The sequence below is a fragment of the Lottia gigantea genome (genome assembly GCF_000327385.1).
Source record: "Lottia gigantea unplaced genomic scaffold LOTGIsca_1, whole genome shotgun sequence".
Lineage (NCBI taxonomy): Eukaryota > Metazoa > Mollusca > Gastropoda > Lottiidae > Lottia > Lottia gigantea.
The window spans coordinates 6,200,879-6,270,538 of NW_008706746.1; the positions used below are offsets into that span (position 1 = coordinate 6,200,879).

At 30.9% G+C, this 69,660-nt stretch overlaps 3 protein-coding genes across 3 annotated transcripts; all 3 read left to right on the forward strand.

Moving 5' to 3' along the window:
* Positions 1-14,785: 14,785 nt before the first annotated feature.
* LOTGIDRAFT_152345 (hypothetical protein) lies at positions 14,786-24,304 on the forward strand (the record flags this gene model as incomplete). The annotated part of the gene is made up of 11 exons (XM_009045784.1): positions 14,786-14,806; positions 14,889-15,077; positions 15,276-15,543; positions 16,317-16,518; positions 20,033-20,137; positions 21,544-21,800; positions 22,022-22,149; positions 22,393-22,503; positions 23,759-23,875; positions 24,061-24,220; positions 24,267-24,304. 11 exons carry the CDS (start codon positions 14,786-14,788, stop codon positions 24,302-24,304), a joined length of 1,596 nt encoding a protein of 531 aa, XP_009044032.1.
* Positions 24,305-36,013: 11,709 nt separating this feature from the next.
* Positions 36,014-51,290, forward strand: LOTGIDRAFT_228054 (hypothetical protein; the record flags this gene model as incomplete). The annotated part of the gene is made up of 16 exons (XM_009045785.1): positions 36,014-36,097; positions 36,417-36,511; positions 36,786-36,852; positions 39,189-39,236; positions 41,247-41,336; positions 42,461-42,562; positions 42,722-42,902; positions 43,272-43,423; positions 43,789-43,872; positions 44,086-44,310; positions 44,705-44,821; positions 44,982-45,129; positions 47,283-47,461; positions 47,880-47,991; positions 48,222-48,315; positions 49,439-51,290. 16 exons carry the CDS (start codon positions 36,014-36,016, stop codon positions 49,710-49,712), a joined length of 2,052 nt encoding a protein of 683 aa, XP_009044033.1. The 3' UTR covers positions 49,713-51,290.
* A 4,678-nt stretch (positions 51,291-55,968) lies between these two features.
* Positions 55,969-67,760, forward strand: LOTGIDRAFT_102560 (hypothetical protein; the record flags this gene model as incomplete). The annotated part of the gene is made up of 18 exons (XM_009045786.1): positions 55,969-56,091; positions 56,621-56,717; positions 57,155-57,288; positions 57,506-57,571; positions 57,987-58,100; positions 58,441-58,657; positions 58,816-58,943; positions 61,636-61,706; positions 62,649-62,724; positions 62,949-63,074; positions 63,781-63,839; positions 63,953-64,025; positions 64,456-64,584; positions 64,889-65,079; positions 66,071-66,179; positions 66,595-66,666; positions 67,327-67,368; positions 67,689-67,760. 18 exons carry the CDS (start codon positions 55,969-55,971, stop codon positions 67,758-67,760), a joined length of 1,899 nt encoding a protein of 632 aa, XP_009044034.1.
* Positions 67,761-69,660: the final 1,900 nt, after the last annotated feature.

A 69,660-nucleotide genomic window follows, 5' to 3' on the forward strand; every position in this document is an offset into this window, starting at 1 on the left:
TAAAAAGAAGGCCAGGCCACCTCAGTAAGATGTTTATTGTGCATGTTGACCAATGTTGATATTGTGTTGTTTATGGCTTTATGTTGCTTCTCTTAGTTATCTCCTGCCAATACATCCCGATTTATTGATGAAGAATTTGCCGATATATTAAAGGAACACTCTTCTCCCCTGGATTCCTCCACATCTGGTAGTGTCAAAGCAACACCGCCCCCGCTACCCCCAAAACCAAGGCTTAATCGAGTGATACAAGCTAAACTTAAAAAGGTAAAGTTATTCCTATATAATCAACACCCCGATTATTTATGCACAAATCACACTGCACAGCATTCTGTAAACAATAGAAAAACAAAATTAATATGGGACATAAAAACATGATTACATGTTTACTTAATGGTCTGAGCTAGAATGTCTTTGATGCTTTACTCACATATTGTCTTAATACCTACAACTATTAGGATCTAACTTGATAATGACCTGTTAATGAGTTGTATAAACTGTCTAAAAACAATCTGACTTTAATTATTTAAAGGGCCTTCTGCTTTTTTCGTAAAATATTTTCATTATCTAAATTTTACCTGAAAATATTTGTAAAGTATGCTATATGTATCTACTTGATCAAACAATTTGTTTTAAAAGGGTTAATTAAAAACTGAGAGTACTAATTGTTAATTAAGCAGTTGATCTAGTTTGGGTGATTGGCTTTACAATTTTAGCGTTGACAAATTAATGGCTATATTATTTTAGTTAAAACTTTGAGATATGTTAAAGGGAATATTTCGCTAGAGTTTGGTGTATAGTTTTCACAAATTTGAGCAAAAAAATGTTTGACCTACAAAAAATGCAGAATGTCCCTTTAAAACCGTGAAAAATATACTCCTATAGATAGTTTGGTGTTGTAAAAGTTAAGGGCAGGAGCTTTATAGTTAAATCTTTCAGATAAGGAAGGTAAATGACACACATCTCTAGATTTTTATCATTAGTAAATTTGGGCACCTCAATTTTGTCTGGATATATCAGAATTTAAGAAATAAGGTGTAACAATACACCAGAAAATATAAGAGTAGTGGTTATTAAAATTTGATTCTCAAGTTTAGATGTGGGTGTTGGAAAATTTAATCTAATTAGTATGGTATATGATAAAGAGTTGGAATAAAAGAAAATGATATCAAATATTGATACTGTAGGAAATTTCAGCTAAAAATATCTGTTTTATCAGACACAAAACTTACTTTACTTATCTTTCAGTTCTCCAGATACTATATTACGTGAGAAAATGTAGACAAGACAACAGACTGTATACTTAATATTCATTGATTAGAAATTAGAAAATCAATTTGCCCGGAGGAGAAAATAGTTGTTCTATTAGGGTGGAGCCATTATTATCTATTATTAGTTGAGATAAGAAGATAATGAGAGACAAGAGAATATATCATGCAATTAGACAAATGATAAAAATAACACTTGTTGAGTTTTGTAATTTACTGGTTAGTTATTAGATATGTGTATACCTTTCTGTAAATTGGTTGAAAGAAATCATTTATTACAACCTACAAGTGATTGTAAAGAGATTTTTGTTAATGTATTTGGACACTGATAGCATCGATTGTGGTTCTTGCAATTCCACTAAATCTAAGCATTATATGATGTCACTATCTCAAAAGTCCTATATATTATTTGTTGCTTTTACAATAGTGACATCATCAAACACTTTGTCCCCAATACAGATCAAGAGTTCAGAAAATCTTTACACCTCTCCACAATCTGCTTCAATTCAATCAAATCTTTTATAGAAATTAAAATGCCATTGTGATACCAGAAATGTACAAAAGCCATTGAGGGACACCTAAAAAAAAAACAATTATTTTATTTTTCTATATATATTTTGTACAAGTTGACATTTCTGATTCCACAAGGCAGAAGCGGGGTAGATTTTTTGTTTCCACAGGAAATTTAAGAATGAGAGGCCTCAAAAATGCTTTTCTCACTGATCTGACACAAAACATTTTTTTACGCTTTTCCAGCTATAACACTAAACATTTTCTGCTATATATCATGTATACATATTTGTTTTGACTGATTTGGAAGAATGGGGTGATACTTGAATTCCTGTCAGTCCTTAATTATATATGTCAATACCTACAAGTGCAAGAAATAATATAGAACTCGAAATTACAAAAGAGTTATTGAAAATCCATGACCTAATTTTTTTTTGCCAATTATATATATAGATCCATCAATATCTCGCTATTTGTCAAATATAAAAATATAGAAAAAAGTGATGTTTACCTGATTGTCCTAGCTATAAATCAATTGATATACTGTTAGTTTTAATCTATATAAAACTGAGATAAATATGAAGTAATCAGTGGTTATGAGGGAATGATTGAGTTTTAATCTGAGATCTATATTGTATTTATATATATGAAGATTTCTCTAAGGAATGTATGTATGACATCAAAATAGGAATGTACTTCTATTAATGAATAATATCTTCTATCAGTTCTTATATACTGTCACTGGAATATATATTTTCTTACTATTAATGTTAACATAGCCTCTATGAAGACTATCATTACTAGCTGTTATTATCATTATATCACTACAAATGTCTAATGCTATTGCTGCCTAGGTAAAATGCTAAAGTTGTGTTGCAAGTGCTTAATTTATGATGTGAACAGTGTTGAAAATTCTTGATCTGGTTTTCTTTGTCTAGTGTCTAAAAAGTATTCAATGCATGATCAGTGCTCAAATTCTTAATGTAGTGAACACTGTTGGATATTCTTGATCTAGGACTGAACAAAGTTTAAAATCTTAATCTAGTATTCATCAAAAAAGGGTTAATTAATACATGAACAGTGTTCATCTTGTACCTGTACAGTTGTTGAAATTCTTCATCTTTTACAGAAATTCTTGAGATGTGTTGAAAATTTATTCCTTGGAGCTTCATGGTTATATATATTGAAGGTATCTGTGTACTATTGATGGACAGTCTAATACTGTCAAATTTACAAGCATTTAGATATTTAAAATACTCTTTATTGTCATAAGTATAAACATAAGTTTATATTATATATAGCCTTTAAAAAGTTACTCTTTCTTAAATATAGTTTTGTTTACCTTCTTTCAGTACAGTCCTTTATCTGGTATATTTATTGAGCCACAGGTGATTATGGAAATAGGTATTTTGTTTGGTATTCCGTGCATTCAAATTTTCTATTGTGTTTGAACTTTTGATACTCAAATTTATTATTGACATGTAAATAGGACAGAAATTGTTTCTTCATGTTGATACTTGATTTGTGTTAAAGTTATAAAGATGAAGATGTTTCAGTTAGGTTTATTGTGAACTGAAATAGTCTTCGAAACATTTCAGACTGAATAAGGACATCTTGTTATATACATGTACATATCAAATTCTTTAATACATGGTTGACGTGGTATTTGCATGTGTTCCTTTTAAAACTTAGTATTTGCAATGATTTAGTAAATACACTGGTATAATGGGGTGCTGGTTGAAAGAGGATTTTTCAGTTTTGAATGTGGAATTATATAGGAATGTTTTATAGTATATATTATATGTTTGAGGTGAAATAAAGCAAGATGTGTTGTTGAAGTATGTGTTTGAAGTATAATCATACTAGAATTATACACCATGGTTGATATGATAACTATGTACTAGTGTAAAGACAGAATGGTGATGGTTGAGTGATCTATATGTGCCCAGTTTATTCAGATATCACTATTCAGTTAATAGTAGTCAATGATATGATAATGATATGACATTGCTGTATTGACCTAGCCAAGTTCAGTATTTATACTGGTGTTTATTGTATGAACCTGATAAGGTCACTGACATAATACTCATGACTTGTGTGTGACATTTATTTCTCATGTTATGTATGGTTATCATTTGATCTGTTGATGTTATTGATGATCATTGGCTATGGGGTTTGAGTCTTACAGAAAAAATTGACCCCTAAAAATGGCGATCCTGTCCCGTTAAATCAAACAAAGATATTTGTGCACATTTTGGTAGGCTACAAAACATAAGCACAAGTACGGGGTAGTCTGTAGTATGTTAAGGTATATTCAAAGTGGACAGTCATATTTATATTAAAAATTGTCTGGAAATGTAATAAAATGTCTTTGTACGACTATGCATACAGAATATTATTAGTGAACCACTGAATTTAAAACACAAAAGAGTAATTATAAAGGTAGAATATAGAGATATATATGATATTATGTATAAGTATAGCTATATTTATATTATTGAATGAAATCAATATTTTCAGCTTACTCTAGTAATATCTATTATAATAATATTGTTCAATTAGTTCTAATATTAGCTGTGTTAGATTCCAACCAGTTGAAATGATACAGGTTTGACATTCAAATTTCTCATTATTCTCAAGAAAGGTCAATATGTTTCTTTCCAAATTTGTTTTCTTACTGATAGTATATCTGGAGGCACGAGGCTAGAGATTGGAATAACATGACATTTGATAAAAACTAGCTGTTTACTGGTAATATCATATAATGTCAATTATTGAATTGGAAGATAAGGTTGTTTTAGGATGAGAATTAATTTCAAATCTCTGATTAACTAAAGTATCGAATGGAGCAATATCTTTCTTGCAGTCCTTGAAAGCACTTTTACTCTGATGAAATAGACTAGAAATCATTAAGACTAACAGAGTCAAGCTTAAAAGGTTCTCTTATTGATTTATAGGATTTTGATGAATAGAGGTCATTGCTCTATTACACTAAGTTCAGTTTCTCATAGTTCTGTCTTCTATCAGATAAGTGACCTTGATTCCAATGAAGGATTTAGAAAAAACCTGTTATATTTTATATGCTCACTTGTATATGTTTGAAAGTACCAAATGCATGGATGAGTCATTTCTGAATGTAGTCAGACATGTTATCTCTGTGGTGTAGTCCTGCAGATGTTTGGCTTTGTCATTCTTTAACCTTTTCATAAAGTTTTCATTACGTCGGCTTAAAATATACTTTCTTGCTTCTATGATTTTCTGAAGATATGATAATAGATTGTGTAGAATATTAGATTCAATCAATCATTATTATTGGTTTATTCAGGATATCTTCAAAATGAACTGCCTTGTTGACATGGAGCTTTTTCAATATTAATATTAGAAAATAAACAAATTGCGGAATTAAAATGATGGATATAAGATACATGGACCAGAAAGTTTACCCAAGATGTACTCTAGAACTGAACTATCTATGTCAGAAATATGAAAATATAAGTAACTGCAATGAACATTTTAACTGCGTAATTGATATTGACTTGCTATCTGTTGAGCGTTGCTAATTACTTTCAAACATTGATTCTTCAATAGATTACATACTCCACTATATTTCCATTGATGAGTTGTTTCTATGGTCAATTAGTCTCTATAGAACCGCCTGATTTTTTTCTGTGGACTCCAGGTTTTATCTTGAAATTAAATTAAAAATATGGCATGATAAATGTGTTGGGCTGACCTGGAAAATAAAATGTAAGTTCAGAATTTGGCAATTATCATTTGATTGCATTCAAAACATTTTTTCTCAAGTATTTGGAACATCACAGATCCAGGGACTTATTTCTTCTTCTTTTTTTAAGAATTGAGTTAATGATGCTAAACATCTGTCTGAAATGAATTGATGCATTTCTCAAATTTTATTTTCATTTCGACCAAGATTCAGTTCAATATATATGTGACATTGCCCAAATGTTGAAGCATTTGATCTTGACAGAAGTTAGATCAGTGGTTCCCAACCTTTGTCATCCTTAACACCCCTGGAACAATCATGTGGATCTTTCACAACCCCCAAAATTTGTTTCATCCATATTTTCAACATGTATTGATGTGAGCTGCTCTTTCAATTCAAAACAAATTCTTCTGCACCAGTTGGCCACACCCCTGATACCCTATTACAACACTCTCAAGGGGTGAAAACAACCCGTGGTTGAGAACCAGGGAGTTAAATGACTATCAAGAAAAAAATTGGAAGATGATGAGTCAGACTTAAGTTGAATGTGTTATACATTGACCAAAATTCGAGAATCAAAATTGAAAAATTTAAAAATGATACTGAAATTGTCATTTTTTTCTCCAATAAAAAAATAGAGGTTAAACTGATACTTAAGTGACAATTTCTATCAAGATGTTTTCAGTCACGAGTTATGATATAAAATGTAGATTGTATTGACTTTGAATTCTTGTCTGCAACTGTCTTGAGATACTTGAATTAGTAATATAGTACTGGTTAAACCAGATTGTTTGAATTGTGGTACTTTAATTTAACATTCTCAACATTACTACAGAGCCAGAACACACATTGCTTATTCTCTTCATTTTATCATTTTGTAATTTAGTCGTATTCTGCTGACATGAGTTTATTCATTCAATCATTCATCCAGTAATCATTCCTCTATACATAATCTTTACTTTTATTGTATACCTATTCTGAATATTTTATATTTATTAACTTGGGTTTGTTGATGTAGTTACTTCTTCATTCGTTCTATCATTCATTTATCCACTGACTTATACATTAATTGTATGAGATAAAGAATGAAATATTGTGGGGTATTATGTGGTAAAGAGATAATGTTATTAAGTTCTATTAAAGTCAATCAAGCAATGTTAATAGTAGTTATAATATTGTCTATACATAGTTAATCATAATTCATTCAGGTATTTTTATTTAAACAATATATTGACAGTTCACTGACTTATTTTATAGACAGTAATAAGAATATCTTGTTATTTACGTGATATTACTGGCTATGGGAAAGAGATTGTTCTTGAGAGTCTCGGTCTTCAGGTGAAATCAGGTGATAGTTTGCAAATTATGTAGATTGAATGGTAAATGTACAGCAACAGGATCAAGCAAAGTATAACATGATTTTATGGAAGTAATAAAGGAGTTTCATTTTCATTATTTGTCAGGTTTTTATTAAGCTATAGATTGTATTACTCTTGCTAAGTATTAAAAAAATACCATTTAAACACACCCTAGGGTTTTAATGGTGTAAAATGTCAGCTCAATATACCTTACATATTTTATGAGTTGATTAAAGGTGGTCTGACAACATTAGCATTCTCTAACTGTGATAAAACATGTGAAATTACTACCATTATAACTTTATCCCGTCACATTATACCAGCTTTATAGATTGGTAATAGGTCAGTTTTGCATTCTCTTAAGTTGTTGGTTCAAACCTGTGAATAAGTAAATGTGGATATGTTGAAATGTAAAGGACATTGAAATTGTTTAACCAGCTGTAATATGAAGGTTGAAGTTTGATAAGCTAGGTGTTTATTTGTGTGTAGATGATAAAGAGAAAAGATAGAGTTTTTGATGATCATTAACAAGATATCATATCTTATTAGTTGACTATAGCCTTCAGTCATTCTAACATGTGAACATGGTCAATATAATAGTGGTTGTATTCTTCTATCTACCTACAGATATATTGGACATTAGTACCGTCAACAGCTAACTAGCTTCAATCTGGAATTACTTACGTTAGAAATTGTTGTGGAGAATTATGTGAGAACTGAACAATATTATAGTGCTTACATGGGAACATACTATTGTAGAATGTAGAATGTGTTACAAATATTTTCTTTCCTATTTCAAAGCCTTTTTAACCATTTGATACAAGTGAGACATTACTGTGACAATGATCTTAAATAGTTCATTCAGGATGTAATATTCAAATAGTGGAGTAACATAAAACTATTGTTATCCTGTGTTTTTATAGACTAATGTGAAAAGCTAGCGTGAAGTTTCAGTATTGTGATGGATATTGTAAAAGGCTGAAAAATGCATGCGTTTTGTTGTCGTAAACCAAGGACATTAAGTATAATTAGTCGACAGGGAACATCATCTTATAAAAAAAATAAAAACAAGGTAAAGTGTATTGTGATATTTCATTTTTGTCACAAATTTAATTTTTTAGGACATTATAGTGCTCTTTATTCACCATCATATTTCCTAATGTTGACAGGAAATATTTATTCAACACATTGCCTACTGAATTCTTCAAATATTTCTATACAATTCTCTTATAATATACTGTAAATAAGCACATTACACAATTTTATACACCTTACTAATCAGTTCTTTCCCTTTGGCCATAGTTTATATGTAGAAAGTTCTTTAGTGATTTAGTCTGTAATTAGTCATGACATTTTCTCCTTTCCTGTTTAAATACCTTACCTAGCACTCACTTGAGTTGTAGTAGTATTCAGTTTGTACTAGTGGTCCAAATTCCAGGCACCAAATTAAAAAACTTTAGACTTTAGCCTACTCTAGGCATCAGGTTGTACTAGTGCTCAATGTACTATTTCTCAAGTTTTCATTAGTGCTTCAGTTTGTACTTAATTCCTGTTTGTACTAGTACTTCAGTTTGTAGTCGCACTCTAGTTTTCCAGGTTGTTCTTGTACTCCATACTGCACTAGTATTCCAGGTTGTACTAGTAATCAGATTCTTGGCTCCAGGTTATTGAAGTACTCTGGTGGGGTCTAGACACTCCATTATCTGATAAGCTTTCAATGATAAGGTGTCAAGAGGGTAGTTATGCATGCAGTCAGTATTAGGCTTCATTTCCTCATCTGTGAATGTTCAATTTTCCCAACCTTTGAGTTTTGTAGTGAATGGTATTAAGAACATTCACATTCAATATCTACCGTAAGAAGAAGTCAGAAAAGATTCATAACCTTTACAAACAAGAACATTGGCACTAGGAAAAATACGCTTTGCAAAGTTCAAACAATAAAAAACATCTTCTATAGATTGATTGATAGTCTGTAGATGTCTCTTGATAAGTACTATTAGCGAAATAGGATTTTACTAGCTTAAGAATTGAGAGTGGGTGGAAATCCCTGGTGTCTGTAATATTATGCTTTAAAATGACATTACAGCATACAGAATGATTAGAAACATATACCATGTCTTAGCCTGAATAAATTGACAATAAATCAACCACTCTTGAGATTCAAAGTTCAAGTCAGTTTTTTACTCATTAAGATTGCTATAGATCATCATAAAGTGTACAGAAATGCAATAAAATGGTTATTTTTTGATTCAGTGCTGAAGTTCCTATATGTTTATAATGCTCTATGTCATAGTCTACAACCATAAAAAGTCAGAAGAAGAAATAATTCAGATTTAATTATTGTATTGCCTACAGGCTACTAATTAATATAAATATCTACTAATTGTGGTACTTTGCTCTCAGCAAAGTCCCAGTTTGTTATCGAAATGTCCATTCTTTTTTTTTTTTTTTTTTTTTTTTTTCATCCACACCTTCCCGAGCTTAGACTGCAGTAGTTGCAGCAACGTTTCAAATTTCATAGACCTTCTATATAGGTGACGATGTGCATAAATATAAAATGGAGCATTTTTGCAAAACCGGAAGTGCCACAGTTCAACATGTGCAAAAAGTCGAAAATCGGCTCTAGAGGGCGTATTTTTGCATCGAATTTCTTCGGGTTTTCATTTTAAAAATCTACCTGTAATTTCTGACCTGATAGCACTTGAAAAATTACGAAATTCGAAAATTAGTCGCTCACTTTTTTCGATCAAATATTTCGATTTTTTTGCAACTTTTTTGCTTTTGCATCGTTTGATCTGAAATTTTAAATGCAAAGAGACTTCACTAATGTTAATAATATGAGTCAAATTTTGTATGTCATTTCCGATCTTAAACAGGAAAGCGACTGAACTTCAAATCTACTTCCGGTTGAATAACTTCCGGTGTAATTTATGTAGGTCAATAAAATTTGGCTGATCTTTGGCAAATAAAATTTTATGGCCGATTTTAAAATAAAATCCAGACCGGAAGTGATACTTTGGCCGCCATATTTAAAAAACACACTTTTGTAAAACTCAAAATGGGGCCTCAGGGTAAAAGTTGATATGCTCAAATTTGATGTGAATGTATTCTGCAATCGATTGCGCAAAAACATTGGGAGCCGAATTTTGAATTTCGCTTTTGCTTTTTTGCAACTTCCGGTTGAAATTTTTTAAAGCTTTAAACGATCATACCATGTGACCTAGACTTTTGATGACCTTGACCTTCATAGGGTCAAAGGTCATTGACCTTGGCTATCATTTGATACTTTGACCTTTGACCTCCGACATGTACTTCCGGTTTTATAGCTATCCGTAAAAAGCCAAATTCGCAACTTTGGACTGCTCTAGCACGTGACCTAATTAACCTACAGGGTTAATTTTTTCAGTTTCCTAATGTGCTTCTCATGCACTTTACATAGATATATAACAATCGTTATTTTAAAGCAAATTGAAATTCGGGATTTTTTCAAATTTGAGTTTTTTTTTTTACAATATTTGCGTCTTTTTGAGCTTGGTATATGTATATCTTATTGTGGGACTTTGCTTTCAGCAAAGTCCCAGTTTGTTATCGAAATGTCCATTCTTTTTGGAAAATCTTATTCAGCAATTCAGTTTGTTATCGAAATGTCCATCCTTTTTTATTTTTTTTTTTTTTTCGATTTTTCCACACCTTTTTTTTAAGCAAAGGCTGCAACAGCTGCAGCAACATTTTTACATTTGTAGACCTTCTGTAGTGGCAAGGTTGGTAATGAATATAAACTGGAACATTTTTGCAAGACCGGAAGTACTACAGCTCAACATGTGCAAAAAGTGAATAATCGGCTCTAAAAATGGCATTTTTGGGTCGATTTTCTTCGGGTTTTCATTTCTCGAATCTACCTGTAATTCCTGATATGATAGCTCTTAAAAAAATTCGAAAATCGAATATTTGTCGCACACATTTTTCGGCCAAATTTTGCAATTTTTGACCCAAAAAAAAAACTTTTTCACTTTTTGCCTGATAAATCTAAAAAAAATTGAGCAAAGACAGTTTAAGAATGTGAACAAAATTGTATAGTCAAATTTTTTACTTTACTTCCGGTTTAAACGGGAAATCGATTCTCACTTCCGGTTGAACTACTTCCGGTGTAATTAATTTAGCGCGACGAAACTTATATGAATCGATAGCCAAAGTTAAGACAAAAAAACGAAGAAGATAAAATCCAGACCGAATGTGATAGTTTGGTTGCCATTTTGATTTTTCTCAAATGCGTCAGAATCTATTCAGAGATAACGGCTTATCCGATTTTGTTGATTTTGGTGTCAAATGAAAGAAAATTAAAATTAAAAAAAAACTGTGGGAGCCGATTTTTGAATTTCGCTTTTGCTTTTTTGCAATTTCCGATTGAATTTTTTTGAAGTTTGAAGGCTCATATCTCATGACCTTGACCGTTGATGACCTTGACCTTTATTGGGTCAAAGGTCATTGACCTTGGCTATCAACTGATACTTTCATATTCGACTTCTGACATCTACTTCCGGTTGTATGGCTGTCTGAAAACAGCCAAATTCGCAACTTTGGACTGCTCTAGCACGTGCCCTAATTAACCTAGAGGGTTAATTTTTTCAGATTCTTAATGTGCTCTTCATACTCTTTCTAACGATATATAACATAAGTTTTTTAAAGCAAAATTGAAATTCGTACTTTTTTTAAATTTGAGTGTTTTTTTACAATGTTTGTGTCTCTTTGAGCTTGGTGTATATATATCTTATGACATATTTGATGTGGAACCTTGATATTTGGAATACAACTAGCCACTTTGAATATGAATTCACCTATGACAAACAAATTGGGGTGGGCACATCCGGGTTGAATCACTAATTGTTTACATTTTGGGGCTGGGGCATAACTCGCATAGGATGCGTGGCCTTTTGGCCAGTATGTATTAACAGCTCAGTTGTTTCAGCTTTATAGTTCCAAAAAAGGAACGGGTTTTAACATTTGGATATTTTCATTTTTCGATTTTGACCTTTTTTGACTTTTGTTGACCTATATCTTTTGACCTCTATTATGTAGGAACTTGACATTTGGAACATAACGTAACATTTTGAATATTGATTAACTTATTCAAAAAAAATTGAGTTGGGCGTGGCACTTCCGGGTTGAATTACTCATTATTGACATTTTTGGCCAGGGGTATAACTCACAACGTATACATTTGTTCAAAATGGAACTTTTTACACAATTACCTCATATTTTGAGCCACTTTGTCTTAGAATTTTGGTTGTTTCCGCTTCATAGTTCAAAAAAAGGAACAGGTTTTGGAATTTCAAATTTTCAATTTTTGACCTTGACCTTTGTTGACCTTGACCTTTGTAGGATCAAATGTCATTGGCATTGGCTATCTATTTATACTTTTATATTTGCTGTCCTAAGTCAACTTCTGGTTTTATAGTCGTGTGCAATTAGAAATTTTGATGACGTATATCTCTTGATCTTGACCATTTTAGGCCTTCTCCTTTACAAGATCAAAGGTCATTAACCTTGGCTATCTGCTGATACTTTCATTTGTGAGGTCTGATGTCTACTTCCGGTATTAGAATCTTCTAAAAAATAAAAAATTATCAACTTTAACTTGTTCTTGCCCTTGACCTAATTATCGTCGATGGTTGATTTTTTCGGCGTCTTTAGCATATTGCTACATTTGCAAAGTCCCACTCTGTGCCACGAGTGGCTCTAGTTAGGTATCATTGATTTGACACATCATGACATGTTAATTTATTCAAAATTTATAATCAGAAGCTTCAGGTCATCCCTTTTAAACTAGAGTTATCAGTTTTTACCTTTTGAAATTTAAACCTAACATTATCCATCAAAATACACATTCAGACTGCAAAAAAAAGGGTTTCATGATTCAACTGATTTAAATGGACATGCCTAAAGCAGAGTTGTTAAATAAGAACACTCATGCAAGCTTCCTTTACCATTCCCTAGTTACTGAAGTGTTCATACTCATACACTTCAAATCTAGTTTTATAAACTTAATCCCCATAACTTTGACTAGCTTTCCTGATGAGTAATGGAAACATCATGAGATGAGCTCAAGTCAACTACTTATCTATGACTTGATGAACAGAGCATTTTCTAATCAGAACAGAGCATTATCAAAGTTCAGTCGACTCATGATGTTCTCTTCCAATTCTTAACATATCTATTGATTTTCAATCTGAGCCACCCTATTATATGTATATTTGAATTGTGATATTTGACAAGTTGGGTGAAACCTGGTAATTTGCCACTTGTACAGGGTTGTTATCTATAATGGTTTTATTCCACCTGTAAAACTACATTATAAACATTGAAGTAGTGTTTATAACAGAACATAGAACAGATTCAATGACATATCTTTGGATGATTTATGCCTTATGTTATACTATGTTTTTGGGTTATGATTGCCAGATTTTCCTTACAGCATTAGCATTATGATCAAAGTTCAATGTAAATATACAAAGCTCCATTTTGAAATTGGTATTAAAACTCTTGAGTTAAATCTTTGAATTAGATATGTTAAACATTTCTGAACGACTATTTCTTTCTGAAATAAAAAAAAAGAAATTTCCACAATAAGGTTATATCATATAGATTATACTAAAAAATAGCTGTAGTGCTTCAAGGTCTTCCAAGACAGGTAAAAACAGTTGGGTCATTGAATTGTTGAGATACATATACACTATAGTAAGAGGATACAAGGTAAAATAATCAACAATCCTGGATATACAATACAATACAAAATACCAAGACAATATTATAATGTGAACTAGAGCATTCACTAGTTTTAATTTAAAATACACATTACATTATAGTCAACTACTACTCAGAGTAGTTAATAACCAGATCCGTTTCTACATACCATAGTTTTCACTAATTTCTATGCATGACAAAGTGAACTTTGGTTTTATAACCATTGCTAAAGGCTTGCATTTTTTGAATGCACAAGGTAATGTACTATTTAGGTCAATTACAAATTGATATTACAAGAGGAAGGTCAACCAAAATATGAACATCTTAGATATATGTACCGATGTATTCATGTTTGTCTAATTCTATATTTCTATTTCTATTAAAGTAGTAGTATATTCTATTGCATGTATGGTTTTTCGCTAGTAGATTTTGAAAATTGAACAGAAAATGTGTAATTCTGCTCACCAAACCCATTGTTGCATGACATTAGTGATTGTTTCTATGGACCTTTGTGAAATTGAAATTGAAAATATAGAATTAGACATTACAATACCTTAAGCTTTATTTTACCAGAAACAACTTGTCTACATAATAACTTTTAGAAACTGTATTATTATGAATATGATTTTTGAATACTTCTGTCAGTTAAGCATTCAATTGACAAAAATTAATAATGCAAGGTTGAAGTTCCCCTGCCACAGACATGGGGAACTAGCTGAGCTATTTCCCTTGTCTGCGCTTAATTTTTAGTGAGATTTCTACCTCAATAGGCTGTGAAGAAATTATCTATCCTGTTTGAGAGCTAGAAAAATCCCCACTTTTTATGGAATGAGAGGTATTGTCAAGTATCGGAATACACAACCTCGCGATACAATACGCTTATTGTGGCATGTCGTATTGCGATACAATGATTGACAGATATATCGTGCCAGCACTATACCAGTATGAAATTCTTAATTCAGTGGAATTCCAAAACGGGAAATGAGGCCATATTGATCAGTCACATGATAGTGAACGCGCAATAACGTTCTTTGATTGGCCGAATATTATCTGGTGAGACAATAGCTCAGATGAGAGCTCTTGTCTGCGATAGAATGAGTAGTGAGAATGTTCCTCAGCCTCTCAAAGCAGGAAGCTCAGCTTGTTCCCCTTGCGTCTGTGGCAGGCTTTGGAAAAATAATTGAAAAATGATAGCAGTAGAAAGAAAGGTATGTGTTTGTTTGTCAAAAACATGATTTGTTGGTTTGTTTTTATAATTTGATGTTTAAATTATATATAATTTGATTACAGGATGAACCACCACCACCTTCCCTACCTTCATCATCTCCTCCTGTACAACCTACAGTATCACCAAAAGTTGAAACTTCACAACCACCAGCAGCTATTCAACCACAACTATCACCAACTGTACAATCATCAGAATCTAAATCACCAGATAACACCACACCATCACCCTCTATAGATGCTACAGATATTAAGGTGAGGTTAAACTGGTATATTTAGATTATAGTGTCCACTGTTGCGGTTTATTGTGGATGCTTTTCAGACACCAGAAGCGTACCAATGTGATTTTATTGAAAATATTTTTCATATTACATGAATGGTTATTTGATTTTATTTATCGTATCATGAAATAAAATATAAAATAGATCTGATGTTTTCAATTGTATATTGCAGATGAGTCCAAAGACTGTTTTAGCTCATAGAAAATCAGGAAGTGTTGACAGCACGTCATCATCAGACCATTTCACCTCAAGTGACCTTAGAGTGATGCCATCACCACCATCCTCACCGCGTACAATGTCACCAGGATTATCAATGTCACCTGGTATGTCACCATTAGCCTCACCAAGTTTAATGAGAGGATCATGGTTAAGTGGTATTGATATTATACCACAAACATATGAAAAAACAATCAAGGTGAAGAAAGGAAATGACCAATTAGGTGAGATATTTTTAGTTCTTCAAATTATTATAAATATAAGTCGCTCCTTTTTATTTTCTGGGTTTGTGTTGATCAACCTTGCCCGTTAATTTTTTTTAGCCTTTTTATCCATCCATAGTGATCAATATTCAAGGCCAACATCAGTATTAGGTTAAAGGGACAGGCCCGCCATTCATTTGACCAATCGTACCTTAGGAATTTGTTAGCTTATCTAATTAGTAATAGTGTTAACAGCTTACTGTCGAAATTTGAGCATTCAAATCCATATTTGTCCAGATTCATCTGTGTTCAGAAGTTAAAAAGACGACTGGTGTTTTCTTGAGACTGACAAATATATATAAAAAAGACATAGAAATAGCAAGTGAAGCTTTTAGTTTGAGGTATTTTCAAAGGATTTTTGCGATTGTGTACATCTCTTGTACTTCTGATGAATATTTACATATTCAAGGATTATGTACATCTTTAGTACTTCTGATGACTATTTACAGCCTTGAATATGTAAATAGTCATCGAAAGTACTAGAGATGTTCATAATCTTGAATTTCAAGGTCCAAAATCAACCCCTAAATATGGTAAATCTGTCTCATTAATAGATATTGAAAATTTTTGTGGATTTCCATTGGATTTTTCAATGGATTCTTTGGTAATGATAAACCTGATACAAGATAATCAGTAGTTTGTAAAAGAATATAACTTTGTGTTCAAAGTCAGACAATTTTATCACCTTTCCATAGAAAATCAATTTATAGAAATTTTCTGTATGTTTTTTACAGGAATTACTGTAGAATCTGTAGATAAAGGTGCTAATGGAACTATTATAAGGAATGTAACCAAAGGTAGCGCTGTGGCAAAAGATGGCCGTCTTATACCTGGTGATTATATTGTTTCAATAAACAACGAAAGTATGAGAAAAATAACTAATGCTCAAGCTCGAGCTATATTACGGAGGGCATCATTACTCAGCACTGACATCAGGTAGAGTTTCTTTAATTTACCTCTAGATATGCCAATATTTACTTTGAATTAAGTACAACAAAAAACACAAGGAGTATATTATGGTATAACTCACTTCTTTAATAACAAGAAGTGAGTTATACCATAATATACTCCTTGTGTTTTTTGTTATATCTACTCCCCACTTCTAAATGTCGTTCAAATCTTATTTGAATTAAGTACATTTAGGTATTTTGTGGAATAGGACTAAAAAGAACTCTAAAGATCTAATAGCTACTATCAGTTCATATAGACATACTGTACTGAAAATACAGCTCAACTTTTGTATCTAATGTAATGGTTCAAAGCATATCTTTCTAAGCTTTCATGATTATATATTGGTGCAAGATTTCATATTAACACTGTGGATATCAGATACATAAAATTTGCAAAACGAATGTACTAAACATATAGTGATAATAACTGACTGAAGTATATTAGCTTATAGCTTCAAGTAAATCTCATAGATATTGTTTTTTCCACTTCGACTTCTGTACTTTTATAATGATGATATCTTCATGAATCATACACTTCCTTGAAAAAAAAGTCATTTAAATGCCTTTTTTATTTCAACCCTTTGAACACTGAGTGTTAATAGAATGAAATGTCATTTTAACTCAAAATGTATGATTCTAATATTATTGAGTGATGTAATGACTGCTTCACTGGCCCGCTCAGGTATAATGTATGTTACAGTACAGCTGCTACTAGTGATGAAAGGGTTAATTGAGTTCTCTAAAGTACCTAGTTTAAAAAGTAATTGTGTTATGAAGTCAAATTGAATGAAATTATGAATTTAGACAGGGATTGATATTTGATTATGATCTGACACTCTAGACGTGACAGAGTAACCTATTTCTTCTCTCAAGTTTCTATTACTAACATACTAACCTTATGTTCAATTTGATAACACTGAAACCTCCTAATAATCACTTTATCAAGCACTACAACTGTTAATACAGGATTTTCTTGTGAAACTAGTGTCATTACGTTTTGTTTTACACATGAGTTTAGTATTTTGCACAGAAAATCATTATAACTTGGAAATATTATTTCACAAGATCATTCTGATCATTTGAGAAATATAATAACAACAAGAAAATCATTATTTTTATATTGAAATATTAAAGAGAATATATTTCAACCTGAGCCCATGTTGCAACTATTCACAAAAAAGCACTTACTCTTATTAGACTGTCTGTAGACATTATTGAGAAATCAGTTTTGATTATGCCTGCTTATGGCGGCCAATCAGTTGTCTTCAAATTCAAAATCAAGTTAATGTGTTAATTGCCCTAGATATCTTTAAAGCATAGAGATTTGAGATTGATAGAATAATGTTTAAAACAACAGATTAGAATCTGGTTGATGCACAATGTCAGTCTATAGTTATGATTTGTTCAGTATCTTTTTATGTTGGTCAGAATTTGAGAAAGTGTTGTACCTCTGTTTGATTTTGACTGATTTTCGTAAAACTTAAAAATGTAAGTTGTTTTGATGACTGCATGCTGAAATGTTCATAGTATTTGGCAGCAGTCAATTTATACTTTCATATTACTCTGGATAATTTATAATGAATATCGACAGATTCAAACCCTTAAATATTTATATGACAGTCTTTAGCTAGAATTCTTTAAACTGAATCATATCAGAATGAATATCAGGATTCTGTAGAAAGAAATGTCAGTAGTAGAAGATGTTCAGAATATAATCAACTTCCAGGAATCTGTAGATTTTATAATATAAACAATGGTCATTAAGATACGTGTCAGTAGAAGCAGACATAATTCATTTAGCCCCAATAAGACATGCTAGAATTGCTTTCAAATTACTTGGCTTGACCAATCTACTGAGTTCCCCCACGAGGCAGTCTTATTACAAGCAGAAGATTTTACACCACCAACTTTCTACACTTACAGCTTTACTAGAGAGTGAAGGTATTGATTTTCACACCAGCCAGAAAATGGTGGCATGAAGTTTGGCAAGTCTATAGTTGATATACAGATCATGTAATCAAAAGTGACTAAATTATGTTGGGAATAAAAAGATGGAGTACATGTCATATCCTTTTATAGTGTGCTCAGTATTTTTAAGGATTTACTATGGAGGGATATAGTTTGTTATTGTTTCATATTAACTGGTAGTATTTGATTGATGAACAGAAAGGAAATAAACTATGATATTAATATAGGAAGAAAGTGGGATATTTTAGCTTATATAGGATTAATTAATTAGATATATTGATTACATCTCAATATTAACTCTCCTGACATAATCTACTAGATCCCGGTATTTGTATTAATTTGACGCTTGTCTGAATTTTTGGTATCCTTAATTCTTGATTTTATCCTGAATTCTCACTTCAAAATCAGTCTATACCAGATCTTTTTTTTTTGACCATTATATCAGGGCAATCTATGTAAAGGTATGTTTCATCTTAATTGAATTTTATATCTTTGTGCGGAAAATTTGTTCATTTAGTGCATGCATTCTTGATATCACATTTGAAGTGTGTATAATAAGAGTACAACCTTAGACCATTTTCAGTTCAACTAATAATATTCACTTATTATGTAATTTTTTAGCGGGTATTTTAAAATGATAATAAGATATTGAGATAATTGTATTATTATTGCAATGACTATTGAGAGACATTTTCTTCTGAAATCTACTGATTGTGCTAATGATAAAGAAAAGTTATATATGTATTCAAGATGGTTTTATCAGAGGTTTACTGTTGTATATTTAGTCAGTATAATTTGTTAATTGATACTATCTTTAAAATCTAGAACTTGAAAGTAAAATTATACACGTTACCTCAAATTCTATATAGCTAACTAACTTTATCTTGATACCACCAATTCTAACATCTCGTCATTTCATTGAAGATCACTTTAACCTTTCAATATATTAAAAACTAGTGTGTATACTGGAGGAAATGCCAGAATTTTGTCACATTATTGATTATTTACAGAGAATAATGACATTTTATCAGAAATTTTAATCCAATTCCATTATTGTACATTTAACAGTTCTACTATCTTAATTGCATATCTCATGAAATATAAGGAAGTCAGATTCCTACAGTATTTTTATTTAAACAAGAAATCCTGTAGCTAGATAAAGAAGTATTTTGTATTTTTGGCAAATTGCTCAAATTGTAAAATTACAGTATATTCACACATCATCAGAGCAGTCATTCATATTGGTAAAAAAGATTGAGTGAAATTTGGTGAGGACTGGAGAAAATATTAAGATTGAGTGATTATTTATTGGGTTTAAGAAATCTATGGAACTTCTGATTGCTATAGACAACTGATATATATATATATGTTTTTCTAGACAACTGTCTACAGCAATTAATGGCATTTGAAAAATTCTCTTGAGTCAGTGTGGTAAAATAATTTACAAACATTCTTAGATGAGAGTGAAAAAGGTTTATATTATGTTCTTATTGGTATGAAATAATGAGTGGTTTATTATTTGATTATTTCAGTGTAACTTACATATCAGGACCAGATGCAGCGAATCATCGTGAAACCATGAGTAACCAGGGTGCAACATCTAGTCCTTCTCATCATTCCAGTATGCCTTCTCCAAAGTAAGTTTTTAAGTAGTAACTCATTTTTATATGTTTGCAGCAATTATGCTTGTCAGTCAGTCATCGGTTCATATTTGATAGTAAACTCTCTTGAATATACAGTTTTTAACTGACTTTGATGATGGAATGTTAAAAATGTTGTGATTTTCAACTGATTTTCATAACATATGGTCTGCAGGTATAATCTTAATTGGAGGTATATGTTGAAATTCAACAAATTTGGAACATTTTCGTAATTTTTCCAAATTTGAATGAATCTTTTTTTTATCAGTTACATGATTAAATGACTGTTCCTCTCTTTGTCACAAATTCTGTCATTGAGCATTATATTGTTGACCCTATTTGTTATTTTAGAATCAAACTTTTTTTTATTGTCTGCATAGTGGTCTTATGATTTCAGAATGCTTGCAATATTTTGACAATTAACATACTTTCAATAACATTGATAGTGTTTCTTCCTCTTCATCTCTCTTGATATGTTTTCTAGCAGGCTTTAGTTCTAAAGTCAGCGTGTATTTCATCATTAATTTGCATATTTAATATTGTGCTGGTGTTTTCTACTGAGAAATTACAGGCTACTTTTTAATTATTGCTATATTTAAAACAGGATTATTCCTTTAAGTGTGGATATGCTGACAAAGTGAAAAAATATCTAGTCTAATTACTTTCAAGTTTCAATTTGTGCTGAGTTGCAATTTCGAAAGAATTCGTGTAAGAAATTTGGAAGTAAATTTGAATATAGAAGGAAATGAAGAGATGTTGTGGTATTATTTGAAAGAGTTCTGGTAGAATATTGATCTCCTAGCTAAATTACACGCTACAATTTAAAGATATTTGTCAAACTTTAATCTTATCATACATTGATTTTATTGATGAGAAAACTTCAGACATGGTTGATTATATTGATTATAAAAAAATAATATTCTATCCAGTATGATGGACTAGGATTAATATAATAGAGGTTTATTGTGGAAGATTTTAATAGTGTACTTGACCTAGTCCTCAAATTCTATTGTATCACACTTACATGAATGTGGTCGGTGCCAGATTTTAATCAAAGTCACAGACACTGATATTATTTGCTGAAATGATTTTTTTTCTGAGCTTTCCTTGATCCGATTTTTTTTATTATTGCAAAGCAAACATTTTACTGTATCATTGATAAAATAGTTAAGCTTGTACAAAATGTCTAACTCTAAATCCATATTCATAGTAAAGACACTAATATTTGACAAGTTCATGATAATTTGAATAATCCTAGACTGCCAGGGATTTCTAAGAGTAAATATATTGTTTTAGAAACAACAACAGTTTTAAGTCTGTTTGTGGACATGTCTCTCCAGAAACAGTCTTTGAACATTATTATTAGATCTTAAGTTAATGAGATGTTTTTTTCTTAATTTCAGTCCATCATTATCACCATCATCAGCTATGCTTGTGTCTTCCCCTCCCTCCTCCCCATTAAAGGTTGTGTCTACTTCAACATCATCACCAACACAAATTTCAACAACTGATGTTATATTAGATGATTTAAACCAACAGATATCACCCCGACAAAAATCATTAAAAGCAGATGGATCACCCGCAGTACAAGCGTGGGGTTCACCAAGATCTGTAGAATTAATAAGGGAACCTGGTAAAAGTCTTGGAATCAGTATTGTTGGTGAGTTCTCAGTATAATATTATTAATGCTGTGATTCAAGACCATCATGAATCTTGTATTATTGTATATTGTATTTGTATTCTAGCTAGTTGTATTCTTCCTATTAAAATTGTCAATGATTGATGTTCTACACCATCGACTCGTTCACAAACACAACAATTCAAAAATATTCAATGACTTAGCATCTATTCTAATACTTTTATTTGTGATATGGTTTGTAGGTGGTCGAGTGGATATGTTTAATTTATTAGAAGATCATACAATATCTGGTATCTTTATAAAACATGTACTGGAAGATAGTCCTGCTGGCAGGAATGGTACTTTAAAAACAGGCGATAGAATTCTAGAGGTAAATTATTATCTTTAGTCTAATTCATAAAGCATTTACCTTTCTATACCAAATGGTTACAATTTGAACATGTTCAATGTGAGATAAGAAGTTGTGTTGAATTAAAAAAGAGTTTTAAGCAAAATCATTGTACTGTTTAGTTTTTGTAAGATGTCATGATGAGATGTAAGATGAGGTTATTAACCTACATGTACTATTATTAAAAAGTCCTAGATTGACATGTATTATGGTTGGTTATTGAAGGTGAATGGAGAAGATGTACGCAATTCAACACACGATGAAGCAGTAGAAGTAATACGCCATGCCACCTCACCAGTAACCTTTGTAGTTCAAAGTCTTTCTGATTCTGCTTGTGTAAGTTTTCTTGACCTTTTATAAATGCGATAAAATCAATATGGAAATGTTGAATTACAAGTTTAAAAGTTGTTTACTTATAACTTAGGAATGTACTAAGACACAAAACCATATCCAAAATGGCAACAAAGAAAATATACAAGAATTAAAATGCCAAATCTAAGAAATTTGAGTGAACATTTTGTATGAATTCATACAAAATTGGTGACCTTTGAATTCTTTCTACTCTGATATTGAGAGTAATGAACTTTAAATTTTATGACTGTAAAAGATGTTTTTTACTGAACTAAAACCAGACTACGTGCAGAGTTTAATAATGTGAAATCAATTGAAATAATTCCAGTACTTATAACATCAATGTTAAGTGTTCTGAGCTTACTTATTGGCAAAGGAATTTACTTTCCTTTTACATTGTGTTCATTCAGTCCAATGTACACATGAGCCATCAGCTTAATTAGAATTTATTCATATAATTTTCCTAAAGGTGATTGTATCCGAATAGAAGAAAATTTATGTCATATTTCTTAATTTAAAAATCAACATAGTTTGATAATGTCAGTCTCAAATGATCAAATGCTTGTGTGTGCTGGAAACAAATACTTCTGAGTAGAGTTATATTTCTTTATGCATGAGTTAGATTTGATTTGCAATGATTGACCAAAGTTTCACATAAATTTATCAGAGCACGAAAACTGATGGCTTAAGTGTGTCCCCATCTTTCAGTGAGTTACATATGACATTGAAAAAGCAGTTACAATGCAATACTATCTTTGCTTTAAAACTTCACTTTAAGATGGAAATAGTTTGGTCTTGTTCTAATCAATAAACTATTCCAGAGTTTGAGAAATTTACTACTTGTAACAGCCAATGTCACTGTAATTGAACATGGCTGATGTAAAAAATGACTATTTTAAGATTATTTTATCCTGAAATCTTAAAAAAATCATTATTATTGCTTTTAGAATATTCTTAAAAGATTACTAGTTGACCTTATGCACTAAATGTTATGTAGATTTCTTAAACTATAAGAGTGTATGGCCAAAGGAAATTCAAAATATCTGTCTATACTCTATTTGTCCATTTTGACAAAAGATAGTTATACACATGATTCAAAACATAAACAATAGCACATTAAGTCTATTTTGATTCAATTTTAGCCATATAAATCAAGATTATATTGTGTTCATAGCTCTACTATGCACTATACAATTGATAAAAACAACCAGTTTTGAACATTTTTTTCTATTTTATACAGCCTGGTGATTTAGAAGCAGCAGAAATCAAATCTGTTCATTCCTTTGAAGAAAGTCATCAAAGTGTCAGTGCTACCAGTAGTACAACTCAAGCTCAATCTACCCAGAAACCTTCAGTGGTAAGATATCACTCTTATCCTAAACCTCCTTTCAGTTGATTGGTCAATTTAATTTAAATTTAATGTTATTGAACAATCAGATTACAGAATTTGTTAAGACCGAAAAAATTTGTGAACCTTATAAATGTCAATCCTTAATATTAGCTTTCGATTATATGATACTGACTACAATATTACTATTACAGATAGAAGCTACAACAATAGTCTCTTCAACATCAGTACCCATATCATCAACAACACCACAAGAACCATCAACATCTAAAGAACAACAACCATCAACATCTAAACAACCTGTAGAAGCAGAAACTTATAGTGGTGAAGAAGATGAGTTTGGTTATTCTGAAAGTAAGTTTAATTTATTATCCATTATTATTTACATTTATTTTTTTAGCTTTTATTTTTGATATAGCACCTACAGTTAGGATCTAACGACAGTCCTCTTGAAATTCATCAAATTTACCTAAATCAATTACACCTGCTTTAACCAATCAAATTTTCACCCTCTCCAACGCTAGTTAGGTCAAAAGGTTAATTTGACAAACGTTCAAGAGGGTTATATAAAAAGTAAAAGCTAAATAATAAAACGAAACGAAATTTTGGTCTAGTTCTAAATTAAAATGTCAACAACATGATGTCATCTTTGTGTTAATTAGGAACTGTAGATTTGTTTATTTTTGTTTGTATATTTGATGGCTAGATTATCTGGATCTTTATACCTAATAATTATTATTGAAAATTTTTATTTTTTTATCAATTTTAAATTCATTGATATTATTTACCATATCACAATTTTCTATGTTTCATGGGAATCTTCATAATGTCAACATATTACATCCTTCGGCTTATACCTTGACGCCAATAGTCGCTTTTCTTGTATCATGTAAATTCAGTGATTTGATTTGATTGTACCCCAGCAATTACAACCAATCAGAGCCCATTGACAGAAAGACTGTTAACATTATGGCTTAATGTTTACAAACTTTTTGTCGAGGCCTCTGTTTGACTGTGTACAATCTTATCAAATCGCTGCATTTCCAAACTTCCATGATACAAGAAAGGTGTCTATTGCAATCAAGGTAGAAGCCAAAGGTCGTAATAGCTTGACATTGTATAGGTGGGACATAGGCTGATCTACAAACCCACAAATACAAACCCCCATGAATAAGAACAGTGCTGGAGACATTCCACTTAGGAATTAATCTATTGAGAAATTGTCTGCTTACAACAAAGGTTTTGAAGATTTGACTAAAGTTAGGTTAATGGAAAGTAGTTGGGATTGTGGTGATGATTGATAAAGTATCTTTTAGATTTAACTTTCCATACCATTGTGTTTATTTCATACATTCTGACCTATTCTTTATAAGTCTTCAAATACTTTATCTTTAAACTTAATAAACCCCATCCAAAATTTGAAATCCTTGGTCTGCCAATTCCAAAAACTTGATTTCTTTTGGCTTGAAAGCTAATTAAGGATATTGATGTGTTATTGATAATGGATTTCCTTACATTGAGAATATCGTCTAAGTGCCTCATTTATTCTCAAATGTCAAGGATTGAAATTGTCTCCCACACTTTACTGAACTTTCTTAAATCAATCTTATTCTTCCCTCTCTTTCTTACTTGGTAGTGTTTGCTTTATACCTGGTCTTTTGTTAAAATCTAGAATGGCCAGGGGAACCAAAGACTTAAGAATATTCTCTGTCTACATTTTAACTCTTTAGTCTAGGTTGAGGAAATAGATAATGAAATAAATCTGATTCATTGTTATATTATATGCTGCCTCTATTTTTCTCATTCACTGGCTGTTATTAACATTGGTGTTTGTAAATAATTACTCTTACTAATTGGTATGTTACTATTTGTTTGCCTCATCTTCAGATCAATTCAAAATAATATGTATATTGTATATTCTTATCAAAATATTAAAACAGTACCTAAAATGAATTGTTTATCACGTCATTGTGTGGCCTTCAGTGAGTCTGATTTTATTCAAGCTCTGTTTTGGAATATCTTTTCTTCTTCTATTCTTATGAATGATTACATTGCACCCAAATTATGCCCTAAAATCTGTTTATTCTTAAAGTCATGCTCTAAATAAATGTATTTGCGAAATTTTTATTTCTTGAAGCTGAATGAATAAATCTGGTTCATCTTCGTTTCGTGTTTTTGGTCAGTTGAATTCAAGGATGCAATAGAATTCTTATTACTGTGATGGAGAAAACATCAAACATCAGTAGCACCAGACTTCTTGATTGGTCTTGTTGGTCATAGAAGTTCAATAAAAAAAATCATGCCAATCAATATTTTAGTTATTGAATCAGTTTGTGTCTCAATAACCCCCTTGGTAAGGATAAAGATGCTACATTTCAACAAGGAAATAATAACAAAACTTGGTCAGTGCAAATGAATATTTTGGTTCATGAATCTGGCCCTTGATTATTGTATTATTGTTAAAGAGTGAAATAAATTGATTTGTTATATAACATAGATTGCCTTCAAACTGTAACTTTTAGTGCTAGTAATGTTGGTAATGAATTTATTAACATGAAAGGTTATTCCCATTAAGCTCCCTCTCATATTTTATATAGTCTAAAAACCTTGACTTTTATCTTCAGACTGTGTCTGCTTAATTATCTATACTGATATTTACTTGTAATCAACATAATGTTTAACTTTAGTTATGTTCTACAAGTCATAAATCACACACTATATACACTTGATTATACAGTATTGATACATTCCTGTCATTCTGGAACTCTACAAGACTAATAGTTATAGCTTCCTGTACTGGCATTATATAGAGCACTAGATTGAGTATTTATCACTGAAAACTGACTATTATTTCTTTTAACCCATCAATTTTATACTACTACATATTACTCAAGTGAATTTAGGTCATTTGCAAACTGTAAAAAAATTCATTTAGAACAATTTACTTTTAAGTCAGAGAATATATATTTTTTTTGTGGTCAGATTTAGACTATGTTGCAAAACACTTATAAAGTTTTATTTGCTTCATGTGTATTTCAGAAAGTTTTTCAGCATTGAAGAAGTGATTTTCCTTCATTGAAGAAGTGATTTTCCTTCGTATTAAATATTCATGACTAACTTCTGCAAAGAAAATTGATTTACATGCTTTAAGGGATTGTAAGGGGGTTTTTCTAAATTTTTATTTGTGTCGAATGGACACTGATAGAATCAAATTGCACCTTTCCAATTTTCAGTCGGACATATGTGGTTCTGACAATTCCACAAAAATTAAGTGTTTGATGAATTCATTAATCGCTAAATATGCATTTTCACATTAGGCCCTTCGTAATAAGTGACCTCATCAGACAATTTTTGTGGAATTGCCGGAAACGCAGACATCTGACTGAAAATTAGAATGATGCAAATTGATGTTATCATTGTCCCTGATACACATGAAATTTTTAGAAAACCTCTTTACAATCCCTTTAATATCCAATATAGTAAAAATCTTACAGCCTTGTAAAAAATCTATATTTTAATATGTGTTAGGTACAAGTTATTGAGTGTACAATCATATACATATAATGAATAAAGTATTTATGAATATAGTATTCTGTATAATTAGTGAGATATTAATCAAGATTGATTATATAACATGTTGTTTCTAAATGCTAATTACCTGCAATTAGTTCAAGTATTTTCCAAACATGACCTCAAAATTCAGTACAGAACACTTAGGCTGAGTATTTATTTGAATACCTGAAGTGGTGGTCTGCCATTTATTTACCATCCAAAATATTTAGACTTCAAAAGTAATTCTAATTAAATTTTATGTTTTCTTCCAAAATAGTAGTATTTTAATTACATGTGTTCCCTATAGACAAGACCATCCAATACCTACTTCAAATTGGGATAAATGATAGATTGGCAGATATGAGGTAGAATTGAAAAAAAAATTGGGCAAACTCTTCTGGTCTTTGCATATTTTACTTTTTTATTTCACTTCACTATTTTATTTATTTTGTAATCTCTGCACCCCTATATTTCAGTAGTATATAATTTATACAGAAGACAAAAATCTAGCATTATTCGATAAATTTGAGGAACCATTAATGAACTTCAGGGAATAAGGGGATTGTACCTCATGAAATTGATTTATGATCAAATTACAGCTATTTTTTGCAGTTCAATTTTATTTTGATGAAATTTAGCAAATAATAATACTCAAACCAGTCTTGGAAGACAAGTAGAGTTTAAACACAGAACACAGCGCAGTTTATTGTTATTAGTCTTGACCGAATATTACAGCCTTTGAATTGATTGAACATGAAGAAAGCAAAGATTCTTGACATTTAACCAATTCTCTTGTGTATATTGGATGACAGTGAATTGGGACTATCTTATGACTGTTTACTATCAAATCATTCCTCAGAAAAGATGACATGGTACGTTTAAAGAATTGCTGATGAAGCAATCTCTCTGATCCTCTCTAATATAGTTTGATTATTGGAGAATATCAAATCTTAGATTGTCTTGTGGCAGACAGCGTGAAAGTCAACTCACGCATTATCATGCAAATTCACCCCAGGAGGTCACAAGACATAAAAATATCACTGCATGGATTTGTCATTTTCTTTATGACAGATGGAATCATTTTCTGATAGTGTAGTTCCTGAAGGTTTATCCCGGGAGTGGTTTTCTAACCATATTTCTCAGTGCCAGTAAGATTGGTTTGGGCACTTTGTTGTGATTTTTCTGCCATTTAGATTTGGAAAATCAATAGTGTACATATACTGCTGTATGATATTGAGTTAGAGAGTAGAAGGATATGTACCGTCTGCTAGATGTCTGTAGGAAGGATATTATATTTCCATATAAAGTTTTATTATTGGAATGGAATTAAAAGGAATTCTGTCACAATAGGTAAATGCTAGGAAGTGAACATGATAAAATAAGGAATTTGTTAATCCATTATGGAAATATTGACAAATAAAGGTAGGAATTGAATTATTGTTTACATTTGTTTTTTTTTAAAAATGATCTGATTACAAGCATGTCTTTTAGGTCTTTTGAAGGTGGCTCAGTGAATTGAACATCAAAGTCATCAGATTTGATGTCTCCCTACCCTGTCCATTATCTGTCATAGTAAAATATCCTTCACTGCACACCACAATGCATTGTCAGTCTTCATATACTTTCATTTTTGACATTTTCAAAGTAAATTTGAAATTTGTTATTCTATCTGTTAAATTAGGCAATGTGCTTGCCATGCATTGTATATAATTTTTGATATAGTGAATAGTTTTTTTAACGATATTTTTTTGATCTTGTTTGAAATTGAGTACATTAGAACTTAAGCATTTATGTCAAAGGATGTTAGCTGCTCAATGAACTAATTGTGTTTTATTGTGGGACTTTGCTGAAAGTTTGTTATCGAAATGTCAATTCTTTTTTTTTTTTTTTTTTTTTTTTTTCGATTTTTACACATCTTTCTGAGCTTAGACTACAATAGTTGCAGCAACCTTTCAATGTTCACGAACCTTAGATATAGGCGACGATGTGCATAAATATATTTTGGATCTTTTTTGCAAAACCGGAAGTGCCACAGTTCAATATATGCAAGAATAGAAAATCGGCTCTAGAAGTCGTATTTTTCGGTCGATTTTCTTTGGGTTTGCATTTTTGGAATCTACTGTTAAAATCTGAAAGAATAGCAGTTTCAAAATTTCAAAAATCGAAAATTTGTCGCAGACATTTTTTTTTGCCAAATTTTGCATTTTTTTCATTTTTTTTCCTTTTTGTCTGATTAATCTGAAAAAAATTGAGCAAAGACAGTTTAAGAAAGTAAACAAAACGTTACAGTCAAATTTTCAATTTCACTTCCGGTTTAAACAGGAAATCGATGTTCACTTCCGGTTGAATATCTTCCGGTGTAATTTGTATAGGACAAAAAATTTTATGCTGATATGTAGACAAAGTTATGACAAAAAAAACGAAGAAAAAAAAATCCGTAACAAACATAAAACTTTGGCCGCCATTTTGATTTTTCTGAAATGATTCGATTTTTATTCAGACATAATGGCTCATCCGATTTAAATGATTTTGGTGTCAAATGAAAGAAGATAAAAAAAAAACATGACATTAGGAAGCCGTTTTTCGATTCTCAATTTTGCTTTTTTGCAACATCCGGTTGAATTTTTTCAAAGTTTGAAGGGTAATATCTCGTGGTCTTGAACTTTGATGACCTTGACATTCATAAGGTCAAAGGTCATTGACCTTAGCTATCAGTTAATACTTTGACATTTGACCTCCGACATGTACTTCTGATTTTATAGCTGTCCGAAAACAGCCGAATTCGCAAGTTTGGACTGTTCTAGCACGTGACCTAATTAACCTAGAGGGTTAATTTTTTCGGATTCTTAATGTGCTTTTCATGCTCTTTCAAGTGATATATAACAATCGTTTTTTAAAGCAAAATTGAAATTCGTGAATTTTTCAAATTTGAGTTTTTTTTTACAATATTTCTGTTTCTTTGAGCTTGGTGTGTATATATCTTATGACCTATTTTATGTAGAACATTGAAACTAGGAACACAACAAGACAATTTGAATATAAATTAACCTATGACAAAAAAGTTGAGGTGGGCGTGGCACATCCGGGTTGAATTACTAATTGTTTACATTTAGAGGCAGGGGCATAACTCGCATAGGATGCGTTTGTTCAAAAAGGGACTTTGCACACAATTACCTCATCCTTTTGGCCAGTTTGTGTTAACAGCTCAGTTGTTTCAGCCTTATAGTTCCAAAAAAGGAACAGGTTTAAACATTTGGATTTTTTCATTTTTCGATTTTGAATTTTGTTGACGTTTGTTGACCTATATCTTTTGACCTATATTATGTAGGAGCTTTACATTTCGAACATAACGTAACATTCTGAATATCAATTAACCTATGCAAAAAAAATTGAAGTGGGCGTGGCACATCCGGGTTAAATTACTCATTATTGACATTTTTGGCCAGGGGCATAACTCGCAAAGTATACATTTGTTCAAAATGGAACTTTGCATACAATTACCTCATATATTGAGCCACTTTGTCTTTAAAATTCGGTTGTTTCCGCTTCGAAGTTCAAAAAAAGGAACAGGTTTTGGAAATTCAAAATTTTCAATTTTTGACCTTGACCTTTGTTGACCTTGACCTTTGTAAGATCAAACGTCATTGGCATTGGCTATCTATTTATACTTTTCTATTTGCTGTCTTATGTCAACTTCCAGTTTTATAGTCGTGTGCAATTAGAAATTTTGATGACGGATATATTTTGATCTTGACCTTTTTAGACCTTCTCCTTTACAAGATCAAAGGTCATTGACCTTGGCTATCTGCTGATACTTTCATTTGTGAGGTCTGATGTCTACTTCCGGTATTAGAATCTTCTAAAAAATAAAAATTTCTCAACTTTAGACTTGTTCTTGCGCTTGACCTAATTATCGTTGATGGTTGATTCTTTCAGGGTCTTTAGCAAATTGCTACATTTGCAAAGTCCCACTCTGTGCCACGAGTGGCTCTAGTTTGTTTTGTTGTGAAATCTGATATGACTACATGGATATGAGATATTTTGTATATCATGACTGACTATTTTATAACTTGATAGGTTCAAATATTGTGATATAGAAAATTTCTGGAAATAAACTCTTTATAACGTTATAAAGTATCTGCTTTGAATTATTTGAAAACTGGCACATAAGGCCCAAGATCTAAGACGCATTGTGAGATATCGGTGTAACATGTAAAGAAATAATAGAGGAAATAATAGTACCTACAAAGGGGATTCATGGGCTAAAGAGGATGGATTTTTTAATTCTGACCCACCTCCATAAAATGTCACATAAGTGCCTTAGTGAGGTGAACCAATAGGTATAGGATTACATGAACAAATAAGCTGCGATTCAAATGTAACTACATTGGTCATAGAAAGTTAAAAGCCTTGAAAGAACAAATATAAAAAAAAGGATTAAATTACCAAAATCTTATTGTATTATCTTTTTTATGTCTAATATGTCAAAAATATTGTCATGATGATATGCAATGGTATACCGAAAGATGATATGAAAAATGCCATATCATATCTCCCGTTTTTTTTCTCATACAGTTTTTTTTATAATATCATCACATTGCCCAACTCTACTACATTCCTGTGTGGCTGATATCGTATATTCTGATAAATAAGACATGGACTTACTTCTTCTAGAGTCATTACCTAACTTACAGCTCAAATCAAAGAGTTCATAGTTGAGCTAATATTGTGCAGATTGATTTTGTCCTTTTAAGTGTCTCAGTTGTGTGTTACTTAAGGTGCACGCACACACGACGACGGACACAACACGCATGCGTTATTGATATTTAAGGATGGCGGCGCCCAGTGACACAAGCAATCCTTGAGGATAAATTTGTTGATTACCCCCTTGACACAGCGCTATCCAAAAAATAGCAACAGCCTTAGAGCAAACTGGTAAGATCTAGATTAATCAATTTGTAAGACCTACAAAATTGTTTTGGTCTTCTGCATTAAGCTCATTGACGAGGTATATTCCTTGCTGTTGTCTCCTTTGTATCCAGGCCTACACCATGTGTTGCAACAGCTGCACAAGGTCTGCAACGTCTACGACGTATCAATAACAACAATAACCCCGGCATTCCCTCCTCTTCGTCATCGCTTGAACTATCACTGTAGTAGTCAGCCATTTAGATTGATCATGTGACTGACCTAAGAGCGAAAGGCGTGTCGTGTACAGGGAGTAGTGTGGTGAGAAAGAAGCGTGCCATTTGCACACGCCAAATTCTTGATATTGATAACCAAAAATAACGTCAGTAGATGAATACAGATGATATATTTTGCTACCTGTGTTAGTAGAAATTTAAATATCTATTGTCACAAAAACAGAGGCTGAGGAGAATTTCAGGTTATAAATCATCCTGTTTATTTATTATTCCAATATTGGATTTCATGAATGTGTGAATTGAACCAAATTTTAGCTGGGGTTTTGTGGATATGAGATACAATTACTGTTGAGAATGAATAATTTGATTAAGTTTAACATTTTTTTCTTATTTCCTGTATTAAATTGGCTGTAAACTAGACTTGTAATTTTCTCTGTTATGAAACTTGTGAAAATATAATGATTTGTCTCCAAGTTACCAGAAAAATGAGTTTTTGCCCTTCACCAAATTAAAGAATCGCTCATATGTAATTTCTACCATTAAATTATTCTTAAATTTTTAAGTTATTGGGCACATTCTTGAAATAAATATCAAAAGAATGGCTTCTCAATGGTAATGGTACTTGATTTGTTATCAGATAGCATGTATGTGAATTGTCACATGAACCATTTTATCTAAATGAGAATTGAATAAAAGCTGTTTGGAAGTTTGGACCAAGTCCAACTAAACTTAAGAAAACAGTATTAGACATGACATTTTATTCAATGTCTCTCTTGATGTTTTATTTTTATTCCTGACACTGGGATTACTCAAAGTTTCAATGAAAATAAAATATAAGAGTTGGGCGTCTGGAAGAATAGATATAAAAAATTATAGTCAATATGGAAGGTCAGACTGAATAAGATATGTATAAAAAGCAATTTGATAGATTTTAAATCTATTCATGTTATCAGTCTATTGGATTCTGTTGTCAATCCTCTGATTTCCCTATTGGTAATTTAGTTGATCTGTCTAGGTCTTTATTTTACACTAATTTATGATATCAAAGTCAAATGAGTAACAATAGGAAAGATTATTGAATTTGAATCAGCACAATGGAAATAAGGTAAGCTTACATCCACGTCTTTCTTTTTTGCATCCTGTGCTATCAATTGCTTTTTCTGACAACTGTTTTCCAGATCATGTATAAATTTCATTTAAACATTTATGCATGTAATTTGGATGACTAGTACCAACCAATTCTACTTAAGGCCTCCACAGGCAAAACCATCATATTGGGTTTTGACATCGGTTTAAAGATAAGAACAAATTCTTTCCAAGTAAATATTCCAAAGTAAGGTTTGAAATTCTTTTGGATTCAATTCTTTACTGAAAAATCTTACTCAATTCTGTACCATATATATTCATCAAAATATGTAATGGCACGCTGCTTTCGTCTTGTTATATGCCCACATTGTAATGATGAGATCTTAGACAAGATTGAATTTGACGATCTTTCGAGGAGCGTTTTTGAGTTATTGCCCTTGAATTATGAAAAACGCGTCAAAATTTGTTTGAACACAATAGAGAGTACAGTTTTCATCCTATTTAAATGAAATTTGGTATGATCATTTATAATAATAAGATCTTAGTCTAGATTGAATTTGACAATTTTCCGATCAACGGAATTTGAGTTATTGCCCTTGACTTAGTAAAAACGCAGCAATACTTGTTGGCGATAGAGGTATCATTTGAATTGTTTACTGAATGTCTGCAAAGTATTACAGATAGCATCAAATTAATTTATTAATCAGTAATTACAAATAGTAAATTAAAGAGAACCTTATCTGAAGCTAACTAAAAGATAAAAATCATAACTGATGCAGTTTGGTGCAATTCTGTTTTCATTTGTCTATTAAGTAATATTTAAATAGGGTTCTGAAATTCCTTATAGTTAGTGCAATTATTTGATTTTTACTTAATGTACCATTCTATTGTTTTGTAAATTCTTACAAATAGATAATTATGAATCAATTTATTTAGTCTAGAGAGAATACACTCTTTGTATAATATAGTTCAAATGGTGATATGAGAGAATAATTTAGTCTAATCTGGAAGTTTCATGTGAAATATATTTATTGCTTGTAATGAAAGTAGTATTGTGAAATCTTGTTCCTGTTTTACAAACAAAAAGCTTTTATTCAATGTCTATTCAGTATTTACAATAGAATGAAAAGCTGAGTAATTGTATTACATTATTAGTTAAATAAAAATTTATAAGTTAGATTCAGTTGATCTATAATCTGAATTCTGATTAAAGGGACAGGTGTGCCATTTTCTTTGATCAATTATACCTTAGTTTCAGAAATGGGAATTTGTAAACCAAATAAAAGTTATTGATGTTCATAATGGAAGAAATTAAATGATTATAGATGATGATGTTACTGTGAAAATGGACATACTAAATCTGATGTTCTGAAGAAGTAATCTTATTGAATAAATAACCATATTATCATCATTGATTACTTTACTTCTCAACATTAAGGTGAAATGTTTGTAATCAAAGACAAACTCCATCTTGACTGAGATTTTCTATTTCCTTGACTGATGAAAAGATAACAAGAGTTTATTATTGTTGATGTGATGCTAAGACTTATATTCCTCTGGTGTAATGTGATGTTAACATAACCATAGCAGGGTTCATGATAGATAATAAAACAAGTTATATTGACCTGTATATCAATGATATATAGAAAAAGAAAATAATTTAGTTAGTAGTCAAGCAGAAATGTTAAGAAGGCCTGCAGGAATATATCTCTTGTATGTTCAAACATGATTGATTCACACAATCTTTGATTAATTTAGTTTTTACATTAGACTTGAACATCAGTACACAGTGCAGTATTACACATTGCCTTCACTATTCAATTATCACTCTTTATTGCATACATTTCTATTGATGAATATATATATATATATATATATATATATACAGAGATTGTTGTGCTCTGCAAATGGTTTAAAGTCATGTATCTGTTGTAAACTTGAGCACAGGGGATAAAAATGAATACTAATACATATGAGTAACTGGAAATAATTCAGAAATTCATCTCATGCATTAAAAGTGACAAAAAACATTCTTTTATATTGAAGTGATGTCTGGTGTTAATGTGAATAATACAAGGCAAGAGAAAAGGCCCATGGTGTTGGACAATCATTGTAGGTAATTGGCAGAGAAACTATATTATTGCTACTTTTGTTTTATATTTTTTGCACGCAGTTTTTACAACTGTATCATTATATAAATGATATGAAAATTAATTAGCAATCATAAGATATATTAACCTTTCTAATTACAGAAAAAATACAGCGTAAATATGGCGAATTAAATGGTTCAATACATACATTAGAACTATCACGTGGTAATAATGGTTTAGGATTAAGTTTAGCTGGTAATAAAGATAGAAATACCATGAGTGTATTTATTGCTGGTATTAAACCTGACAGTGCCTGTGGTAAAGATGGTAGAATACAAGTTGGTGATGAATTACTTGAGGTCAGTTTACTCTGTGCTTTCTTATGAAATATTAATTCTTTATTATTAAATCAGATAACTAAACTTCTTTTTCATATCAAGAAAGATATGAAGTGTAGTCTTTTTGATGACAAAATAATGATGGAACATTTTACTTAACACCCTAGAATGTGTAGAAAAATCATTGCAAGATATTTGCAAGATAGGCAGCAAATACATTAAAGTACTACCTGACGAATATATCCTTGAAAGACTGACATGACACTGCCTTTCAATATATTTATTGATTATATTTCAAGATTTCTTGAAAGATTTTGTTAATGTGTTTTAATTATAATAGGTAAATGGTCATGTATTGTATGGTAGAAGTCATTTGAATGCATCATCTATTATCAAGGGAGTAACAGAGAGTAAAGTGAAAATGATTTTACTTCGGTAAGAGTTATTTCCCATTTGTAATCAGAAGCCGTCACAAACCAATTTGTTATTTCCTTGATTAACCTTTCAACTTCAAATATTATTGCTAAATGTCCTTACTACAACAAAATGTTTTCACTGTTAAATTGATAACCTCTCTACATAAATTGTAGAGTGATATTAAAACAAAACATGAAACATGTTGTTACTGTTAGAGTCCACCCTGTATGATTTTCAGACCTTTTGATTACAAGCATGTTATAGTTAATTAATATTTGAATAATTTTTTCAGTCGACCTGATTTTTTGGAACATATGGCTATTAAACCATTAAGAATGGGACCACCTGTACAGAAAGAGGTAAGTGTTTTATACTTAAAAACTCAAAAGTAGCAGAAGTCATAATAAATATTGGGTTATTCAGCATTGGTCTGAGCTTGAAAAGATACGAAAATTCATCAAATGTGTCAGGTTATAAATTCTACCTGTCTAAAGTTAACTCAGACTCAATCAAAAGATATTCTGATAGTGTTCCTATGGCTAGATCTCTACAGACTTATACATGTACATTGTCTCCACCTGCAAAACAAACACCCTCACCTCAGCTGATAAAGAGAATGGCCATCACACCCCTTATTAAGAATTGGTTGAAGGATTCGGTGTATTTTGTAGCGTTCAAGAAAAATCATTTACATCATTGCACGAGAAATAAAGAGATTTGGACTCGAACAAAAGCATGGCAATTTCTTTTGGGACAGTTTTTCGCTGAATTGGGTTAGTGTAATAGACGAAACAAAATGCCACAGAACTGGATACTGAATCAAAAACTAAACAAATAATTCTTATTGTTGATTTGTCAAGAAAAGGAATTCCCTGAAATCATGTGACACTGTATTTATGGCTGTATGTTGATTGATCTGTTGCTCAAAACAACGGTTGATTAATTAATTACTTTCGAGCCCAGAAAGTAAATAATTGTTATTACTTTATTTGTAAACAAAAAAGGCTATAAACGCAAGAATTTATGTATCTGGTTGGTTTTCGCTGAAATTTCAATTGAGTAGAATCTGCCCTGGTTGACATTTATTATGTGAAAGCTTATTCTAAAAGGATTGGAATAATGTTTATCTTTTTAGAAAATTCCATGGTCCAAAGGAATAAACAAAAATGAAAAAACAAAACATAAGATTCTTTGCATTATAAATGTCTTGAGATTGATCCATTCATCTTTTTTTTTACGCCTGTATGAAAATGTCCGTCATTGGTCCACATTTCTTGTAGCCACGATAGAAGGCTACAGTAATTATCCAATCTTTATGAAATTTGGTGTGAGATCTCAGTCAAGTTCATATTTGGTATTAATCAGATGAACAGTTTTGGAAATATTGGCCTTGACTTAGTAATAACAGAGAATACAGTTTTCATCTGATCTTGATGAAACGCGTGTATATATTGATAAGATCAGTTAAGGTCCAAATTGGTAACAATCAGAGGAGAGTTCTTGCCCTCGACTAAATAAAAAAATTCAAATTTGAATTTGGCTTGTAGGCATGATAAAGGCTACAGTTTATATCTGATCTTGATGAAACTTGGTATGCATGTATATATCAATGAGTTTGAAATTGGTAACAATAGGATGAACAGTTCAAGAGTGTATGTCGATGTTTGAATTTGATAATTTGATGAACTGTTTTGGCTTGACTATTGATCAATTGAAAATTCATATATTAAGGTTTCAAGGGCTTCAATTAGAATGAATACAGTATATTACACAAATATTCTGAAGATTCCAAAGTAATAACGCAAAACATTGTTGCATTGTTGTAGCTGTGACATTTTGCTACTGGTTATTAAAGTTCTTTTGTGGTATACTGAAGTCGTTTCTTCTGGGATTGTGCTGAATGTCTTTAATTTTGCACTCGTTTGTGATACATATTTTGAAACAAAATCCGTACTCGACATAAAAAAATCAGTTTGTCTTGTTCAGATTACTTATTCCTGCAATCTGTTGCTATGGTTATGATTGGTTATTTGAAAATTAGAATTATTGGGTCTATATTTATGTGACCTTTTAGGTCAACCAATCTGACTGCCTATCGGTGATAAATCTTGTATTCATTATTCCTACTAGACTCTTCATTATGGCACGATCTCCATCTACCTCTATATTCTTACTTCTTTGATATAACCAACATAATTCTTGAAACTACTCTCAATAACAAATATACATGTACAGTGTAACGTAAGTGATATATTAGGCTAATAGCTAACATGAAAATGTGCTTGTCTTTTTCTCATACATCTTGGCTTTTATCTTCACATTGTCAAACTATTTTGTCTTATACCTTGACTGCAATAACCACCTTTTTATATGCCCACAAATATATTTTGGGCGTACATTGTAATCACCCATCGGTGCGTTCACATTTGGGTCATGCTCACACTACAGGCAAAAATTCTTTACAAATTCTTTTGATTTTTATTTTGTAGGTCAATGTCATTATGAAGATGATCCCTATCGATTTTCATGAAGATCTGATAATTTTTCACCAAAATTTAGTGTGGGACTTGAAGTTTTCGCTCTATTAGCTACAGTGCAACTCGTGCTCTACTTGACTTCTTGGCTATATTGTGGATCTCGTGAGCACTCTACAGGCTACAATTCTTTATGGATTCTTTTAATTTTCATTTTATAGGTCAATGTCATTATGGAGATGATCCTTATCGATGTTCATGATGATCTGGTAATTATTCACTGAAATATCATGTTTGACTTAGTGTATTCACTCTTCTTGGCTTTATTGTGCATCTTGTGCTCACTCTTCAAGCAACAATTCTTTATGGATTCTCTTGATTTGTATATGTCCACAAGTAGTATGGAAGCTTATTGTCATCCGACTGTCTCTTCACAATTGGTTTATGCTCACTGTACAGGCTATGAACAATGATTTGTACTTGCAATCAAAGCTGCTGGTGGGCGTATGTCACCTCACTTCGCAAGGCTATCTTTGTATTCAGGAATGCAGAGATTTGGTTACATTGAAGGCAAGTGAGTACAGCCAATCAGAGCCCTCAACATAAAGACTGTAAACAATATGGCTTATGGTTTACAAACAGTCTTTCAAGGGTTCTCATTGGCTGTATTTGAAAGCAAACATTCCAATCAAATGGCTACATTGACAACCTTCCATGATACAAGAAAGGTGGCTATTTTATAGTCAAGATTAGTATTAGCTTGACATAGTTAAGATGATGTGCTATAGGCTTTGTAGTTTGCTTATAAGATTTGAATACAGTTATTGTATTGTTTTTATCTGTATCAATCATCAAAAAAAAAGCTCTGAACAATCGGAGCAAGAGGTATACCACATCCCTTCACATATTAACCTATGTAATGCAGGATCAATGTGATTACTGTTTCAAATTGAAATGGCAAATATGACAGATTTTATTGTCAGTTCATTCTACTTCCAGTCTATTGTTATTCCCAGTTGGTCATTCCTGAAATTGTAATCAAAAACAGCCATCCCAGACTGGGAACCATTCAGATAATATGTAAAATGTGTCAAATCTGAAAGTGTAAGAGCAGAAATTATAGAAATGTTGCAAACTAAGTTATAATTGAGAGAATGGTTGGTTTAAGTATTGGCAGACTTTGACATTGACTACTTTAGAATTGAAAATAGTATAGAATTGACTCTTATCTTTTTCTACCATGATATAGAATTTTCTCATTAATTGCTAGACAGTGAAATTCAATTTAGCTTGAATCTGTCTGTCCCTGCTGTCCACATTCCACTAGATCTTCCTTTTCATCTACTTTCTCACTTCTGCTATTCAACTCTCTTACAAGTTGGTTTAGTTGTTTGTTCTGTTTCAGTAGTCACTGTTTAAGCCAACTCTTTGTGAGCAGATAAATTGAAAAAGATTGGAACATGTTATGGAATTCCAGGCTGGAGTGGTCTGTTTATTGATTTTATAGTCTCAGCTTGTGTTGGTGTATGTTGGAAATTCTCATATCAATGTCTGCTGAGTTCTCCATCGTTTTATAATCATACTCTTAGATCATATTAGTTAGTTCAAAAGACAGACTCTTACGCCATAGAAAATAGTACCTATTGATCAATAAATAATATATGGGTGGCCATTTTTACCTCTTAGTTTGGTCACAGTATCTTGTGGTTTAATATTATTGCCCTCTCATGATGCAGGAATTAGAATACCATTATTATAATGGGATAACAGGATTAAAGTGTTAATGGGTAATAGGGTATGATTGATTGTCTTCTATAGTTGTTGATAAAAACAGATGGAAATTGAAACTCTACAATGTGGGTTTTATATTTGAATCAGCAGAGTTTTGGATATTATGAACAATGGTGAAGAAGAGAGTGTGTCTTATATTATTTAATATAGTGTGTCTATATATAACTTCACAACAGTTATTCAATTAGCTACAATGCAGCAATCTGTTTATCTTAGACATGTTTATCTTCACATGTGATTTACTTGTTTCTGAAATTACTTGATAAACACTTATCCTTCTATCATTGTACCTGATACAATTGTATATGTAAGAATAACACAAATATTGTTGACAATAGATATATTATGTACTTTACCATTCCCCAGATTGGCTTACTTTCTGGTGATAGTATATACAGATTATTGTAAAGTATACTTTTAGACGAAGAATACAATGTGTTTGTCTGGATTTACTGACTACTATAGAGAATTATATTTTTTTTTTCTAGAAATCACAAGAAGCACCTCCACCTGTACCAATAATAGTTAAAGAACCAGTGATAGAATTAGAAGAGCCTGTGACCATTACATTACAAAAGGTAAGTGTGTTCTAAATTATATTTCAATTAGGTATTGAGATGTCAAAACCAACACCAGGCCGACTCTTGGAGGTACTGACACAGGCATCTTAATATGATCTACAAGTGACACAAAATACAATTTTCCTCTTTTGAAAATTATTCATTGTATGTTGTTCTTGTTAAATCTTATTTGTAACAAAGTGAAAAAAATCAGACATTACTATTGCAATAGTAACATCACTTATGGCACGAATTCCTTTCAGTTCCAAATGTGCCCTCAATCAATTTCTATTTTGGTCTTAGATAATATTTCAATAGACTGTATAGAAAAGATGTTGAATTCTGTGGTACATTTTCTAACACTATGTGAAGCTATTATACATACTGTATTCATCTCTGCTTATCTGTTTACAAATCAAATAGTATATTAATAGGTAGAAACTTGGCAGCACTAAAGTAGGACAGTAGAAATAGATGTTACTAGAATAATATAATGAGGTCTAGAAAATTGATTTATATGACAAGAAAGTTTGGTCTATATCAGAATGATGTTATAGATCAACAATCAATATCAACTCTTGTCAAACCATCCTCTAATCAACTCTTCACATTTTTCACTCACTGACTTTCTGAAATTGATTTTCAACAAATTTCAAGAGAAAATCAGAATCTTTATGTGTCTAAAAAATAGTAATTGAATTCATCGCTTTTCTGAACTGATTTTTATTCATTTGAATCTAACATTTTTGAATAAGTTAGTTGCACTATTGAACTTGAAAATAAAAATTGATTGATATGATAATAAATCAAAAGTTATATTAGTTTTATATAATATATAATTATGTACTAAGTTTATAAATATAAACTATGACATTTTTATGAATTTTCCAATTTACACATAACTCAGGATTATGTTTTATGTGCTATTTAAGATTAATCTCACATGAAATAACATTTCAATGATAGTGTTGTGATATCATATGTATATTATAAATTATGAATGGTGATTCATTTCAATGATGATTTGGTCTATTTTCTGGAAAGATTCAGATACAGTTGTCTCTATTAATTTTATATGTGTTGATCTTTTGAGGTGTTATTTATATTGATAATATATTAGCAAGAATCATTTTACTTTGCAGGGTCCACAAGGTTTAGGATTTGGTATTGCTGAACATACACGTGAAGGTGATACTGGGTTTATATATGTTAAATCTATAACTCCAGGTGGAATAGCTGACCAGGTATAAAGATTTTCTATTAAGTTATAGTCATTTACTTTAGCTCAATTTTTGCAAGGATGACGATATAACTGGCAAATAAATTTTTCCTTGTATCCTTGCAAATGGCTTTTTTTTGTTCAAAATTCAGATGGAATCCAATCTGTGTTTGTTATTTTACAGGATGGTCAGTTGACAGTGGGTGATCATATTATTGAAGTTCGTGATAAATCACTCTCAGGCGTCACTTATGAAAAGGCAATAGAAATTTTACGCACAACTCAGGGTAGTGTTAGATTAAAAGTTAGAAAAATCAAGAAGAAAGAAGAGCCTAATTCTGTGATGCAATTATCAAATATGCTAGGTAGGTCCATCTACAGGACTAGTAGAATTATTTTACAGCTAAGGTGATATTGATGATTTAACTCTTTCCAAATATTGATTTGTACCTTAAGCTTTTTCCACATATATTCTCTCTATCAATGATACAGGTCCAAGGGGCTGAAATGGAAAAAGCATCAGTTGTTTGAATGGGAAAAAACTAAGACTCCAGTGCTTCACATATAAAATTTGGAAAACAAAAAAACAGGAGAATTATTCATATATCATCAGTTTTAGTAAAATGTATCATAAATTAAACAGACGAACAGATATCTTTTGTCTTAACTATGATTTATATTGTAAAATGTGTAAAAGAGACACCATTGAAGCTGATTTTGATATTTTTATACAGGTGAATCATCAACTGACCCTGATCAACCTGAAGAAGCTGTTGTAGATCCTTTAACTTGTGAAATAACTCCAGGTAGGGAAACCTATATAGAAATAGAGAAAGGTAGAACTGGATTAGGACTGAGTATTGTTGGTGGATCAGATACTTTACTGGTAAGTAGCAGATTGAATACTTAACGTCTCATATCTTTTTTTTATTGATATTTTAATATGTTATAATGGTTCAGGTTATTTAGATGTATATCAATATCAGTATGATTTTATTGAGATTAGAGTAATATGGTAATGAAATCTTGAAATCAAACTTCTATCACTTTCAAGAATTAATGGGAAATTAAAACGATGTTCTAAACTTGTGAAGGGTTAAGCCTTCAAAACTTCAAATCAATAAACCAAATTATATTATGAGCATAGCGGTCAACTCTCATTCTGAATTAAAACAACCTGCATGACAGTGTATGAATTGAAGTCATAAATGTATGTTTGATAAATCATTTAGATGTTTGTTCAATGTGTAGGGAGCTATAATAATACATGAAGTATATGATGATGGAGCAGCAGCTAGAGATGCTAGATTGTGGGCTGGTGACCAGGTTCTAGAGGTATTGTAAATTTGATATATATAAATCTGAAAAAATCTGAAATCTGTTTTGATCTTCAGTCCTATTTTTTGTCAAAACTTTGAAATTTTTTACTCTTCTAGTGTAATTTTGAAATCAGCTATAATATACATAATATAATATATATGAGAGAATGGTCATTAGATGTTTTTGAATTTTTATTATTACTCAATATTCTAATTTGTTCATCAACAGGTCAATAAAGTAGACTTACGTGATGCAACACATGATCATGCAATCCAAGTATTACGTCAGACACCACCCCGTGTTGGAATGATTGTATATAGAGATGATAACCAAGTTAGAGAAGAAGATATATATGATGTATTTAGTGTTGAGCTAATGAAACGACCAGGGAAAGGGTTAGGATTAAGTATTGTTGGAAAGAAGAATGATGTGGGTGTTTATATATCAGATATTGTAAGTATCAGTTGAGCGTCCACTGAAACTGGATTCTGGAATCATGCCTAGGCCATTCTGTTTCACCATGTCAGTGAACCAAGTTGGAGGGGTAATATCAAAAAAGTATCCAGCTTTTCGAATCAAAGTATAAATGCGTGTTGGCTGTATAAGTTAAAGCTGTCTTTATTTATTTTGAGCTATGTAGGATTTTCTGGAAAAATAATGCTCATAAAAAGGCATGCTTTCATGTTATAAAACTGTAATTTGAAGTTCATATCAACTTTTCTGTATTTATGACAGATATATATGATGTCTTGAATGTTGTAAACCTTATTGTTTTTCCCTTTTTATTTGAATTTATGATATAATTTTGCTTAGTTTTTATTTAACAATGTGTTGTATTATATTACAGGTGAAAGGAGGGGTAGCTGAATCTGATGGTAGATTGATGCAAGGTGATCAAATTTTATCAGTAAATGGAGAAGATATGAGAAATTCTACTCAAGAATATGCAGCAGCTGTTTTGAAGGTAATTTTCTGTTTGTCAATGCTTTGCCATAATTTTTCCTATGACTACATTTTAAAGTGTATTTCGTAGTTACATATATTATTCTGCAGAAATAAGTTTCTCAAAAAATTAAGTGTAAAGAGTGAAGTTTCATGTGTTTAATATATATATATATTTGCAGACATTAATGGGTAAAGTGTCTCTAACAGTTGGAAGATTAAAGGCTGGCTCACGGACTTCATCTAGGAGAAATTCGAACTCTCCTGGTCATGCGCTTAAAAAATCAGAATCTTCAGCGAGCAGTCGGTCAAAAGGCAAACATTCTAAAAGTGAGTTTTGTAACAATTAAGTTACATTTTTTAAACAGAAAGAAATGGATTTTCTTAGTATTTATTCCTATCACACTTTTTTATGTTTTATATATTCTCCATTTTATATATTACTAGCTCATGACTTTAATACCAACCTCTTGTGCATGCTCACTTGAAATATATTAGAATTATATAGCCAGTCATTTTGAAACTCAAGTCAGAATATTTTCTGCAGAAAAATGAAAATCAACATAAGAATATCATAAACAGAGTAGTTCCCCTTATATAATCAAATATACTCTCCATTATCCAGTAACAAAACCTGTAGATTATTACTCCTACTTTTAAATGAGCCTTTTTATTTTTCAGTGATCTCAATAATATACTACTATATTTATCCTGTTTTTCTTTGCTTTATCCACAGGTCTACCCTCTTCCAAAAGCTACTAGCCCCAATCACCTCCTTTATTTGTTTCTTTATTTCTTATTGGTTACTTTGTACAATACTGTTTTATTTTTATGGGCACCCACCATGTAAAATCCATTTCTTCCAAAAGTTGTTATTGTTACTATTAAATATTGTGATTGAAACACGTTTTGTTGTTTAATATTAATGTTGTTTGTATTCTAAAGTTATATTTTTTATGATCAGTATCATTCCGTCATTTGAAACTCGAAGTAAAATGGCTAGAATCTTAAAAATAACTTGACTGAGAAAATTATATAGATAATATAGTTAGATCTGGTAAAACATTTTTATCAAGTTAGATTCTGCAAATAAATTAATGTCTTTTGTTAACATTTTACCATTTCCTTGCATTTTTTTTAAATCAAGCTTCATTTGAAATCAAGTCATCTGAAGTGCTTTTTGATGAAAAAAATTGCTTGGTCTATTTCTCAAAGCTTAGCAGATAACATGAAATGAATTTTTTTTGAAGAAACTGAAAACGATATTTTAAGAAAATAAGACAATGAAAGTCTTATGATAGATTAGATATCATGATTTCCTATTTCAACAAAAGCAAAAAATTTTTTAAACAACAAAATTTGGTAATAGAAAACAGTAAATGAATAAATAATACAATCTTATCTTATAGACTGTTTTATTTAAGATAAAACGGGAATCAATTCACAATGGTTTTAACCTTCCCTATTATGTTTTTAGCTTTTAGTTTTAAATACTAGTTTGTAGAAATATATTTATTGAGAATGTATTTTGCTTGATAATAATGTCTGGAAGATCAAAATGGATTTTACAATTTTCATTTGAAATCCCATTGCTTGAAAAGCCTCTAGTGAATTTAGTTGACAATGATATTCAGGTGGTTAGTAGCTTCTATATGAGAGGATATATTAAACAGTTTGAGGTTAGAAATTATTGCAGGTTATTTGGCATGCTGAATTCAACCCTTTCCCGTCTCTGTTTATTTGTTCAGCATGTCTTTATAAAGTGTGGAACTGCTTTTTTGTTAGATTTTAACAAGTTTGGTAGTGATGAATATTTTTTTTCTTGTTGTTGGATATCATATACCATACTACGACAAATTGAAATGCCTGTCAAATCACATGCAGAATCTATACTAATCAGTTCGACTGGCTCTCTTGAATAAAGAATTTTTTGCAAGGAAATGGAAACTGCTTTAAACAATATAATGAATTGAAAACAATAAACATCATTTTGTGACTAGTGTGAACAAAGATATGTATAGTAGTTATAAAGTGCAATTCCTTTTTCACCTTCATAGTTAGAGTTAACATTGAGACGAATAATGATTATGCATATTTATATTTCTATCCTATTTACTCTCTTACAATCTGAATACTGTTTTTGAAACCCACTCTTATTGATATATACCATCTACCCATTATGGCATTTTATGCTTGTTAAACTATTAGTACAAACAATTTAGGATCCTGGTTAACGTAATTATTCTTTATCCTCATCAGCTGTTCATTTCTCTGGGCTATATTTTGAGTGAAAATCTTCCATATTTATTTTAACAAGGAATTTATGGATGTAAAGTGCATGACTGTGGGTCTGGGTGCCTTAGATTCATATTATTGAAAAGGTTTATATGGGGTCAGGTTCATATTCTTTTTGTACAAATTGTTGTTCATGTTTCCTCATTTTTTTTCTTTATATTTGTATTAATGAATTTTTGATATTGTAGAAACCTTATCTGTTGGAAGTGAAGAAACAGGATTAAGAACTGTGGACATAAAACATGATGAGTCTGGAACTCTTGGATTAAGTATTGCAGGAGGAATTGGTAGTTCTTTAGGAAATGTACCAATAGTTATAGCCAACTTAGCTCCTGATGGTCTAGCAGCCAGGTCAGGCGAATTAAGGGTAAGGTTTCTTTTGGAGATTGATATTGTTTGATGCAGTTGAGTCCTAACTTTAACGAGTATTGTAATATTGTGGTCTTTTTAAAGAAAGATACACAGATATGAATTAATTGTATATTTAGATTATAATATCCTAAAAAGATAATGAAATGTATATATTATAATTGTCAGTTTAAAGGTTTACGCAATATGATGATACATCACCAGAAATAATAAAGCAATATGGTTGAGTATTTTCATATAGTCAAATGAAATATGAAATAATTCTATGTATATTGTGATGCAAGTCCAACAAGCATTAGTTCTCATTATATATTGCCATTGACTTCAATTTCTTTAAGAAATGTTGAACTATTTTTTAAATTACTATGATATAAATTGTATAATATGTTCTTATTATTTATGTTCGGTCTATGTAGATTGGTGATAAAATATTAATGATAAATAAACAATCAACAGATGGTATGACTCATGATATGGCTGTTCACATACTTAAAACATCAGCTAATCTTCAACTACAAGTCTTACAATGTAAGTTTATTTATTTCTATTCTTGTCATTATTTCATTCTGGAAATGGACCGATTTTTGAATGTTAATCTTGACCATAGTGTATTTAAAACGATCCTTTGAAATCTATCAAAATAGGTTGTCACTAAATTAGAAATATGAGAACTACACCAACTTCCAAACCATAAATATTCTATAGTTTATGTATATGAGATTGTCAACAGTGTGGAATATATAATTATTTATTATCAGGTGAAGATGTCACTGTGAGTGTTAATGGACAGAACTCAAGAACAGTTAGTATGGATATATCTGATAAAGGTCATTCTGATATTGATACAGAGAGGTACGTTTATACTTTCAATCAGATAGTTTAATAGGGAGCTCATATTTTTTCTACCGATGTTGTCGGGTTTCTACTGCTTTTGCATATTGTCTACCGCCGGGATACCCGATTCCACCGATTTTTTTTTTTTTTTTTCCTGATCAAATTTTCACGGGCCTACCGTTTGTAATGTCAATGTTCAAATTCTCTACCATAAATCAACAAAATATCTATCATCACTTGTATCTTAATTGCCGGTAACACGCGTTAATCTCATCATGTAATAATATTATCATTGCCTGATTAATAAATCCCCCAATTAAGATGGTAATTTGATCTATTTTCACCCGATAATGTGTATTTTAAGCCCACGACACACTTTTTATAACAACATCCAGTAGATTCTACTTTCGCTTTTATAATAAATTTTATGGTAGCCCTACATTTACTAAAAAACGAAATCTTGAAGTCTTCTCAGTATTCTATACCGTCAGTGTCAATCTGCGAGGTCTATAATAGGCCTATATAACATAGACGTCGTTTCAGAATTATTTTTCATTATCGGTAGATTATCATACGAGACTGGATGTCTAATTCTTATGTAAACTTGCTTTCTTGTTTTTAATCATCATTTCACCTTGACATTATTTTTGATTCAATCAATACTGTAGAATGATAATATTAAATTCTTTTTGGGCCCCTAAATTTGAAATATCAGGCACTATTTCTAGAATTATCCATAATTATAAATTGTTAATTTTTTCTGTGTCATGTAGGCCTATGATCAATTTAATTAATTTACAAGGCTTAAAGCTTATTTTTAAAAAAAAAAGAAAAAAAGAATCAATTTGGAGTTTCAAATCACGAATTTATGCGCTTTGGAAAAATCTCCCGACTTTTCACCCAATCTCCAGATTTTTCAAGGCAAATCTCCAGATTTTTTTTCCTGACCTGTACACATGTATCCATTTCAGTGAGTGCTGACAGTAAATCTAGGCCTTGTGTACCAAAATTGAATAGATAAGGCCTATGCCACTGACCTAGCAATTCCTCTCAATGCCTGCCTTTTTTGGCTTTCTTGTGCAGAAAATTTCATTTGATATAGTAATTTTTTTATGAACCTCATTACCTTTTTATATTTCAGTCAACCACCTCAATGTAAAACTATAGTATTAACTCGGGGTGCTGATGGTTTAGGGTTCTCTATAGTTGGAGGTTATGGAAGTCCACATGGTGATTTACCAATCTATGTCAAAAATGTTTTTACTAAAGGTGCAGCAGCAGATGATGGTCAATTACAGCGAGGTGATCAAATAGTATCTGTTAATGGACATAATTTAGATGGAGTGACACATGAACAAGCAGTCGATGTTCTTAAAAATGCTAAAGGAAAAGTAACTATTATTGTATTATCATGATAGAAATCCATCGTCACAACAATTGTTAAGTTTTAACTGTATACATGTATATAGAATGTTTCTGGAGATCAAAAAGTGATTTAAAATGACCGAGGCCTACATGATTAATAACTGCCATTAATTTCATTATATTTACCATTTTGATGTTGTAATTTGTACAGTTTGATATCTTGTTAGCTTGTATTTCGTTTAAAACAACTGGTTGTGACTTTAGTTTAAATTCAATATTGTCTGTATGTGGTGATAACTTGACTGGAACAATTATTAGAGATGAGATGTTCATCTGATACGTTCTACTTTATATGTTTAATATCATATTGACAGTAAATAAAATCTGGTCATAATGCTTGTGTTCCTACACGTCTCTATTCTGTATTGTATACTATAGTATTTCAGTTTTGCTCATTACGAAAAGTATGTGTTGATATCAATGTATTGAAGGTTATGTGCCATTTATTTCAATGTTTTTGTTTTATTTTCCTACAAATATTGTTGTTAATTATTCCATATCATAGAGACACATGTTATAAATATTATACTAATTAACTTGCTAGCATTCCTTACTATGTATATAATAGAGATTGTATATAAATAAATGTTATTCAAATGACAGATGTTTAAATAGACATTGATAATGTAAAGCTTATTATATTTGGGGGTAAGAAATGTTACAATGTAAGCTTAAAATTATGATGTTTGAAATGTTATAAGGATTATAAAATGAAATGTTAGAATGTAAAATATATGGTACTTAGGTGAAGAAATGTTATGATGTGATGTAAAGTTTATGATAATGAAGTTTTGAAATGTAAAACATGATAATTAATAAAGTATAATATAAAGCTTATGATAATGAGAGTTGGAAATGTTTTATTTCTAATATCATTATAAATTTTGAAGTAAAATTTTTAAATTATGTTATAATTTAGAATATGATTTATTTAGTGGCAAACAATTTGATGTTGAAAGCCTTTTGTTGTTGAAGCAAAATTTTGCAATACTTATATACCTATTCTCTTGTTTATTGCTTTATAAAGATGCAATATCTCTAAATATAAAGGATGAATTTGTGAGAATAAAGTTCTTTCTCTTTTTATTATCAAAACATCAGATCTTAATTGTCTGTTCAAATATACTATTGTTAATTTCTTTTAAAAGTCTTCCTTATTTAATTTACTTCTTACTAAGGTGAAACTTTTCTACATATACCTTATGCTTGATTATGCTTCTTGAATGCATTTTAACAAGAAGAATTTTTCTTGAATGTTTTAAAGTTGTTCTTACAGTAAGTTAGTAGATTTCATTGCACACCATACTCTCTTGTTAAATCCTATGCAATTAGGTTTTATGCTAATGCTTGAAATGCTATGTTTCCGTGTTCATGTTTTGTTAAAATAGAAGCTTAAATGAAGGGTTAGTTGGTATTAAATGAGCCTCTGAACAATGCTTGATTGAATGTACACTCAAAATAATTATTATTTACATATAGTGATATATATGATTCAGATTTTATATATCTTGTTTTTGTCAGTTATTCAAGATGAATTTATATAAAAAATAAAATTTATTATCAGATTCTTTTATATTTTCTTAAAACCTGGGTTGAATGATTTCATGATGCAATGTAATCATTTCATTGCCATTGAAATAGATATTTTCCCACAAATTTGCAATTCCATTGAGTGATGCTTGCATAATCAGAACAGTTCCTCTTGGACATAAACTCAGTTCTCCCATTTAATAAGGGATACAGGCTGTGCAGGTCTATAGACAGACCTGCTGCCATTGCATAAATTCTCTTATATTCATAGCATAATTTAGTCCCTCTACAATAAATTTTCATAGAGAAAAGAAGAACAATAATAGGACTTCAAACATTGTGTTCACTCAGTCAACAAACTGGCTCAGAGACATTTGTTGTCTTGCCAAGTCTTTATCACCAGCACATAGGCCTAAAGGTGCGTTCACAGTAGCATGAAATTTGGTTCGGACAGTGAATTTGTTAGCAGATGGAGATAATAGTTAAGATATACATCTATTCACACCACACCGGACCGAATTCGGGTAAATGGCAATCAGACTAATTTTTTTTCGTTGGGAATAAAATCGTGACCAATCAAACGCTACTGTCAAACTTATGTCGGCAGAGATTGATTATTTGATGTGAGAGATAAAAATTATAAAGATGTGAAAATGAACGGCGAAATTTGGAGGGAAATTGCAATTTGCAGTAAGAGTCAGCAGTAGTCGGTAACCATGTATTCTTCGCATGCGCAAACTAAGAACGCACAAAGATCATGTGACAAACAATGAAATTCGGTGCAGGTGTGAATGGAATGCAAGGAAAACGTTTAAATCCCAGAAATCGCATGGCTGTCTGTAAGGATATTCGTGCTGGTGTGAACGCACCTTAACGCTAAATCATTTCTAGAGTATTAAAGGACTATAGTTAAGAATTTGTAGTTGAAAGTGAAACCAACCTGGGAATTTAAATGTATTATATCAAAAGAGGTCTATCAGACCAATCAGGCAATAGGCCTAGTAAAGATATTTTCTTTGGTGTAAGAACATCATTATACAGTTATATTTATAAATTGACGACTGTCTATAGCGCATAACATTTAAGAAGGTTTGAGAATATCTTGATAAGAAAAAAAATTTTTGTTTTGTGGACCAGCAAAAATATTTCTTTAAAAAACATTAACTGCTCATTTTTCTAATATGAAATCTATTTGTTGTCTGTGATTACTCGTGAGAAAGTAGTTGGGCTATTATCTCCCTTGCTTGAAAGTAGAAGAATGTTACTTGATCAGCTGAAGAAACAATCACACCTGGATGTAATTGTTTGTGTATCTCTGGCCTTTCCAACGCATTCAATTGATTAACAGGATAAATATATAGTAAGTATCAATTTATCATTGTGAACAATTCCTTTGTTTATCACCGGCCGCATTCGTTTATGATATCAATGCGTCTTTTTACTACCGAAAATAATGTTAATTACCGAACATGCCAGTGATAAGGTTTTTTTTCTGTCTTTCTCTTTCTATTTTCAAATAGGTTCTTACTTAATATCTCAATATCTCAAAAATATATATTTTTTTAGTAGGACTAGATGTACTACAATATAGACACAGTTACTACTCTGAACCTGTCGCTTTTAACAATCTAAAAAAGTGGATCATTTCAATATATTCATGTGCAATTTTACTAATTACAGTGGTGTAACCTATTTTCGTGGATATAAGGATTCAACACCGAATTTTGTCAAAGTTAAAAAAATTGAAAAAAAAATTATGTCTTAGATGTTTCCTCAGATATTCTACAAAATAATTAAAATTGGTTTGTTTCGATTTTCTTAATGAATCCTTCACTTTGAGCCATATTTCATGAGCAACCAACGCGGCAACGGCGGCAAAATGCGTCACCTATTTTCGTGTACAATGTTTGATCTATAAATAAGTCTAGAAAAACACCGTGTATGAATACCAGGTGGTATAATAAACCTCTCTTAGTATTTATCTTTAATATCAATTCATTATAGCTAGTGACAATTCCTTCAAGTGACTGACAAAATTAGATACCGTATGTAACGTGATTTATTTCTAAAAGTCACTGAAACAACATAAGAATATGGTCCACTTTGTGTTCCATAGAAATTTTCTGCTGACACGGAATCTGCTAGTTGATCATGTGACTTCATTTGTTGGACTACATTCTAGCAGATGACACTTGGAATTCCGATTACCGCTTGGGAATATAAGGAAATTCGGCCGATAAAAAATGGTGACGTTTGGTAATAAGTGAAATCCGCCATTTTGTATTTGTCAAAGTATACATTAATACATTTTACCTTGCTTGAAACTACTGGATTCATTCTACTAGCTGATATTGTAGAGAAAACCCATGTTTATCAAAACAAGCTAATGCGGAGGTCGCGCAAGGTCGCACATGTAAATTATTAAACATTTCCGGAAATCCAGGAATAATAGGTTTCCACTAAAATTAGGTTACTTGACTGTAATTAAATACAGTCAAGATATAGAAATAATTGGTTTCAAATTTAATCTACTCTTATTGTCAACTTTAAAGTTGGGTTCCCATATTTCTATTTGTACTAATAATAGGGTTGTTAAGAGGTTTTCTCAATTTTTTATGTGTATTAGTGACACTGATCATAGCATCAATTTGCACCATTTGAATTTTCCATCGTTTGTCTGTGGTTCCTGCAATCCCACTGAAATAAGTGTTTTATGAGCATGATGATGTCACTAATCGCAAAGGGCCTTAGGTGATTCAAACATATTTTGTGATTAGTGACGTCATCAAACATTTAGGCCTACCATTTGTATAATTTCGGGAACCACCGACTTCTTACTGAAAATTGGTGTCCCTGATACACATCAAGATTCGTAGAAAACCTCTTTACAATACCTTTTAAGTATTTGTACTTAGGCTATTGTTTACCTGTAAATAATTAGTCGATTGTTCTATAATATTTTAAGCTTAATAAAGCTTTTATGTGATTATATTCTTTAACACCCCTTATACAATAGTCTTATACATAGTTTTATTGTGAACTTCATCAAGAATAGATATAAGCATTATAAATATTAGACTAAGTCAGTAGGCAGCATACATAGAGCTAAAATTGAATCCATTTAATACATAGTCAGATATGGAAACCCATCTTTAATGATTTAAGTTCACTTTTATGACAGTATTCTCGTGGAAACAGGAAATATTTTTATAGTTTGTTATTGTCTTACAAATTATGAATCTGAAGATATTTTATGTTAAACATGTAATTATTTGTACGATGTTTAGATTTAATGAATGACTAAAAAAAATTGGTGATGTTTCTTAGAATGACAAGGATGACTAGTGACAGTCAATTGACCAAAAATAATCTGTTTTCTATTCTTGTGTGAGGAAACTTGTTCTGTAAATTGTGTAGACCATCAATGATTGATTATTGTAGATTATGTTTATACAGGTTTTTCTGGTTTCAGACCACTAGTTGAATGTTTTTCTGTGGGAAAAGAATAATGACATAATAACTTATTTTTACTATGATCAACACAGGTAAGACCTTACCATATTTTGCAAAGATTATGTAATTCAATCATAAATTGTCTGTAGATATAATCTCTTCAAACAATGTTATGTTGAGACAAGTCTCAATGAAAGCACTGTCTTAGATTCACAGATAGATCTGGGCTGTATACTTGAGTTGCTTCGACATTTAAAGTAGATTATTTAGTAGATTATAACCATTTCCCCAAAAAACGATAAAAGAATGAAAACTTATCTTTTAAAAATTGTTGTCCTCCAAATTAAAGTTAAATGTTGGAACTATTTTAGCGTAAGCCTAAAAAGAGCACAATGGCTACTGTTAATTTTCAACTGGCAATGGAAAACAATAAAAATAAATTAAGACAGTGGAAATATGAGCAATGGAATACATTGGTCAAGGTGCCACATATATCATGAATGCCTTTGGCAGCTCATTCAGTTGGGCACCTTGCTCAATGTATTCATATCACCGTAATTGCAGTGGGTCCATCATTCATTGCTTTAGTGAATACCTGATCAAATAAGAAATATGTTGAAGATAAATATGATGATATCCATTTGAACTAATATTACCCACCTCTATTCACAGATCAATAGTTATTTTTAAGTACTGATTTTTTGATAAACAATATTGATATTTACATGTTGGCATGATTTTTGAAAGATTGATTTGAATGTTGTTGATGAAGTTGTTATGACAATACTGGATATGTATCAATATGATAATGCTGACTTTATCAAAATTTGCTCCATCAAACTGATACTGGAATTTTTTTCAACAATGTTTAAGTGACATAGTTTTAATGAATGAAGAAGAGGTTGGTGTGTGTTATTGATTTTATGAGTATTTCCTTTCATTATTAATCTCAGCCCTTTAGTATATTGTATCCATATTGTTTATTGTCTTCTTATCTTGATAATATTGTCTGTACTGTCAACATTTCAAGGAAAACATAGTCAATGCTAGAATTAGATTTTGTTTTTGTAAAAACAGAAAACAATCCAAGGACAGGATTAGTTGATAAAGGTGAATAGCTCATCATTTTTAATTATATTAGTCAACCTAACTATTAATTGGGGACATTCAATCAAAGATTGCACATTTTTGCATGAGAAGAGGTTGAAATACATCATCTCTTGAGATTATTTGATGCTTTCAGTGTCATAGAATATATAAACAATGGATAACTGGGTTCCCAACCCCAGAGCTCGACCATATATTCCCAAACGTAAATTGTATGGAACAGCTGGTAGTAAATTGAGAGAGTATAGCAGTAGAAGATGTATCTCCAAAATATTTCAGGTATTTCTTAACTTTTTGTTATTAAACCTTTACTGATTGTCATACAACTATTTGAGCTACATGAAATAAATGAATTAGTCTCCATTCATTTATGTGTATTGTGTTGTGTTAAAGGGATAAGATCTGAATCAGTAGTAAAGATGTTACTGCAAATCAAATCTTGGTTCTGTACAGAAAAGAGCTATCTTGGCATTGGAAAGTATGATTTATCAGACAATTCACATGTTACACTATGTGTTATGTTTATTACAACATCACTCACGAAAAAAAATTAAGTATCTACTTAAGACATCTAAATGAAATTTGGCTCCTAAGCAAAAGCTTAAAGCATCCATGGTTAAGTATCTAGCATGTTTTTTTAGAAGGACATTTAGGACATACATGTAAATCTCACTTTACAGAAGACATTTGAGATAGAAAACAAGTCAACATTTTATAATGGTAATAAGATACTGTCTAATTGGCCTTAGATATGAAATAGAGAATATCTCAGAACTGTGTCTCTATGTTAATTAATTATCTATTTTAGGGTGGACTGATACTGGTATTGATAGTAACAGTTGTAATTAATATTACATTTTTATTAGATACCAGTAAAAAATTACAACCAGACCCACAGATCACAGGTCAGTTTCATATAGACGCTCCATTATAAACCATCTAGAAATATTCAACTATTACAAAACACCTGTCCAATTTGAACTAACTTAAAAAAAACTTTTTTTTTATCCAGTGAAAACATTTCAGAATGCAAATATGATTTAAAGGTTGTCTGCAATAGATAAATCTGTGCTTAGTCAGTTGAAGGTATGCATGGCAGATTGATTGACCTCGGACTTCTTTCCATTTTATTAGTCAGTAAAAATGACATGACTAAGGTCTTTACATCAAACAACCATAAATTATTGGATACCAAAACATATCCAGAATATAGTAGCAAAATCTTAGTTATAATGAAGATATAATGGATTTTGGTATATGTTTTAGGCCTGTATAGGAATACAAGTATAAATATTCTGTTGTTCCATTCTGCTTTTTTCACAAAATATTATTTTGGTTGTAGAAAACAACTATCAGAAGTTTAAAGATGGGTTATCTCAGGAATTGGAACAACATAATAAAATGAAAAGTTTGAAGGCTACAATAGAAGTTATATCAAGTAAAGAATTAGTTTCTATTACTGTGGATGGAACTGCTGTAAGTTTATTTTTATACACTTTGATGTGCATGTATGTATATTGGTGAGATGTCTGTGGGTGCCTTTTTGTCAACCACTTGTTCATATAGTATTACATTTTCAATTACTATATACAGAAAACATGTCAATACCAAATATTTGCTTTCAACATACGTACATTCATATACATAATAACTGATAGAAAAGTGTCAAATTGTCATTTCTATGTTTAAATAGGTATTAGAAGATGAAGGGTTTGATACTAATAGAGGAGTGCATGTGGTAGTGTTAAATCAAGCTACAGTAAGTAAAAACATAATGTAGCCCTATAGTCTATCTTAAGGCTTTTTGTTGTGTTTTATGTTAACACTGCTTAAACATTAATACACATCAGTATCAGTACAATCTTATTTTGTTTTATAAGTTATTGTTCTTTTTCTCAAAAATTGGTTTAGTTCTAAAACTCATGAAGACAAAATTCTTGAAGAATTTTAGTGAAATAAGTTTATTGTCTTTCAAGAATGAATAGCTTTTGCAAGTTTCAGACCTGGTTCTTTTGAAGTTTTGAAGCTTCAGTTCTAGAAACATAACCTTTTGGTTGTCTAATTTGAATAAAGCTGTCAGAGTATATTATCTTGCCTGTCAAACTATCTTCATCTGAATACAATCACTTAAATTACATGTACAGTACTAGTTGAAATAAGTAATTTACTTGTAGGGTAGTGTCATGGCCAAAAGAATATTTGATACCTATAATCAACATGAAGATGAGGCTATGGTACTGTTTTTAAAGATGATTAGTGATGGTAGAATTATTATATTTACTATCAAGGTATACATTATTTATCATATATTTTGTTTCATGGTGCATGGTGGTGTCTTTTAACAACATTGAATATTTTCTCAATGATACAAATGTCTTTCAGTCTTATTAGCAAGTTTCATTTTCTTAACAACTTGAGAACTACATTCTTGTCACTACCCTCCTTTCCCAGATGAATACAAGAATCTGGTGACAAATGCTAGGTTTCAACTTTCGCGCAATTTGTTACACATGCCATTTGGCGGTTTATAGCTGATCGTTGAATTTCTCTGTAATATATTTGGTAAGGATATGATTTGTTGGTCGTTTTTAGAATTATCATTTTTTACAATCAGGTGGTATATTTTAGGATGAAGGTACATTCCAGTTAAAATCAACAGCTCGACAATATTTAGCCAGCATGGGAAGTGAATATATTACTAATATAAACTGGAGAGATACTTGGGCATTTGTAGCCATTAAGGGTGGTAAGAAGATTGGTGAAGCTCATAATAAATCACCTAGTTTGTCCAGTTGGGGTGAAAAATCTGTTTTAACTGTCCACATTAAGCTTTCTCCAAAATCAGGTAAGTTTACATCAGGATTGTTTTTTTTTAACATGACTGGCAGGACAGCTCCAATCAGAAAACAACCAATGTACACTATGTTGCTAGTCAGAGCTATTGTTTTAGCTGTTAGACCATAGATTATCTGTGAAGTAATATAAGATAATGATATATTTCAGAATCAAGATGTAATTGGCCTGATAATGAAAGTAATAGAAGAAGAGAAGTATTCTGTAGTAAAGTAGAAGGTTATGGTAATGTTTGTAGTTGTACAGATCCTTCACCTATATCATTTTCACCTCAAAAGGTAGTGTCTGAACAATTATTAAATATATCATTAAGTTTTAGAACTCAATTATGCTTGAGTAACAACCAAAAATCACTATCAATACAATGGCCAAAGTCATTAAAATTGACATCAATGAATCAAAATGAAACTCCACATATCTGAGTATATTGCCCTCATCATTGACAACTTATCTTGTTGATACATATGTCAGGCTTGTACTGAATATCCCACTCTTTTTAAAATAAATTTAAACTAGAACCACTCGTGGTACTGAGTGGGACTTTGCTCTTGTGCCAATTTGCTAGAGAATCTGAAAAAATCAACGTTCTTAGCCAATTAGGTCACGTGCAGTTAAAATTTTTGAAAATTTCTCTTTTTTGGAAGGTTGTTAAAGCGGAGGTTGAAGCCAGACATAAAATATGAAAGTATGATTAGATTTCCAAGGTCAATGACCTTTGACCATGTTAAACCTTAGTAGGATCGAAGGTCATTTAAGGTCAACGTCACTAGATATGAGTCATCAAACTTTGAAAATACAAAAAACTGGAAGTTGACGATGAACATCAAATATGAAGGAATATATCTTAGCCAAGGTCAATGACCTTCGATCCTACAAAGGTCAAGGTCATCAATGGTAAAGGTCAAAAGTTGAAAATATGCAAAATTTAAACCCTGTTCCTTTTTTTGAACTACGAAGCGGAAACAACTGACCTTTTCACACAAAATGGCCAAAGGGGTGAGGTAATTGTGTGCAAGGTCCTGCTTTGAACAAATGTATGTTATACAAGTTATACCCCTGATAAAATGTAAATAATAAGTAATTTAAGCTTAATGTGCCACGCCCACCTCAACTTTTTTGTCATACGTCAATTCATATTTAATATGTCTCGTTGTGTTCCAAATTCCAAGCTTTTACAGCAAATAGGTCATAAGAAATACATAGAACTAGCTCAAAGAAGCTAACATATTGTAAAAAAACACCGAAATTTCAAAAATTCAGAAATTTCAATTTTGCATTATATATCACTGTTATATCGAGTTATGCTCCTGGCCAAAAATATCAATAATGAGTAATATAACCTGGATGTGCCACGCCCACCTTAATTTTTTTTGCATAGGGTAATTGATATTCCAAATGTTATGTTGTGTTTCAAATTTCAAGCTTCTATATTATTCAAGTCAAAAGATATAGGTCAACAAATGTCAACAAAGGTCAAAATCTAAAAATGAAAATATCCAAATGTTAAAACCCGTTCCTTTTTTGGAACTATAAAGCTGAAACAACTGAGCTGTTAACACAAACTGGCCAAAAGGATGAGGTGATTGTGTGCAAAGTCCCTTTTTAACAAACGTATCCTATGCGAGTTATGCCCCAGCCCCAAAATGTAAACAATTAGTAATGCAACCCGGATGTGCCACGCCCACCCCAATTTTTTTGCCATAGGTGAATTCATATTCAAAGTGTCTAGTTGTATTCCAAATATCAAGGTTCTCCATGAAATAGGTCATAAGATATACATACACCAAGATCAAAAAGACACAAATATGGTAAAACAAAACTCAAATTTGAAAAAATCACGAATTTCAATTTTGCTTTAAAAAAGCAATTGTTCTATATCTATGTAAAGTACACGAGAAGCACATTAGGAAACCGAAAAAATTAACCCTCTAGGTTAATTAGGTCACGTGCTAGAGCAGTCCAAAATTTTTTACGGATAGCTATAAAACCGGAAGTACATGTCGGGGATCAAAGGTCAAAGTATCAAATAATAGCCAAGGTCAATGACCTTTGACCCTATAAAGGTCAAGATCATCAAAGGTCAAGGTCACGAGATATACGCCATCAAATATTGAAAAAATTCAATGGCAAATTGCAAAAAAGCAAAATCGAAATTAAAAAATCGGCTTCCTGCAATCTCTCTTAATTTTTATGTTCTTTCATTTGACACCAAAACGTTGAAATTCGGTTTAGCCAAATTGGCTGAATAAAAATCGAAGAGTTTCAGGGAAATCAAAATGGCGGCCAAAGTATCACTTCTGGTCTGGAATTTATATTCTTCGTTTTTTTGTATTAGCATTTACTTACGACCCGCATAAATTCCGTTGACTTATTTCATTTACACCGGAAGTTATTCGACCGGAAGTAGATTGTACTTTCAATTGATTCCACCTTCAAAACCGGAAGTGACGTTAAAACTCGACTTTATTGATGTCTCTTTGCATTTTAAATTTCAGATCAATCGATGCAAAAACAAAAAAGTTGCAAAAAAATTGCAAAATTCAATCGAAAAAAGTTTGCGACAAATTTTCGAATTTCGTAATTTTTCAAGTGCTATCTGATCAGAAATTACAGCAAGATTTTAAAAATGAAAACCCGAAGAAAATTGATGCAAAAATACGCCTTCTAGAGCTGATTTTCGACTTTTTGCACATGTTGATCTGTGGCACTTCCGGTTTTGCAAAAATGTTCCAATTGATATTCATTACCAACGTTGCCACTACAGAAGGTCTACAAATGTAAAAATGTTGCTGCAGCTGTTGCAGCCTTTGCTTGAAAAGGTGTGGAAAAATCGAAAAAAAAAAAAAGAATTGACATTTCGATAACAAACTGGGACTTTGCTTTCAGCACAATGATACACTTAAACTTATTGACTAATTATTGTTACGGTACATGGTACATTCATTTCTTTTTTTGTTTTATGATTTTCAGTTAGAGAACAATAAGATATCTGATATACCTATAGCTGTGATAGCCAGTAACCGTCCCCATTATTTATATAGGTAGGTGACATTATAATTTGGTCTTATATTGTCGGTCCGTCCGTCAGTCTGTCCACAATTGGCTTGTGAACACAATAGAGACTACAGTTTTTATCTGAATTTGATGAAATTTGGATTGATCATTTATAATGATGAGATCTTGATCAAGTTCAAAATTGACGGCTTTTTGATAAACAATTTTGTTATCAATCAAGTTATTACCCTTGACGTACTAAAAACGCCTCAAAATTTGTTTGTGAACACTATAGAAACTACAGTTTTCTTCTAATTTTAATTAAATTTGGTGTGATCATCTATTACAATGAGATTTTAGTCAAGTTTGAATTTGACGATTTTTTAATGAAAGGAATTTGAGTTATTGCCCTTGATTTAGGAAAAACGTGTGGCAATTTGTTTGTGAACGTTAGAGACTACAGTTTGTATCCGATTCAAAATTTATGCATTTTCGATAAACGTTTTTTGAGTTATTGCCCTTGATTTTGTCTGATTTTAATGAAATTTGGTCTGATCATGTATTACTATGAAATCTCGGTCAAGTTTGAATTCAACAATATTACAATGAACAGTATTTGAGTTATTGCCCTTAACGCATCAAAATTTGTTGGCTTGTAAAGGCCAATTTTACAAAATTTTGTGTTTGGTTAAATCAACAATATCTTGGACAAATTAGATTTTTGGTACATTTTGACACAAATTGGCGACTGCCCTTGATGTACTGAAAACTTATCAGGGAAGTGGTCGTAGTCTAGGCAACCACTTGTTAACTTTATGTGGTAACATTTCTTGCTTCTGTTCAGTTAATTTGCTTATTGATACACACCCACACAATGAAATCAACTTCTCATTGCAAAATAAGCTATCCTAATAAACCTGTGACAACAACTTAAATTTGAGCTATTTTTTATAAGGACTGTATTACCTGTAATGACTACTGTATTTCAGAATGTTAGGTACCTTACTATCTGTACCGGGTGCTAATCCTCAATTAGTTACAGTATTTATTGATGGTTATTTTGAGGTAAACAAATTATTTTCATTCTTATTTAATCTGTATTTGATTGTTGAAAAACCCTCAGCGTAATCCAAGAAGGTCAATAATTCTGTACTGTTATTGATGGTACAATAGACCAGCTTTTTTACATTTCACACTGTCAAATTTACAGTTGAAGATCAATGATTAAGCTTATGCCATTTTCCTGGCCAAATTTCCCTGTTTGCACATGTTTTTATTCTTATTTACAGGAACCATTAGAAGTAACTAAGTTATGGGGTATTAAAGGTATACAACATACACCAATGGGTATTAAAAATGCAAGAATATCACAACATTATAAAACAAGTTTAACAGCCACCTTTAATTTACATCCTGTAGGTATTGTTTATTATTATTTATATCTAGAAGGCAAATAGTATTAAACTACTGAAAAGATTCATTTGCTCATACACAATTTGTCAATAAAAGTTGTCCTTAAAACACATCGTAAATTATACCCGAAAATATTTCTAAAATATGTTATTAATATCTATGTATCTATTTAATCAAACTGAATATTATGTACTGAATATATTTCTCTACAATTATTCATTTATTTTACTCAAATCCATACAGTAGTTTTCTAACAGCTTCCAAAATGCATAACAAACTTAAAAACCTTAAATATATTTTTATTTTAAGTTAAAACTTTCAGTTACATTAAAGATCACATTTCTCTAGAGTTTGGTGTAAAATTTTCACAAATTTGAGCAAAAAAAGCGGGATGTCTCATTAAGATGTTGATTACTGCATTGACGTTGAATTTTTTATTTTGGACTATGCCAAATGAAACATGTTATTTGGATAATAATGTAAACAGTTGCTATCAAAGGTTGTTACAGGATACAATGTTATCACAATTACTGGAACATCTTCCCCCAAACCAACTGAGCAAAACACCCAGAGAAGCTTATAAACTTTAATATACCAAGCATTTCAGGCGTAACTTGGGTTTGTTCAGTGTTAAATCATTGACTTTACAAATCTCTTATCAATAAATATTAGATAAATATTATCTGTTGTCTATTAATTACGATTTAGAAAGCTGACTATGCTATAGTTATAGAGGAAGATTTAGATGTTTCACCTGATTTTTTCAAGTGAGTAAAAGTATTTTTGTTTGAAATCTAATTTTATTTTGAACCAAAATATAGAACAAATGATGTGTTGCCTCTTAGTGTTAAAATAATATCTTGTCATTTTGTCATTTCAGTTATTTTAGTCAAACTAAACATTTATTAGATGAAGATAGTAGTTTATATTGTATATCAGCTTGGAATGATCAGGTACTAGTAGTTCTACTATGTCAGATATTAGTAATGTTTCATTAGTTTCATTTCAGTTTAGTAAGTGTAGATTACCATGGCGATGTGTATAATAAAACAGATATGAGACTATCCTTGCTTATCTCGATGGCACAATTAATTTTTCAACTTTGAAGGCTGCAATAATTCAGATGCTCTAAAAGAATAAATCATGTTATTTCAGTGATGTTCCTGTGAAATCTGGTATTTTTCTTTCGCACCAATTTCTACAGAACTGGGCTGTAGGCTGGCTCCAAAACTTATAATTGTTTTCTTTTTCTGTCTAATTGACTTGACTAATCTAATTATTTTTATGCCTGTCATAAACCAAACCGAACTATTATTTGTGAATTGACTTGAAAAGAATTGATGGCAAATAACTGATTGAAAGGTTTCTTCTGATTAATTTCAGGGATATGAACATTCATGTAAAAATGAGAGTTTATTATATAGAGTAGAGACTATGCCTGGGCTTGGTTGGTTGCTAAGAAGAAAATTATATAAAGATGAGTTAGAACCAAAATGGCCGACCCCGGATAAGGTAGTGTTGTGCTTTTGTAAAATCCTAAGTTACATTTATTTATTGAGTTTGACATAAAAGGTTAATTGAACATATTGTGAAACTACTCTATGTGTTGATATAAAATTCCTCTAAAGGAATTGGATGACTTTACTAGTAGTTTATATGATATGATATGATATGATATGATATTATATACAATGCAGTAATTTGTATATTAATCTTGTATTAATGTCACATACATGTCAGACTGAAAGGTTGAAAATGTATGGTAATGTTCCTTGTTATCAAGATTTTAGATTAGTAATATATTACTTTGTTTTAGCAATGGGATTGGGATATGTGGATGAGGAATAATTTTATACGTAAAGACAGAGAATGCATAATACCAGATGTTTCCAGAACTTACCATTTTGGATCCAAAGGCTTAAATATGAATCCTTATTTTCAAGAAATTTATTTTAAAAAACATTCCATAGTAGCCAAACCTGATGTTAAATTGAAAGATTTAGATAGGTAAGTAGAGCTATCTAAATCTAATGTTAATTTGAAGAAGATAGGTCAGAATAGAGCTATCCAAATTTTATTTTAAGTAGAAGAAGATAGGTCAGGATAGAGCTATACAAACTTACTTTTAAGTTGAAGAATATAGGTCATGGTAGAGCTATCCAAACTTAATTTCAAGTTGAAGAATATTGGTCATGGTAGAGCTATCCAAACTTAATTTCAAGTTGAAGAATATTGGTCATGGTAGAGCTATCCAAACTTAATTTCAAGCTGAAGAAGAAAGGTCAGGGTAGAGCTATCCAAACTTAATTTCAAGATGAAGAAGAAAGGTCATGGTAGAGCAATCCAAACTTAATTTCAAGATGAAGAATATAGGTCAGGGTAGAGCTATCCAAACTTAATTTCAAGTTGAAGAAAATAGGTCAGGGTAGAGCTATCCAAACTAAATTTTAAGTTGAAGAAGATAGGTCAGGGTAGAGCTATACAAACTTAATTTCAAGTTGATGAAGAAAGGTTAGGGTAGAGCTATCCAAACTTAATTTCAAGTTGAAGAAGAAAGGTTAGGGTAGAGCTATCCAAACATAATTTCAAGTTGAAGAAGAAAGGTTAGGGTAGAGCTATCCAAACATAATTTCAAGTTGAAGAAGAAAGGTTAGGGTAGAGCTATCCAAACTTAATTTCAAGTTGAAGAAGAAAGGTTAGGGTAGAGCTATCCAAACATAATTTCAAGTTGAAGAAGAAAGGTTAGGGTAGAGCTATCCAAACTTAATTTCAAGTTGAAGAAGAAAGGTTAGGGTAGAGCTATCATAATCTGAAAAAAGAAATTGATATATTTCATAAAGCTGAATGGTTAAAATCTTTAAATAAATTATGCTGTAACATGTGTTGATTATTTTTATATTGAATGTCTGCAGTGGATCCTCTCTTCAATTTATTTTATGAAGTAAATTTCCCCATCTATTACATTATAATGTTTATGATTATGAAATATATTTTATAGAATGAAACAGAAGGAATATGAAGGTGTAATAAATGAATTAATCAAATCTGGTGAAGTTTTATCAGAAAATCATAATCCATGTGATGACAGCTTTATACCTAATACAAAGGTTAATTTTTATTAATTCTTTATTGGCACATTGTATCACTAAAATAATGAGAAATTCCTGGATCTGGTCTTTTAAGGCTGTACATGACAAGGATCCTTTCTCATTTACAAAGCAATAACAATGACGATCCTTGCAAATTTTCCATCATTGCACACTATATTGTGTTAATTGTCATCATTAGCTGAATTTTAAGTTTAAAATACAATCTTGAGGTCGTAAATCTCTATTTTGTAATTCATTTCTGGTTGGTTAAAGAAAACAGTTTAAGGTCTGCAATGATGCATGTCAAGGAGTTCCTTTAGTACAAAATATTTAAGGTCTTGTGAACTACTACATATCTGTGTTCTTTGTGATATCTAACATTTTATCCATAATTTGAATCTGATACATAATATAATATACTGTATTATTCTAGGATAAAACCTATTTATTATATATCAGTATGAAATCCCCTACAGACTATACTACTTGGAAAATATTAGCTAAGGTATGTGTAAATAATTTTAAACAATGTACTTTTTTGATCAGTTTAATTAAATAATTTGGGATTTATACTTCATATAAAAGAAAGATTGCTTCTTTCAATCACATTTAGAAATTTGGAGAATAAGAAAATGGATACAATTATATGGATATCAGTTAGTATAGTATAATTATATGGATATCAGTTAGTATAGTATAATTATATGGATATCAGTAAGTATAATATAATTATATGGATATCAGTAAGTATAGTATAATTATATGGATATCAGTAAGTATAGTATAATTATATGGATATCAGTTAGTATAGTATAATTATATGGATATCAGTAAGTATAATATAATTATATGGATATCAGTATAGTATAGTATAATTATATGGATATCAGTTAGTATAGTATAATTATATGGATATCAGTAAGTATAGTATAATTATATGGATATCAGTTAGTATAGTATAATTATATGGATATCAGTTAGTATAGTATAATTATATGGATATCAGTTAGTATAGTATAGTATAATTATATGGATATCAGTTAGTATAGTATAATTATATGGATATCAGTTAGTATAGTAGATAAATTGCAATTAAAGATCCATTCAGTTTGATCTAGTTAAAAAACCTTTGAAATGTTCAGTTAATGTTTTCTTTTCCTTTTAGTGTTTTCATATATGGGATTTAGATGTAAGAGGTTTCCATAAGGTATGTAACACATGTTAATTTCAGTGAATGATGTTGATTTTTTATGAATAAAATGCGTAATCCCTTCAAATATACCTCAAACTAGAAATTTCACTTTCTGTTATATGGCGAGTTTCTAGAAAAGACGAGTTGTCATTTTAACTCTCAAATGCAGATAATTCTGGACACACATGGATTCGAAGGCTCAAATGGAATGTGAACCCTATTATTGATTAGCTAAGCTAAAAATTCCTGTTTCTGAGACTTAGGTATGATAGGACATAGAAATGAAAGTATTTCTGATATGATATCAGTAGAATTTTATACCATTGATATTTCAGAGTATGTGGAGATTATTTTTAAAAGAAAATCATATTTTAATCATTGGAGTTCCTGCCTCACCTTATTCGTAAGTTAGAATTTTTGTTTTAAATATGAATTGTGCAGCTTATATTGACATCACCCATGTCGTCAGTATGTCCGCCTACACTTGCTGGTTAATTCTTTAGAAGGCACAATTCTGAATTGATTTGGATGAATTTAAGTGATTTATTATTTATGAGATTATCACCAATAGATGAGCAATTTTGAAAATTGGAAAATATTTGATTTGAGTTAATACCCTTATTCTTGTTCTTCAAAAAAACTATTAAAAAAAAGTTCTGAGAGAAGTGTATGATTAAAGGTTGGCCATGTGTTTCTTTATAATTGGTGATAATCATTTCATATGTTAAGAGTATATTATCTAGGATAGTTGTATTATACAAGTCCTTTTTTAGAAGTCAAAATAATCGAACCAAATCCAAATAAGAACTCAATTTTTTTGCAGGGAATACAAGCCAGATAATGTCAAGCCATTATTTTTGAATACTACCATGAAACCAGTCAGATAGTAATAGTCTATGGATATACTGTATATAGAATTTATTTTGTGATATTACATCTGAAATCTGCAATATAACGCATACTGCTGACATTTTATACACCAACAAAGGCCCACACGAATCGTTTATTTATATTTATTTCTGTTCATAAGTGAGTCTTGAATTATTTTTGTAATGTTATAAAGATGAAAGATGCAAATCAAAGTTTTGTTAAAAAAAACTTGACTAATATCACAAAATTTCTAAGTGCAATGTTTTGTGAAGTTTTTTGTAATAATATTATATGTTAATAAATTTATTGTTATTTAATTGTAATTGTGTAATATGGAATTAAATACATTGCAAGAAAGTATTGAATGCTCAAATAGAAATAGAATAGTCAGACTAATCATTCCACATTTACTTTCTGTTTTAAATTTGAACAGCCTTTTTTGTTCTGTTTAATTTTTGCTCAAATTAACAACCCGCTGTGTGACACATATTTAAATTACAAACATATATTCTACAGATATGTTTTAACATTTTTATTTGACCAGAAATATTCACGTATGGTTTTTTGTACATTGTTCATAAAAATGAGAGCTCAGACATAGTAATTAACCATGATGTTTTTAAGTTGATTTTAGATTTTTTTTCAAATTACAAACTTATTTTATTGTACAATATGTTATTCATGTATTTTGTGACAATTATTGCATTTATATTAAAACTTTGGAACCAATTTTATCGATTTTTGTCTTTGATTTTCATGATGTTTCATCAATTTGTTTTGAATAAACATTCCCTGAATCTTACCAATCTTTACCCACCAGATGACCTTGTAAATTGTAATTAAAATATAGCATCGTATCTTATCATATCTCTACCTTCTCGTATTCTATCTTATCTCTACCTTCTCATATTCTATCTAATCTCTACCTTCTCGTATTCTATCTTATCTCTACCTTCTCGTATTCTATCTTATCTCTACCTTCTCGTATTCTATCTTATCTTTACCTTCTCGTATTCTATCTTATCTCTACATTTTCTTATTCTATCTTATCTCTACATTTTCTATCTTATCTCTACCTTCTCGTATTCTATCATATCTCTACCTTCTCGTATTCTATCGTATCTCTACCTTCTCGTATTCTATCTTATCTCTACCTTCTCGTAATCTATCTTATCTCTACCTTCTCGTATTCTATCTTATCTCTACCTTCTCGTATTCTATCGTATCTCTACCTTCTCGTATTCTATTGTATCTCTACCTTCTCGTATTCTATCTTATCTCTACCTTCTCATATTCTATCTTATCTCTACCTTCTCGTATTCTATCTTATCTCTACCTTCTCGTATTTTATCTTATCTTTACCTTCTCGTATTCTACCTTATTCTCTACCTTCTCGTATTCTATCTTATCTCTACCTTCTCATATTCTATCTTATCT